The following is a 72,089-nucleotide window of genomic DNA, read 5'->3' on the forward strand; positions in this document are numbered from 1 at the left end:
ATTCTTGATGTCTATAGAAGTCTAGTGGCTGGTTTTTTGTGTTCTCCTAGGCTCTTTGAAGTGGGCACCTGCACAGCTGCCTGGGGTCTGCCCCCACTCTTCCTGAGTCTTGGCGCTTCAAGCATCTGAGAATCTACACTCACCACTTCCCCCATCTTATCTCTATGCTCTTCTCTGTTCATGATCCTGAAACCTGCAGCTCACAATCCATCCCCCAAATTTAAAAATTAAAAAGAAACTCTAGCCTCAAAAGAAAGGAAAGGAAAAAACCCTTCTCTGCAACTTTCCCTGATTTTGCCATCTGTTTCTCTCCCTTTTTTTTTTTTTAATCTTTTCATAGAAACCAAAGGAAAATAAATGTGTAAAGTGGGGGCAGTGGGGGGGTAGGGGTGCTTCTCATCTCATGAAGTGACCAACAAAATTACTGCATTAGGCCCTTCTGTCCCAAAGTTTAGCCAACACTAGATCAAAATGTAGCAGAAATAGGAAAGGCAAATATAGAACCATGGCTTCCCCACTTATGAGCTGAGTGGACTTGTTAAAGTTATACCGTCTCTCAGAGCTTTCCTTTCTTGCTCTATAAAATAGTGTAATAGCTATTTCACAGGATTATTGCGAGTACTCAAGATAGTATATGTAAGCACCTGGCGTATACCAGGAATTCGATTAATAGTAACTTATTAATACACATGCCTTATTTACTGAGTTCCAATCACTGAGTTATAGAAGTGGCGTGACTGTGTCAAGCAAGAAAGCACATTTCCCTGACCCAGGAGAGCATACTGAGAGCACGTCAAAGGAAACATTTATTGACCCAGGGCCATTACCAGAACTAACAAACATTCACTGGAAATTCCCTTGGTGTCCATAAGCCATCACCAATCTACGACACTTCAGTTTGTCTAAGCAAATGTTGAATCAGTTTATATTTTCAGCTCATAAAACCTCCTGGGGTAACAAGTTCCACCTGTTAGTCATAGTACACAAATCACATCTTCACTAAAGCAATAGCCTTCAGTGGAGGCAATGGGACCCAGGGGAAGGAGCTCAGTCTTTGCTTTCCCACCTGGGTTGAGTCAGCCTTGTTCTAACTGTGAGATTTTGTTTAAGTGGTTTACTTCTATGGTCCTCAGTCCTCTCACTCTGAAATGGGGATAATAGTATCTAAGCCAAACATGCTTCAACCTCAGAGATAAGACTATGACCCCCTGTTTCTTCTGTCTAGGATACTTTTCACATACATAGCCACATGGTTCGCTCACTCATTTCATTCAAGTCATCATTTAAAACCAACCTGTGAGGAATAGCCCACTTTGTGCCATAAACACCTAAAAAAACTGGACATAATTTAAGAATTTTTTTTTTCAGACATTGAACAGTAAGCAGACAAGGACTGTGACTCCCCTGCAAGGATGGAAAAAACTAAGATGATTTTTACGAATGCACTGGTTTTCTGTCTGGAGTTGATTTCTGGAACTCAGCACAGAAAAACGCAACAAAAACAGACTGGCTTAAAGCAATGTGATTCATCATATTAACAGACAAAAAATGAAATATATGTATATAATTAACTCATAGAACACTAAAATATATTTGAGAGAATTAAACATCCGTTTACAATAAAAAAAAAAAAAAACTATGAACACTAGGAATAAAAAGGAACTTCTTCAACCTGATAAGGGAAGTCTACAAAACCCACAGTTAATATCATACTTAATGATAAAAGACTGAATTCTTTCCCTTTAGAAAGGAATTGGCCAATGCTATTATTCACTGTCATAACTCCTACTAAACATCTTATTAGAGATCTTGGCCAATGCAATAAGATAATAAAAGAAATACAGATTGGAAAGAAGGAAGTAAAACTACTTTTATTCTTAGATGATATTATCATGTACATAGAAAATTATAAGAAATCTATAAAAAAAATTACTAGAACTAATTAACAAATTTAGCAAAATCATAGTAGACAGGGTAATATACAAAAATCAATTGTAATTCTATTTACTAGCAATGGAGAGTTTGGAAATAAAATTTTAAAATGCCATTTTTAATAGCATCAACAAACACAAAATACTTAGGGATAAATTTAATAAAATATATGTAAGACCTGGACACAGAAAACTACAAAATATTACTGACAGAAATTAAAGAAGATCTAAATCAGTAGAGGGATATTCCATGTTCATAGACTGGAAGGTTCAATATTTTTTAAGATATCAATTATTCTCAAGCTCATCTAGAATTCCGATTTTTGACAAGAGTATTAAATTCATTCGATGGACAAACTAGAGCCTTTTCAATAAATGATGTTGGGAAAACTTAATTGCCACATGCAGAAAAATGAAACAGGATCCATGCCTGACACCATACCCAAAAACAAATCAAAATGAATTAAGAACCTAAATGTGCAATCTAAAGCCGTTAAATTCTTAGAAGAAAATGCAAGGGCAAAGCTGTCAGGCCTAGCTTTCAACAATGGGTTGTCTAATATAACAAAGACACAAACAGCAAAAGACAGAATAAATAAACAGGACCTCATGAAAATGAAAAATTTTTGTTCATCAAAAGACGTTACTAAAAAAATGAAAAGACAAGCTACCCACTGGAAGAATATCTTTAGAAACAAGATATCCAATAAGAACCTAATAACCAAAATATGTATAAAACTTCAACAACTTAACAACAAAAAGATAAAAAACCCAATCATAAAATGGGCAAAGGACTTGAATAGACATTTCACCAAAGAGGACATTCAAATGACCACCAAACACATGAAAACACAAAGAGATACAAATCAAAACCATGATGAGATAACATTTCACTCCCACCAGGATAGCTAAAATAAATTAAAAAAGCAGAAAATAACAAGTGTTGGTGAGGACATGAGGAAATTGGAACCCTTATCCGCTGCTGGTGGAATTACAAAATGGTACAGCCGTTGTGAAAAACCAGTGTGACGGCTGCTCAAAAAACAATTCCACTTCTAGGTATATACACACAGAACTTGAAAGCAGAAATTCAAACAGACTTGTACACCAGTGCTCATTGCATTACTATTCACAATAACCAAATGGTGGAAACAACCTAAATGCCCATTAACAAACGAATAGGTAAATAAAATGTGGTACACACATACAGTGGAATACTATTCAGCCAGTAGGAGACATGAAGTCTTGATACATGCTACAATATGGATGAAGACTGAAGACATTGTACTCAATGAAATAAGTCAGCTACAAAACCATAAATATTGTATGACCTCCCTCACATAAAAAGACAAGAAAAGGGAAATGTAGAGACCATAGTTTATTAGTGGTTACCAGGGGCAGAAGGGAGGGGGAAAAGGGGTTAATGGTGTTAGAAAAATCACACGGATTACAGGTAGGATTGTACAACCAATTGTTATAATTGCTGTCAATAAGTTGTATAACTGTTAAAAGCTGAATTAGCAAAAGTTGTGTGATAGATATATTTGCAGCCATGACGAAAAAGAGGCTGCTGAGGCTGCTTATGTACAAAATCCTCAAGAAATTTGGTTTCTTGGTTCGGAGGTTTAGGGTTATGGTTTCATGCAACATCCCAATTAATTGGCCTAATAACCTGTTTAGTGCTTCTGCTCTAACTCCTTGTTCATTGTGTAGTGCCTAGGGTCTTAAAAGCTTGCAAGTGGCCATCCAAGGCACAATAGTTGGTCTCTATGCCCCCGAAATAACAGTGGAAGGAGAGTCAGGAATAGGAGGATATGAAATGTGTGGCTAATTGCCCCCATGAACAACTCCTTCCTTTCCCATGAGACCAGAAGAACTGGATGGTGCCCAGCTACCATTACTGAACATTTTGATCAAAGATCCTATAAAAGAATACTGGTCAAAAGGGAGAAAATGTAGAACAGAATTTCAAATTCTCATGGACTTCAGGCTTTCTAGAGTCATGGAGCTTGGACGAATCCCTGAAACTATTGCCCCGAGATAACCTTTAAACCTTAAACCAAAAATATCCCCTGAAATCTTAAAACCAAAGGTTAGCTTAACTGGTAAACAATGCCTACCTTGAGCATTAAGCTCTTACAAGAACTATCTATATGGGATCAAAGTGACAACAGCAAATCAAAAGATTAGATAGGAACCTTAGGGGGCAATGAATTTATATTAACGGGGAAAGAACAGCTCAGAAATGGAGGGTGAGAATGGTTGCACAACCCAAAGAATGTAATCAATGTCATTGAATTGTATGTGTAGAAATGATAGAATTGGTATACCTTTTGCTGTATATATTCTCAACAACAACCGAATGAATTTAAAAAAAAAAACAAAAAACTATGGAGCATTGTTCTACTCTGACACACATGGGGTTGCCATGAGTTGGAGTCAACTTCATGGCAACTGGTGGTGGTGGTAGCCTCTCACTCTACCTATCACCACCTAACAGGTTGTATATTTTTATGTATTTATTTGCTGTCGTTCTCCCCTGCCCACTCTCACTTGATGCTTTATGGTATCAATACTTAGTGGCTATGGTGAAGCAACAATTTAAAAAATGGCCTTCTGGACGGTGAGGTACATCTAACAATGACCCAGAAATGTTCCATTGTATCCTTCCTTGGCGTTTGTACCTCCACTGTCATGGACAATAAAAAGTAATTTTATGTCATTATAGGAGCAATAGTGCCACAGGAGGTAAAACTTGTGTCAGCTTCATGATTAAATAATAAAGATGAAGTAACCTAGCTCAAGGGGAATAAGAAGGGATTACTATACATCTACTCCTCCCTTAGCAACTGTCTCGCTCTCTGACATTTCACATTTACGATAATAGTAAAAAATCTACTATTTTGTGCATTAACAATGTATATCTCGCAGTAACGGACACCAAGATGCAACAGTAGAGTAACACTGGCTGTAATTGTTAAGGTTCTGTGTCAACTTGACTGGGCCATGATTCTCAGTAGTTTGGCAGTTATGTAATGATGTAATTTGGGAGTTATGTAATGATGTAGTCATCTACCATTTTGTAATCTGATGAGTCATTCTCCATTTTTGCATAATGTCCGTGATCGTTAAGGTTGTGTGTCAACTTGGCTGGGCCATGTTTCTCAGTGGTTTGGCAGTTACGATGTAATTTGGCAGTCATATGATGATGTGATCACTTCTATGATGAGATTTGATATAATGTGGTCACTTCCATGATGAGATCTGCTGTGAGTAACCAATCAATTGAGAGGGAGTTTTCTTGGGAGTGTGGCCTGCATTGAATATAAGTGGACTCTCTGGCAGGGCTTGTGGGCTTTGCTCACTCTGGATACTGCTACTGACTCCTGTTCATCTGACCTCCAGTTCTTAAGACTTGAGCTAGCAGCTTACCTGCAGTCTTGCCTGCGAATCTTGGGTTCACCAACCCCTGTGGCTATGTGTGTCAGGAGAAGCCTCTACCCTGACCCATAGACTTGGGACTTTCCAGCCTCTACAACTTCGTGAGCCATTTCCTTGATATAAATCTCTTTATATAGATATTTATACATTTTACTGGTTTTGCTTCTCTAGAGAATTCAGCCTTAGGCAACCCCAATTTTCACCTAACGACCTGGTGTTTGGAACCTAACCATGCCGATAAGTAAGCAGTGGGTGTATGCTGTTTAGAAGATTGAACTGTAGACAGTTAATAAAGTTAAATTCCTGAATCGAAAATGATTAATTATAGCTCCTACTGAGTATTTGTAAAACCATGAAATGAAAACTCCTAGTTCTCTAAATTATGTCTCTAGCAGGAGCTGCTTTCAAAATGGCACCCACCTATATCCTTGTCAGCATTGTGTAGGCAACAGAGTACTCTCTCCCTCTAGTTGGACAGCTCCATGATGTTTCTGGCCAATGACATAAATTAGCTTCCTGGGCACGTCAAATCTCAGTTCTCTTTAAGTACCAAAACACTTTCTCAATTCATTAATTTTAACATCTAACTCCATGTCATAATGTTGTAATTAAAAACAAACAAACAAATTCCTTGAGAAGGGGAATTTTTCACCTCTGCTGCATAGGAATATCCTTGCTTAGGAGACAATAAACTTCTGTTAAGGGCAATGGAAAAATTTGGATATAAATAATGGTGATGACTGAACAGCATGATAAATATAACTAATTTCACTGAATTGTACAAGTGAAAAATGTTGAACTACAACTGTTTTGCTGTATATATATATCTAAAAAAATTTTAAAAACCTGTTGCTGTCAAGTCAATTCCAACTCATAGTGACCCTATAGAATAGAATAGAACTGCCCCCATAGGGTTTCCAAGGCTATAATCTTTACAGGAGCAGAATGCCACAAATTCTTGAAGAGCAGCTGGTGGGTTCTGATCACTGGCCTTCTGGTTAGCCATGAGTGCTTAACCACTGAACCACAAGGGCTCCTGGAAGATGATTAAACCTTGTTACTTATCTAATGGCCTTTCTTTGGACTCTTCAGAGACCATATTTCCTCTCTGCTCCCTCCCCCTCCCCATTTCTGACCCACATCCGGTCCACAGTCTGACCCAGTAAACTCTGGGAAGGTCATTTCTTTCCAACCCTAAGCTACTAAAGTCTGCTGTCATTCTTTAGATTTTTCCAGGCAGAAATACATATACCCAAAATATTCTTTAATCTCTAACTTCTTTATATACTCTTGATATGGGCATAGGATTTAGAAGTCATCTAATCTACCTTGAAATTTCTGCATGGGGTGTCGATCGAGAATATAACACCTATTGTCTTTATGCCCCAAGTGAAACTGAGTGTAAAAATAGCATGGGGGCAACATGAGAACTTCTTTTACTTCACACCAAACCAAACCCACTGCCGTCGAGTCGATTCCAACTCATAGCGACCCTATAGGACAGAGTAGAACTGCCGCATAGAGTTTCCAAGGAGCACCTGGCGGATTCGAACTGCTGACTTTTTGGTTAGCAGCCATAGCACTTAACCACTACGCCACCAGGGTTTCCTTAACTTCACAAGGGGGGAGGAAAATCAAGATCAATAGCCCAAGGCTGGTTCCTATAAAGAGGAGGTCAAACATACCTTCACCCTCCAACCTTTTTACCAATTCTGACACCAGCCTTCCCTCCCATGACACTGTCCACTTTTCTGCTAGGTTTGATAATTTGTTTCAACTGCCATACAGAACTCAAGGCAATACTCACACTTATGGGGTTTATTAGGGAAGTGACAGGTAACAATTCAGGATCAGAAATGACTCAGGATATAGTTCCTTGGTCAGGACAGCTTCTTCTCAGCTGTGCCCACAGACATGCCTCTCTCTGGCCCTCTGCCTGTCAGCCCTGTGGCCCCTCGGCCTCTGTTCTGCTTGGGCAAGTGTTACAAAGCTCTTTAGCTCCACCAATCAGCGCCTGGAGGCACCCCACTCTGCCAGCAAGCCTCTTCCCAAATGTGCTCAGCTCTTTCACTCCATGAGCCAAGGAGCCCACTGTACTGTCTCCTGCAGGTCTCCTGGTTCTGCTGCCTCTGCTGCTGCCATTTCTCTGCTACTTTTTCTCACCATCCCTTACTGTCTCTGGCGTTACAGCTCTCTCTCTAGGTCTAGAAAGTTCTCAGTTCAGGAATCCCAGGTCCAAAGGACACACTGCACTCCTGGCTCTTTTTCTTGGTGGTCATAAGGTTCTTTTTTTTTCCACCTTTAGGATGGCTCGTTTTAAGATTACTAGGTTGGCAAAACTGACTAATCCCCTCATTAGGGTTTCATACACCTTATTTGTGTAGTCCTACACCCACAAAGGTGCCATGCACTTTATTTACATTGTTAGCAAACTATCTAATCCCTTTGGTGGGCCACAAGCACATCATTTGCATAGCCCCACTCGGTCATTTGGTAGCAGTTGCAAAGACTATGGCTAAAAGGGTAGTATTAAGTAAATAACTGCACCACACTGAGATAAGAAGGATCCTGTTTTAATACCTTAATATATATCCATAGAAAAATTAGAAGAAAATAAAACTGAATATTTATTCAATCATCTGGGTGGTGAAAAGATGAAGGTGTACACATTATAAGCATAGAAGATTTTATTTTTTTAAAGTATAATGTGGACAAATTTGAAAAAAGAAATGTTTCCAAAATTCCTTTTATCAAAAATAAGCTTAACCAAAACTAAAACTTACAAATCAGATGGGTAAAAGGCAATCTCAGCACATTTAACATGCAAAAAAAAAAAAAAAAACCCTCAAACCCATTGCCATTGAGTTAATTCCCACTCATGGTGACCCTACTGTTACAGAGTAGGATTGCTCCATAGGGTTTTCTTGGCTGTAATCTTTATGGAAGCAGATCACCAGGCTTTTATTCTGTGGGGCCACTGAGTTCAGACCACCAACCTTCAGATTAGTAGCCACCTGCAAACCACTTGTTACCTAGGGACTTATTTAACACACAAAGGTTTAATATATTTCATATAACACTTTAATTTTCTCTTTATAAAATTAATGTTTACTCATTGTACAAAATGTATAAAAACACAGAAACCTATAGTACAGGCACAATTTCCCCACAAAGAGAAACATGTATCACATTTATTAAATTTTATAAATCATATTAAATCTTATTCTAAATTCTCACTGGCCGAGAATAGTATGAAATCCAAAATAAGTCATATTGGGAATTCCTTCCCTCCATTTATTTGTACAACCATCTTAGGAATTATAGTCTCAAGAAAATAATGGCAGAACTTTGCTCTTAATCCGTGGTGGCTACTTTTGTTTCTTTTGCTTTTTCAGCTATGAAGATGCATCTGTAGAAGACTAACCTTCCACCATCTGTCAGGTACTGCTAAAAAACAAACAAACAGCAACAACAAAACTCATTTCTGTTGAATCAATTCTAACTCAGTGACTCCATATGTTATAGAGTAGAACTGCTCCATAGGACTTTCTTGGCTTTAATATTTATGGAAACAGAACTCGAGGTCTTTCTTCTGCAGTGCCACTAGATAGATTCACTCTGGGTGAATTATTAAGATATCCTCTCACAGCTATCCTCTTCAAAGGCCACAGTTCAACCAATGGAGACTTTCACTGAGATAGCCAATGTAAAGACACTTGTCTCAACTACCTGTTCAGCCACTGCCCTTTAAGGTCTTATTGCTACTTTGAATACTTCTAAAGAAGTTCTAATCTCTACCATGAAGAAAAATGTGCCACCCCTTCTCATTATTGAAGATGCTCGTTTTCAAAATTGGACCACTCTCTATTTCCACCCTCTAAATTACACAGCCTCAACCCCATTTTCTTGGGCAATGTAGTCTAATACCTTCCATAGGCCAATACATCATGAACAAAGACCTGTTAACACTCTCCAGGAGGAAAAAAGAAGTCCAGACCTCAAGGAAACAAGTCCTGCTGAGAAGTAAAATGAAAAATCTTTTTTCCTCTTCCATGATGAGACTATATCACAGAAAATAAGACCTAGTTAATTTTTTAGTATGTTAGCCTGCTTCATTAATTTTTCAAAAAATTCTCATTACCAAAATAAATAGGAATTTAAAAAATAACCCGTGATCCCATCCCCTGGAGATAATGAATTAATATATTTATTATGTACGGAGCTAAAAGTATTTGGTGAAACAGAATAAAACACACACACATAAAGTGCCTTTACATAAATGGGTAGAAAAATGACAGTGAATCACAAACAAAAAGTAAAATTGGTAAACAGTTTTTCTCTCAAAGTAAAAAATGATAAGTAAAACAGTAGTGTGGTTCTAATTTTCACTTATTAAGTTAGTGACAAACAAAAATTACTGGAGAGGAATTCCACTTTTGGGAAGATGGATTAGACATTCTTTTCCCTATTCCTTCCACTAAGTACAATTAAAAACCCTGGATGGTATATATAGCATGAACATAAAAAGACCCTGAAAGGTGGAGGGAAGCAGGCAGATGAAATAAGAACCTTAAGACACAAGGAAAGACACAGCAGTTAAATCACTGGGTTTTCTTTTTGTATCATGTATCCCAGAGAGAATACCGGAAAAACTGGCCACCTGGAAATACCAATGAGCACAGACCAAAAAGAAAAGAAAAGCCTGCTCTCTGTATCCAAAGAACAAGAAAAGTAATAGCCTAGCAAGACATAAAAGTTTTAGACAATAACCTCACTGCTCGACAAATACCACAGAAAACATACCCCAGCCTACTCCCACTCCACCCACAAAGGCCAAATACAGAGCCTAGACTTCCACCCTTACCAGGATAAAATGAGGCACCCCAACCTCCCCCATGGTGTCAGTAGAGACTACATCCACCTAGTCGTAATGAGATGATCCTTCATCTCTCTGCTGAGATGGTGTCAAAGGAGGCCTAATGATGAGACGAACTTTCACCACTGCTCAGTGGTAAAAAGAAAAAAAACCACTGGACCCCGTGGTGTCAGTGGAGTCCACATGGGGAACGGAAACAAGTTGCCCCTCTCCTTCCCAGCCAGGGTGGTATCGCTGAAGGCCCAGTGGGGTGCCTAAAATCCCACCTATACTCAGCACTAACAAGTAGCTTCTCTCTCTAACCTGGTGTAAATGGAGGCCAAGTAGAGAACCTGAACCACCATCGCATCACTTGTCAGTAATGCGATGGTGGTTCCCTTCACCTGCTGGAGCAGTGTCAAAAAAGATCTGATAAAACATAATATTTAAATAAAATCAAGAGTCTTATAATACCAAAAATGTCCAAGATTCAAATCACTCGTAATACTAAACTAGAAAAACCTCAAACTGAATGAGAAAAGGCAACCAACACATGCTAATACCAACATGATAGATATATTAGAATTATCTGAAAAGGATTTTAAGGCAGGCCATCATAGAAAATACTTCAACAAGCAATTACAGAGATGCTTGAAACAAACGGGAAAAAAAAAAAGCTGAGTAAAGAAATGAAAAGTATCAGCAAAGAGATACCGAAAAATCAAACCAAACCCAGCGTCATCAAGCTGATTCCAACTCATAGCAACCCTAGAAGATATAAAAAACAAATTGAAATTTTACAACTAAAACAATACAATAAACAAAATAAAAGTCTCAATGTATACGCTCAACAGCAGAATGGAGAGGACAGAAAAAAGAATCAGTGAATTTGAAGATAGAACAATAGAAAGTAACAATCTGAATAAAAAACAGAAAATAAACTGAAAAATGATGGGCAAAGCCTCAGGAAATACGGGACTAACAACAACAACAAAAAATCCAACATTTATATCATCAGAGTCCCAGGGGAGGAGAAATAGGGTGAGGTTTAAAAAGTATTTGATGAAATAACGACTAAAAAATGTCCCAGTCTGGCAAAAAATCACAAAACTACAGATTTAAGATGCTGTTCAAACCTCAAACTGGATAAACTCAAAGAAATCTATGGCAATACACGTCACAGTCAAACTTTTAAAAACTAAAGACAAGGAAATTCTTCAGAGCAGCCAGGGAGAAATGATTATCCATAAGGGAAAAACAATTTGAATGACAATGGAATTTTCCTTAGGAACCAAGGAAGCCAGAAGGAACTGGCACGATATTTTTCATATGTTAAAAGAAAACAGCTGTCAATCCAGAACTCTATATTAAGTGAAAATATCTTTCAGGAATGGAGGTGAATCAAGACATTCTCAGATTTTTTTTTTTTTTGGAAGTGAAATTCAATTTTATTTTCCGGGCAATAGGGTACTTATTACTAGCATGGTCACCTCTAATCTTAAAACCCGTTGCTTTTGAGTCATTTTGACTCATAGCAACCCCATAGGACAGAGTGGAACTACCCGATAGGGTCTCCAAGGAGTGACTACTAGATTCGAACTGCCGAACTTTTGGTTAGCAGCCAAGCCCTTAAGCACTGTGTTACCAGGGCTCCACTTTTACTCTCAGTTACAGTCAATGTTTTCTTTTTTTTTTTTAATTGTGCTTTAAGTGAAAGTTTGCAGTTCAAGTTAGTTTCTCATACAAAAATTTATACACACATTACTATGTGACCCTAGTTGCTTTCCCTATAATGTGACAGCACTCTCCTCCTTTCCACCTCAGATTTCCTGTGTCCATTCAACCAGCTCCTATCCCTTTCTGCCTTCTCATCTTGCCTCCGGACAGCAGCTGCCCATTTAGCCTCATGTATCCACGAGCTAAGTAGCACTCTCTTCACAAGTATCATTTTATGTCTTATAGTCCAGTCTCATCTTTGTGTGAAGAGTTGGCTTTGGAAATGGTTTCAATTCTGGGCTAACAGAGGGTCTGGGGGGCATGTCTTCTGGGGTCCCTCCAGTCTTAGTCAGACCATTAAGTCTGTTTTTTTCACTAGAATTTGAGTTCTGCAGCTCACTTTTCTCTGGCTCTGTCAGGGACTCTCTGTCGTGTTCCCTGTCAGGCTGTCATTGGTAGTGGCTAGGCACAATTTAGTTCTTTTGGTCTCAGGCTGATAGAGTCTCTGGATCATGTGACCCTTTCTGCTTAGGCTAATATTTTCCTTGACTCTTTGGTGTTCTTCATACTCCTTTGCTCCGAGTAGATTGGGACCAATTGATGTATCTTAGACAGCCACTCACTAGCTTTTAAGACCCCAGAAGCCACTCACCAAAGTAGGATGCAGTACATTTTCTTAATGAACTTTGTTATGCCAATTGACCTAGATGTCCCCTGAAAACATGGTCCCCAGACCCCTGCCTCTGCAATCACTGAGGTCCCTCAAAGTGTTTGCTGACTTCCCCTGTATTGTGTGTTGTCCTTCCCTTCACCGAAGGTAATTCTTACCTACCATCTATTTGGAAACTCTGGTGCCATAATGGTTAAGTGCTATGGCTGCTAACCAAAAGGTCGGCAGTTCAAATCTACCAGGCGCTCCCTAGAAACTCTATGGGGCAGTTCTACTCTGTCCTATAGGGTCACTATGAGTCTACAGCAATGCATTTTGGTGTAGTTAGTGAATACCCCTCTCCTTCCCTCTCTACCCTCGTAAGCATCAAAGAATCTTTTCTTCTGTCTTTAAACCATTTCTAGAGTTCTTATACTGGTGGTCTCACACAATATTTGTCCTTTTGTGACTGACTAATTTCATTCAGCATACTGCCTTCCAGATTCATCCATGTTATGAGATGTTTGGCAGATTTGTTATTCTTTATCGTTGCATAGTATTCCATCGTGTGGTTATACCATGATTTGTTTATCCATTTGTCCATTGAAGGGCACCTAGGTTGTTCCCATCTTTTTGCAATTGTCAACAGTGCTGCAGTGAACATGAGTGTGCATATACCTACTCATATGAGGGCTCTTATTTCTCTAGGATATATTGCAAGGAGTGGGATTGCTGGATCATGTAGTACTTCTATTCCTAGCTTTTTAAGGAAGCATCAAATCAATTTCCAAAGTGGTTGTAACATTTGATATTCCCAACAGCAGTGTAGAAGTATTCCAGTCTCTCCGCAACCTCTCCAACATTTATTATTTTGTGTTTTTTGGATTAGTGCTAGCCTTGTTGGGGTGAGATGGTATCTCATTGTAGCTTTGATTTGCATTTCTTTAATGGCTAATGGTCATGAGCATTTCCTCATGTGTTTGTAAGCCGCCTGAATGTTGCCTTTGCTGAAGGGCTTGTTCATATCCTTTGCTCATTTTTTGAGTTATTTGTCTTTTTGTTGTAGAGGTTTTGCCATATCTTATAGATTTTAGAGATTAGACACTGATTGGATTCATCACAGCCACATTTTTTTTCCCAGTATGTAGGGGTTTTTTTTACTCTTTTGATGAGCTAAGTGTTTGATTTTTAGGAGCTCCCAGTTGTCTAGTTTCTTTTCTGGTGTTTGTGCATTGTTAATAAAGTTTTGAATTCTGTTTATGCCACATATTAGCATTGTCTCTATTTTTCCTCCATGAGCTTTATAGTTTTAGATTTTATATTTAGGTTTCTGATTCATTTTGAGTTAGTTTTTGTGCATGGTGTGATGTATGGGTCTTATTTCATTTTTTTGCAGATGGATATTCAGTTATGCCAGCAGCATTTGTTTAAAAGACTGTCTTTTCCCCATTTAACAGACTTTGGACCTTTGTCAAATATCAGCTGCTCATAGGTGGATGAATTTATGTCTGGATTCTCAATTCTGCTCCATTTGTCTATGTATCTGTTCTTGTACCAGTACCAGGCTGTTTTGACTACCATGTCAGTATATAGGTTCTAAAATTAGGTAGTGTGAGGCCGCCCACTTTGTTTTTCATTTTTCAGTAATGCTTTACTCATCCAGGGCCTCTTCCCTTTCCATATTAAGTTGGTGATTTCTTTCTCCATCTGATTAAAACATGCCATTGGAATTTGGATCTAGATTGCATTGTATCTGTAGATCGTTTTGGGTAGAATTGATATTTTCACAATGTTGAGCCCTCTTATCCATGAGAAAAGTATGTTTTTCCACTTACATATGTCTCTTTTGGTATCTTGCAGTAGTATCGTCTAGTTTTCTTTCTTTTACATCTCTGGTTAGGTTTATTCCTAAGTATTTTATCTTCTTGGGAGCTGTTGTAAATGGTATTGATTTGGTGATTTCCTCTTTGAAGTTCTCTTTGTTGGTGTAGAGGAATCCAACTGATTTTTGTGTGTTTATCTTGTACCCTGATACTTTCCTGAACTCTGCTGTTAGTTCCAGTAGTTTTCTTGTGCATTCTTTGGGGTTTTTTGTGTTAAGATCACATCATCTGCAAATAGGGATACTTTTACTTCTTCCTTACCAATTTGGATGCCCTTTATTTCTTTTTCTTCCTTCTTGCTCTGGCTAGGACCTTCAGCACAATATTAAATAAGAGTGGTGATAAAGGACACACAATCTGCTTCCCTTTCTCAAGAGGAATGCTTTCAGACTCTCTCCATTTAGGACAATGTTGGCCATTGGCTTTGTATAAACGCCCTTTAGTATGATGAGGAATTTCCCTTCTATTCCTATTTTGCTGAGAGTTTTTAACATTAATGCATGCTGGACTTTGGCAAATGCCTTTTCTGCATCAATTAATAAGATCATGTGGTTCTCGTCTTTTGTTTTATTTATGTGATGGATTACATTGATTGTTTTTCCAGCATTGAGCCATCCCCGCATACCTAGTATGAATCCTACTTGGTCATGGTGAATTTTTTTTTTCTTTTTTCTTTTTTTTGATTTGTTGTTGAATTCTATTGACTAGAATTTCTTTGAGAATTTTTGTGTCTATGTTCATGAGGGATACTGGTCTGTAATTTTATTTTTTCATGGTGTCTTTACCTGGTTTTAGTATCAGTGTTATGCTGGCTTCATAAAATGAGTTTGAGAGTATTCTATCCTTTTCTATGCTCTGGAATACCTGTGGTAGTAGTGGTGTTAAGTCTTCTCTGAAAGTTGAGTAGAATTCTCCAGTGAAACTGTCAGGGCCCAGGGTTTTTTTTATTGTTGGGAGTTTTTTAATTTCCTTTTTCCATCTCTTCTTTTGTTATAGACTCATTTAGTTGCTCTACCTCTGTGTTAGTTTAGATAGGTAGTGTGTTTCTAGAAATTTGTCCATTTCCTCTAGTTTTTTCAAATTTGTTAGAGTACAATTTTTCATAGTGTTTGTTGTGATTCTTCTAATTTCAGTTGGGTCTGTTGTGATATTGCCCATCTCACTTATTCAGGTTATTTGCATCCATTCCTGTTTTTCTTTTGTCAGTTTGGCCAGTGGTTTATCGGTTTTGTTGATTTTTTTCAAAGAGCCAGTTTTTGGTCTTGTTAACTCTTTCAAATTTTATTTTTTTTTTCTATTTCATTTGATTCTGCTCTAATTTTTATTATTTGCTTTCTTCTGGTGCCTGAGGGCTTCTTTTGCTCCTCTCTTTCTATTTGTCCAAGTTGTAGAGCTAATGTTTTGATTTTGGCCCTTTGTTCTTTTTGAATGTGTGCATTTATTGCTATAAATTGACCACTGAACACTGCTTTTGCTGTGTTCCAAAGGTTCTTGTAGGATGTGTTTTCATTCTCATTTGATTTTGTGAATTTCTTTATTCCATCCTGATTGGAGTAGGCACCGGTATCTGGCTGCAGTAGGGGGTCATGCACTGAACAAGGCAGCAGGCTGATGGCTGCCCATGAGTGTCTGGGAGGAAAGCATGTCCCTGTTCCCTAGAGTATGTAGGTGGGAGGGTTTTGCAGCTGGACTACAGGCACCTAATGCCATTGGCTGTTAAAGACTGGGGGGCACCACTTATTATTGGACCCCTGTTGCAGGTGGCTAGGTGGTGTGGGTAGAGCCACCAGTCATCAGGCCCCTGATGTGGGTAGGTGAGGACCCTGCTAATGGGCAGAGAGCAGTATCAAATGTCACAAACTTGCCACTCCACCATATAGCCAATACAGCGAAGTTAGCCTTCAAGTATATACCCTCTTGTACTGTACTGTACTAATGAAGGCCTACCCTGTTGAAATGGGCCTTCACAGGTCTATGCAGGGGTGAAAGGCATTCAAAGTCTGTGGACCCCTTATGCCTGTGCCTAGATAAAGGAACTGTACCTGCCCTGAGTTCCCAGCTTAAGGAAGCTGGCAAATTACTTTTTCCTGTTTGTTAATTTGTTCCCTCTCCCAGGCCATGAGAATGGCTCAGGGCACGTGGTGGACCCTGTTTCTGGCCCAGGGGAAGTGGCAATCAGCAATCACTGAAGTCTGCACGGGACTCAGTGCAGAGCAGGGAGGGAGCGGGAAGAGAGATTCTTCCCAAATGGGGTGTTTTTGATCCCTGTGGTAGGTTAGATGCATGTACTTATCTTTTGCCAAATGAGTGCCACTTCTTGCTGGTTCTGGAGGGTTTAGCTGACTCTCCGCTGCTCAGTCTCTCCCATTGTAGAAAATGTGTCCTGAATGCCACTACTTGTCTCACCATGCTCATCAGCCAACCTAGCCTACAGGGTGCTGGTTCCCTCCAGGTCAGGTCTGGCGACTCCTCACTGCTTCTGAGTTGTCTCTCCATCCCCCTGCCATTCAGTCTGATTCCTTAACTTTGCCTTTGATGTTCAGGGCTCCTAGATTGTCATATATAATCGAGCCACTTGTTTTTTTGAGTCTTTGATGTGAGAGGGACCACCAAAAGCATCTGACTAGTCTGCCATCTTGGCCCTGCCTCTGACATTCTCAGATTTTAAAAAAGAAAAATTGAGAATTTATTATTATAGACCTACTCTAAAAGAATGGCTAAAGAAAACTCCCCAGAAAGAAAGGAAATTACAAAAGAAGGAATCTTGGAATACAAAAATATAAGGAAGAACAGAAAAAGAAAAAATACGGGCAAATACTATAGACTTTCCTCCTCCTCTTGAATTTTCTAGATTAAGTTTCACAGTTGAAGCAAAAATCCTGACTCTGTCTAATATGGTTCGACATAAAGAAATATATATATATATATATATATTAAACTGCATTATGTATGGATGTCATGGACTGAATTTTGCCCTCCCCCCCCCAAAATACGTGTTAACTTGGCTAGGCCACGATTCCCAGTATTGTGTGGTTGTCCACCATTTTGTGATCTGATGTGATTATCCTGTGTGTTGTAAATCCTAACCTCTACTATTAAAGTCATAGAGGTTAGTATTTGCAACACACAGGATAATCACAAATGGAGCCCTGGTGGCTCAGTGGTTGAGAGTTATGGCAGCTAACCAAAGGCCACCAGTTTGAATCCACAAGCTGATCCTTGAAAACCCTATGAGGCAGTTCTACTCTGTCCTATAGGATCGCTCTGAGTTGGAATCGACTCAACGGCAACAAGTTTTGTTTTCTTTTGTTTTATGATATTAATGAGGTAGGATTAAAAGAGGCAGTTACATAAATGATGCAGGCTAAATCTACAGGATTAGGTTGTATCTTGAGTCAACCTTTTTTGAGATATAAAAGAGAGAATCAAGTAGCGATACAAGATAAAAATACAAAAATCAAATGTATTTTTATGTAGCAATGAATATGTGGACAGCAAATTTTTTAAAAATACAATACCATTTATAATCACTCAAAAAACAAAATACTTAGGGGTAAATCTTCCAAGACGTGTATAGGGCTTGTAAGCTGAAAACTACAGAACACAAATGAAAAAAATCAAAGAAGGTCCAAACAAATGCATATGCATGACTCGTTCATACATTGGAAAACTGAACATAGTAAAGATATCAATTCTTTCCAAATTGATACAGAGGTTTAATGCCATTCCTGTCCTTTTGTAGGTATAGACAAGATTGTTCTAAAATCTATATGGAAATGCAAAGGAACTAGAAGAGCTAAAACAATTCTGGAAAACACTGTGGTAAGAGAAATCATTCTACCTGATTTTAAGACTTATAGCTACAACAATCAAGCCTGTGTGGTGTTGGTGAAAGGATAAACAGGACAGAATAGAGAGACCAGAACCAGCCTCACACAAGAACAACCAACTGATTTTGACAAAGGTGCAAAAGCAATTCATTAAAGGAAGAATAGTATCTTTTGTAAATCGTGCTATAATAATTGGATATCAATAGACAAATGGATGGATGGATAGATAGCTGATAGATAGATAGACAGATAGATGAACCAACCAACTTCAATCTAAGTCTCACATCTCATACAAACACTAATTTAAAATGGATCACAGATTTAAATGTAAAGCATAAAACTGTGATATTTTTAGAAAAAAATTAAAACAGGAGAAAACTTTTGAGACAGGGGGCTTGGTGAACAGTTGTCAGATATGATACCAAAAACATGACCCAAAAGAGGAAAAAAAATCGATAAATTGGACTTTATCAAAATTAAAAGCTTTTGCTTTGTGAAAGACTCTGCTAAACAGGTGAAGAAACAAGTTACACACTTGCAGAAATCAACTTAACTGACAAAGACTGCATATCTAGAACATATATAGAACTCCCAAGACTCGACATTAAAAAAAGTTTTTTTTTCAATTTAAAAACGGGCAAAAAAAAAACATTGAGACATTTCAAGGAAGGGACTATACAGACGGCAAGTAAACATATGAAAAGATGTTCTGTATCAATAGTCATTCCAAAACCAAACCTCGCTGCTGTCAAGTCGATTCTGATTCATAGCAACCCTAGAGGACAGAGTAAAACTGCCCCATAGGGCTGCCAAGGAGCAGGTCAATTCAAACTGCTGATGTTTTGGTTAGCAGCCAAACACCTAACCACTGTGCCACCAGGGAAATGGAATTTAAGATCACAATGAGATATCACTATATACCTATTAGCCGAAATAAAAAATATTGACAATAACAACTCTTGGTGAGAATGTGGAGAAATTAGTGGGAATGTAAAATGATATAACCACTGTGGAAAATAGTTTGAGAGTTTCTTAAAAATCTAACCACATACTTACCTTGTTGTTGTTGTTGTCAGGTGCCCTGCCGACTCATAGAGACCTTATGTACAACACAATTAAACACTGTCTAGCCCTGCTCCATCCTCACAATCGTCGTTATGCTTGAGCCCATTGTTGCAGCCACTGTGTCAATTCATCCTGGAGGGTCTTCCTCTTCTTCACTGATACTCTAATTTACTGAGCATGATGTCCTTCTTCAGGGACAGATCCCTTCTGATAACATGTCCAAAGTACTTGAGATGAAGTCTCATCATCCTCGCTTCTAAGGAGCATTCAGGCTGTACTTCTTTCAAAACAGATTTGTTCATTCTTTTGGCAGTCTATGGTATATTCCATATTCTTCGCCAACACCGTAACTCAAAGGCATCAATTCTTCTTCAGTATTCCTTGTTCATTGTCCAGCTTTTGCATGTATATGAGTGGGTTGAAAACACCATGGCTTGGGTAAGGCACACCTTAGTCCTTAAAGTGACATCTTTGCTTTTTAACACTTCATAGAGGTTTTTTGTAGCAGATTTGCCCAATGCAATGCATCTTTTGATTTTTTGACTGCTGCTTCATGGGGGAAACCCTGGTGGGTTAGTGGTTAAGTGCAAGGGCTGCTAACCAAAAAGTCAGCAGTTCAAATCCACCAGGCACTCCCTGAAAACCTTACAGGGGAGTTCTACTCTGTCCTATAGGGTTGGGGCAATTCTACTCTGTCCTATAGGGTCGCTATGAGTCGGAATCGACTCGATGGCAAGAGGTGGGGGAGGGCTTACATGTGTATTGATTGTGGATCCAAGTAAAATGAAATCCTTGACAACTTCAGTCTTTTCCCCATTTATCATGATGTTCCTTACTGGTCCAGTTGTGAGGATTTTTGTTTTCTTTCTATTGAGATGTGATCCATTTTGAAGGCTGTAGTCTTTGATCTTCAGCAGTAAGTACTTGAAGTCCTCTTCACGTTCAGGAAGCAAGTTTGTGTCATTTGCATACACAGGTTGTTAATGAGTCTTCCTCCAATCCTGATGCCTCATTCCTCTTCATACAGTCCAGTTTCTCGGATTATTTGCTCAGCATACAGATCGAATAAGTATGGTGAAAGGATAGAACCCTGACGCACAACTTTCTGGACTTTAAACCAGGCAGGGTTCGCTTGTTCACTTCAAACAACTGCATCTTAATCTAAGTACAGGTTCCTGATGAGCAAAACGAACTGTTCTGGAATTCCAATTCTTCACAATGTTACTCATAATTTGTTGTGATCTACACAGTCAAATGCCTTTGCATGGTCAATGCAACACAGGTAAACATATTTCTGGTATTGTCTGTTTTTAGCCAGGAATCATTTGACATCAGCAATGATATCCCTTGTCCCACGTCCTCTTCTGAATGTAGCTTGAATTTCTGGCAGTTCTCGGTTGATGTATTCCTGCAACCACTTGTGAATGATCTTCAGCAAAATTTTATTTGGGTGTTATATTAACGATATTGTTCGATAATTTCCACATTCTGTTGGATCACCTTTCTTGGGAATAGACACAAATATGGATCTCTTTCTGTTGGTTGTCCAGGTAGTTGTCTTCCAAACTTCTTGGCATAGAAAAGTGAGCACTTCCAGTGCTGCATCCCTTTGTTGAAACATCTTATTTGGTATTCCGTCAATTCCTGGGACTTTGTTTTTCGCCAATGCCTTCAGTGCAGTTTAGACTTCTTCCTTCAGTGCCATCAGTTCATAAATATATGTTATCTCCTGAAATGATTGAACATTGACCAATTCTTTTTGGTACAGTGACTCTGTGTATTCCTTCTATCGTCTTTTGATGCTTCCTGCGTTGTTCAGTATTTTGCCTATAGAATCCGTCAATATTGCAACTGGAGGATTGAATTTTTTCTTCAGTTATTTCATCTTGAGAAATGCTGAGTATGCTCTTCCCTTTTGTTTTTTTAACTCCAGGTTTTTGCACATGTCATTATAATACTTTATTTTGTCTTCTTGAGCCATCCTTTGAAATCTGTTCAGGTCTTTTACTTCATCATTTCTTCCCTTCACTTTAGCGACTTGACTTTCAGGAGTAAGTTTGAATCTCTTCAGACATCAATTTTGGCTTTTTCTTTCTTTCCTGTTTTTTTAATGACCTTTTACTTTCTTCATGTATGCTGTCCTAGATGTCATCCCACAACTCATCTGGTCTTCAGTCATTAGTATTGAAATGCATCCAATTTAATCTTGAGATGGACTCTAAATTCAGGTAGGATGTACTCTAGGTCATATTTTGGCTTTTGTGGACTTGTTCTGATTTTCTTCAGCTTTGACTTGAACTTGCATATGAGCAATTGATGGTCTGTTCCACTGTCGGCCCCTGATCTTGTTCTGACTGATGGTAGTGAGCTTTTGCATCATCTCTTTCCACAGACGTAGTGAATTTGATTCCTGTGTATTGCCTCAGGCAAGGTCTACATGTATAGTTGCCCTTTACATTGTTGAAAAAAGGTATTTGCAATGAAGAAGTCATTGGTCTTGCAAAATTCTATCATGGGATCTCTGGCATAGTCTTTATCACCAAGGCCATATTTTCTAACTACTGATCCTTCTTCTTTGTTTCCAAATTTTTCTTTCCAATCACCAGCAATTATTGATGCGTCCTGATTGCATGTTCAATCAATTTCAGGCTACACGAGTTTCTTCATCTTTGGCCCTAGTGGCTGGTGCGTGAATTTGAATAATAGTCGTATTAACTGGTTTTTCTCAAAGGCATATGGATATTATCCTATCACTGACAGCATTGTACTTCAGGATAGATCTTGAAATTTTCTTTTTGACAATGAATGCGACACCATTCCTCTTTATTTTGCCATTCCCAACATAGTAGACCATATGATTGTCCAATTCAAAATGGCCAATACCAGTCCATTCCAGCTCACTAATGCCTAAGAAATCAATGTTTATCTGTTCCATTCAATTTTTGATGAGTTCCAATTTTCCTAGATTCATACTTCATACAGTCCATGTTCCAATTATTAATGGATGTTTGCAGCTGTTTCTTTTAACTTACTTTATGACCCATAAATTGCACTTTTGGGGGTTTAGCCCAGAGACATAAAGGTTTATGTCCACACAAAAACCTGTACGTGATTGTTCATAGCAAATTTATTTGTAATCATCAAAAAATACAAACAAGAAAAATGCCCTTCAATAGGTAAATGGTTAAACAAACTATGGCAAATTCATAACATGGACTATTAGTACCAGTTGCTGTCAAGTCAATTCTGACTCATAGAAACCCCATGTGTGTCATAGTAGAACTGTGCTCCACAGGGTTTTCAATGGCTGATTTTCCAATAGTAGATCACCAGGCCTTTTTTCCACAGGGAATATTACTCAGCAATAAAAAGGAACAAACTATTAATACTTGTAACAACTTAGATGGATCTCAAGGGCATTATGATTAGTGAAAAAACCCAAAAGATCATACGCTGCATGATTCCATTTAAATAGTATTCTCAAAATGACCAAATTATAGAGATAAAGAGTGGATTAGTTGTTGCTGGGGATTAGGATAGTGGAGGGGAGGGATGTGTATGTAGGGAACTATATTGAATTGTGATGAAACAGTGCTGATTGCAGTGGTGTTTACACAAATCTGCCCCTGTGACAAGATGACATAGCTCTAAACACATAAAAAAAAAAACTGTACCAATGTCAAATTAATGGTTTTGATATTATATAAAACCATTAATATACAAAATGTGGAGAGGGTTCTTTTAAAATGACTCAGTAGAATTTCTCTTGAAGAACTCCACTTAGCCAATTTTCCGTTCCCTCCATGGAACGTGTGCAGACAAATGCCTACTGTGTTATTATCACTCCCCACTGTGGGCTACTCTCCAGTACACTGTGTTCTAAAGCTCCCACCAGTTGAATTGTCTGTTTACCAAGAGTTAGCTGTATTTGTTCCCCAAGACTATTAAGACCACTTCAACTGTTTTTCTAATTACTTAATTAAAATAAACATTATAAAAACCAATTAAATATGAGTGGGATAAGAGAGTCACTGTTTCAATGAAAACTAAATTGAAGGCTTTGGAAAGGCTCAAAAGAAGCAAGTCACACACATACACAATTATGAATGCAGAATTAGGTGTGGGCGAGCTGACAGTAAAAGATTTGGAGTGTTGCAGGAATCTTAAAAATCCAGAAGGATGCTCCATTCAAGATTGTTTTATATGGATTCGTAAGTTTTTGCTCCCTCTTAAAGAATCCTATACTGGAAATTTTAGACAATGCATTGTGATTGATTATGCAGGAAAGAAAACACAAAACTCCAAACTGAAGACCCATACACAAAGAAAGGCTTTGACCCTAGAACAAAAGATTATCAATTGAATAGATTTAGATGAATAAATTTAAATGAATGAATAAAATAGATTTGTATTGAAAAGCTTAAGCTGTATTTATATAATCCTTGATTCCTTCCCTCCTCCCATTTTAACTGACCATCTACTACTCCCAGTTACTTCTAAGGTTCTTCCTGTATGCCTATAAGTGGTATGAAACCCTCACGGAGAACAATTTGGCAATGTACATCAAGAACTGCCCAGGAGATCTATCTTTTTACCCCACCATCCTACTTTGGAGAATTTCACGTAAGAAAATGATCCAAAATTCTAAAAAAGAAAGCTATACATGCAAAGATTATGTGTATATGTAATGGAAACATGGTATACTGACCACCTAGGACCAGTACTGGAAACCCTGGTGGTGTAGTGGTTAAGACCTACGGCAGCTGTTCCAGCCAACACGACACCATAGACAGAAGCGCCACACCCTCCCTCCACAACAAAGACCCAAAAAACTAAGTAAAACAGAGATAAATATCATTCCTTGAACCTGATGTGTCAAATGAAGAGATAAAGAACTCAGCCAAACACCAAATGGAATAAGAAACTGACAGAGGACAGAGAGCCAGGACAGATACATGCTGAAGGCTCCATCAGCTAACGCAGCAGCGATCCGCCATCTTGGACTCCTGTGGGGGATCGGCAGACAGGGAGCGTGGGGAAAGCAGCTTTGCTGAAATCCCAGCAGGAGACAGAGCACCCAGTAACTGGGATACACGCTTTCCCACTCGTTCTCTCCCTACTGCTCTACCTCCAAGGTTCCTGGCTGGCTGTGGTGGCTCCCCCAGAGGGAAGTGCAGCATCTCTGCTGTTTGCATTCACCTCCCGCAGGTCAGCAATCAGTGGACAGGGAGTACAGGAAAGCAGTTTCACGAAGATCCCAGCAGGAGACACAGCACCCGATAACGAGCAATGTATGCTTTCCTAACACCTCCCTCACCCCTCCTCCTCTGCTTCCCACCAGCTGCAGTCTCTTGGCTAGGAGGCAACAGCTTTGGCCTCAGGCTCTTGGATTCACCCTTCCTATACTGGCTGGGCCCCTGAGCTGATGTTAGCTCTTTCCAACTTTTTTGGTTTCTTCTGTGCCTCCTACCACCTCCCCCGCCCTTCTCTGGAACACCTGGCTCCATGTGCCATTTTTTTCTTTAAAGCCTGTGAAGCCACGCTCAATTGGGGAACCACTACCCCGGCCCGTGACATCACGCTGGTGGGATCCCTGGGGCTTTTTTCCCCCTTGTTTTGTTTTGTTTTGTTTTGTTTTGCTCTGCTTTGCTTTGTTTGTTTTCTTTTTCTTTTCTCAGCTTGGAAGCCCCTTCTAGCCAGGCTGCACTACAGGGCTTAGGAGCTATCCCTCAATCTGCACAGCTGTGTAGGAGGGATCGCTGGTGTCATCTTTTTTTCCCCCTCTTTCTTTTTTTTCTTTTCTCCCTTTGTACTCTTTCTGTCTTTCTCCATTTCTCAGTTCTTGTCTCTTTACACTTATCTTCTTTTCCTGTCTCTTGAATACCTGGTGCTATGTGACATCTATACCCCCTCTAGCCAGGCTATACTGCACAGCCTGGGAGCCTTTTCCCCAGTCTTAGCAGCACCTCTGGTGGGACTCTGGGACTTCTGGGGGCTTTTGTTTTCTTTTCCAAATTTTTATCTAGTTATTTTTTCTCTCTTTTTCCCTTTTTCTTTCTTTTCTCCCCCCCCCCACCTTTTGCTTTTCTCCATTTCACACTTTCTCATTTATCCAGTCGAGTGTAAGCTCCGTTAACACTCTTTTTTTTTTCTTTATTTCTTTGCTTGTCTGTTTTTGGCCCCCTCTTCTCTTTCACATACCCTTATTAGCATCACGCATCACAACCTCCCCCTTCTTTCCTACCTACCTGCACCATGCACTGAGCATCAGATCTCCAAGCAGCACAGGCACAGCCTACTGGAACCTGCCCAGCACTGATTCCTGGTCCGCCCTATTGGCCCTAGTACATGCCACAAGCAACTCACTCCAGCCCCTCCCCTTAAGCTGGATCTGCCCTCCTGCACCATAGCTGAATGACTGGCCCTGCCCATTGGACAAGAAGGTGAAAAGTACCATGACTACAGATGAGCAAACAACAAAGAGCGCACAGCCTGTCTGCTCAGATATAACCAAATAAAACAAAAAAAGCAGGATGAAACGAACAAATCTACCATCAAGAAATGAAGAAAATAACTACCGAAAGTCCCGAAGACAACATACAATATCAAAACATTTAAAAAAAGGACAGGATGGTCCCATTAGGCATTCAAAATAAAACATCAGATGACTTTCCAGTAGAAGAAAAGGCACTAGAACTACCTAATAGGGAATTCAAATCTCTGATGTTCAGAGCAATCCATGAGTTGAAGCAAAAAGCAGACAAAAATGAGGGAAAAAATAGACAAATTTATGGAAAATGCAGACAAATTCATGGAAAATACAGACAAAAAACTGGAACAATTCAGGAAAATAATACAGGAATGAAACACCAAAATAAATTCACAACCAGAAATCATTCAAAAACAACAATTAGAAATCAAAAAGATAAACAACAAGAAGGGCTGAGGAGCAGGTCTGAAATGACGGAAGACAGAATCAGTGAAATTGAAGACAAACACTTGGATACGACTCTGTTTGTGGAAAAATCAGGAAAAAGAACAAAGAAAAATGAACAAACTCTGAGAATTATGTGGGATACAAACGAAAGTGAAAATTTGCAATTGATCAGAGTTCCAGAACAGTGAGAAAAAACGGAAAACACAGAGAGGATCTTTGAAGAATTGCTGACAGAAAACGTCCCTAATATGAATGTTGAAAAGTTGACCATCCAAGAAGCTCAACGAACTTCATATAGGAGAGGTCCCAAAAGAAAAACACCAAGGTATACCATAATCACACATGCTAAAACCAAAGACAAAGAAAAAATCCTGAAAGCACCTTGAGAAAAACAAAAAGTCACATACAGAGGAGAAACCATGCAGGCAAGAAGGCAATGGGATGACATATAAAACCTTGAAAAAAATTGCCAACTAGGAATAATATATCCTGCAAAACTTTCATTCAAATATGATGGTGAAATTAGGACATTTCCAGATAAAGAGAAATTAAGGGAATAAGTAAAAACTGAACCAAACTTACAAGAATTATTAAAGGGAATCCTTTGGTCCAGCCTGAATCTAGGATGCAAGATTGTACCAGCCAGATACCAACCTAGGAAATTAACTCTCAAAAAGGCTATCTAAAACCAAAACAATTGCAACAGGGAACCAGAGAGGTTAATTGGTAAATGACAACAACGTCAAACAATAAAAGAAGGAGTAAATTGTGTAGGTATAGAACTTTCTAGTGCAGAGAGGAAGGCAAGGCGATACCAAGTAATAATAGGCTGGTTCAAACCAAGGAAGATAAGGGTAAATTTCAAGATAACCAAAAAGAAAGTTAACAAACCTACTCTTCAAAATAAAGAAGAGAAACATAGTCTCAATAAAAACAAAATCTACAAAAACAAAAGAAATGAAAAAGAAATCCACAAACAAAAGGAACTCAGCACAGGAGAGTAAGAGGAACAAAGAAAATATTAGCACCACAAATAAAAGCACTACAAAATGACAGCAATAAACTCACACCTACCAATAATTACACTGAATGTAAATGGCCTAAGTGCACCCATAGAGAGATACAGAGTAACAGGATGGATTAAAAAAAATAGGATCCATCAATAAGCTATCTACAAGAGACACACCTTAGAAACAAAAATGCAAATTTATTAAAAATCAAAGGATGGAAAAAATATATATCAAGCAAATAACTACCAAAACAGAGCAAGAGTGGCAATACTAATCTCAGGTAAGATAGACTTTAAAACAAAATCCACCATAAAAGACAAAGAAGGGCACAATTCATCATGAAAACTTAACCATAATAAACATCTATGCACCCAATGACAGGGCTCCAAAATACATAAGGCAAACTCTAACAGCACAGAAAACAGAAATTGACAATTCTGCAATAACACCAGGAGACTTCAACACACCACTCTCAGTAAAGTACAAAACATCTAGAAAGAAACCCAGCAAAGATATAGAAGAACTAAAGAACATAATCAGCCAACTTGATCTCATAGACATATATAGAACACTCCACCTAAGAGCTGCAAAGTACACATTCTGTTCCAAAGCCCATGGAACATTCTCCAAAATAGACCACATCTTAGGCCACAGAGCAACCCTCAACAAAATCCAACCCATTCAGATAAAACAAAGTAACTTCTCTGACCATAACGCCATCAAAGCAGAAATTAACAACAGGAAGAGTCAGGAAAAAGAATCAATTACATGGAAACTGAATAACACCCTGCTTAAAAACAACTGGGTGATAGAAGAAATCAAAGATGAAATCAAAAAGTTCCTAAAATCAAATGAGAATGAAAACACATCATACCAATACCTTTGGGACACAGCAAAGGCAGTCCTCAGAGGCCAATTTATACCACTAGATGCACACATCAAAAAGGAAGGAAGGGGGGAGGCTGGGCCAAGATGGCAGAGTAATCAGACACTTCCAGTGATCTCTCTTTCAACAAAGACCCTAAAAAGCAAGTGAAACAATTACATTTATGACAAGCTAGAACCCTTGAACATCAAAGGCAAAGTCAGAAAACAGACTGAGTGGCAGGGGGAGGGAGAGACAGTTCAGAAGCAGAGAGGACTTGCCAGACCTAAATCCCTGGGATCCCCTAGATACCATTCCCAGAAGAGGCTGTGGCAGGCTGGTATTAGCGTTCAGCCACAGTTTCCTCAGGGAGAAACAGCCAGCCACGCAGCCTACTCACACCTCCAGAACCAGAGAAGAATGGCACTCTAGGCAAAAGCTAAGTACTTCTTTATTTTACCATGCCCCCTGCTCCCAAACCGGCTTCAGTGGCTGTTGATTTCCCTGGGCCTGAGATAAGTTCTGCTGAGTGTCCCGAGCCATTCTCCTGGTCTTGGAGAAAGAATAAATTCACAATTGGGGGAAAAGATAATTTGCCAGGTCCACTAACCTGGGGAGCTCAGGACAGAAGTGGCTCCTGTCCAGGCATAAATGATCCGTGGAATTTGAATAACTTTCCCTGCTGCATGGACCTGTGTGAGTCTATTTCAAGACAATAGGCCCTTGTTGGCAGACCGCAACTGTTTCAGCTGTGCAGTGGAGAGGTGAGTGTTTGATGTTTCGCACTGCATGGCCTATTGAAAAGGGTCCTTACCTACCCACATCAGGGGCCTAAGGACTGGTGGCTTCACTCAGGTCACTCAGCCACCAGCAAAAGGGGTCTAAGGATAACTGATACCTCCCAGTTCTTACAATCAAAAGCATTGGGTGCCCATGGTCCATCTGCAGAACCCACCCACCTATGCACTCTAGGGAACAGGGACATGCTTTCCTCACAGACACTTGGGGGGCAGCTGTCAGCCCCCTACCTTGTTTGGAGAGTGACCTCTGGCTGCACTAGATATGGGTACCTAACCAAATTCCCCTGCCCTTCTAAGACTGAAGGACAGAGCCTGTACCACACACTTGATGACCAGCTACCTGGAAAACTGAGCCAAATCCATATAAGAAAATTGAATGGACTGCCAGGCTGATATACCTGATAACAGCTCTAGCTATCTTGTGATGGGACATCAGAGACTCAACAGCAAGAAAAATCAAGCTAGCTCACTCAAGGAACCTATTTGGGCATATCAAAACAAAACAAAGCAAGAAGCCAGGACACAGTAAGCAAACATAAAATAAACTAATACAATAACTTGTAGATGTCTCAGAGACAACAGTCAATATCAAATCACATAAAGAAGCCAACCATGATTGCTTCAAAAAGCTCTCATAACAAAGAATCAGGGGATCTTCTGGATGAAGGTGCCTTACTGGAATTGCCAAATGTGGAATACAAAAGATTAATGTACAGAACTCTTCAAGACATCAGGAACAAGGTTAGGAAGTAAATCAGGCAATATGCAGAACAAGCCAAGGAACACACAGATAAAGCAGATGAAGAAATTAAAAAGGTTATTCAAGAACATAATGAAAAATTTAATAAGCTGCAAGAATTCATAGAGAGACAGAAATCAGGAATTCAAAAGTTTAGCAATATAATTACAGAGCTAGACAACTCAATAGAAAGAGGAGCAGAATGAGGAAGAGAAGGGCAGAATTGGTGAGATGGAAGATAAAACACTTGGCACCAATATATTTGAAGAAAAATCAGACAAGAATTTTTTAAAAAAATGAAGAAACCCCAGGAATCATTTGAGACTCTATCAAGAGAAATAACCTACAAGTGATTGGAGTACCAGAACAGGGAGGGATAACAGAAAATACAGAGAGAGTTGTTGAAGATTTGTTGGCAGATAACTTCCCTGATATCATAAAAGATGAGAGGCTATCTATCCAAGATGCTCATCAAACTCCACATAAGGTAGATCTTAAAAGAAAATCACCAAGACATATTATAATCAAACTTGCCGATACCAAAGATAAGAAGATAATTTTAAGAGCAGCAAGGGATAAAAGAAAAGTCACCTACAAAGGAGAGTCAATAAGAATAAGCTTGGACTAGTTGACAGAAACCATGCAGGCAAGAAGGCAATGTGGTGACTTACATAAAGCACTGGTGGAAAAAAATTGACAGCCAAGAGTCATCTATCCAGCAAAACTGTCTCTCAAACATGAAGGTGAAATTAGGACATTTCCAGATACACAGAAGTTTAGGGAATTCATAAAAACCAAACCAAAACTACAAGAAATACTAAAGGGAGTTCTTTGGTTAGAAAATCAATAATATCAGATATCAACTTAAGACTAGAACACTGGACAGAGCAATCAGATGTCAACCCAGGCAGGGAAATCAAAAAAATAAATCAAGATAAAAAATGTTCAAAACAGGGAAACAGCAGTGTTATTATGTAAAAGAAGACAACATTAAAACAATAAAGAGGGGCTAAGAAATGTAGTCATACATCTTTCATAAGGAGAGGAAGATAAGGTGACACAAAGACATAAAAGTTAGGTTTAAACTTAGAAAAATGGAGATAAATGCTAAGGTAACCACAAAGGAGACTCACACACCTACTCATCGAAATAAAATACAAGAAAAAAGTACAGACCAGCAGAAACAAAATCAACAACAACAAATAAGAAGAAAAGACAATACATAAAGATAAACTACTCAATACAAAAAATTAAGTGGGAAAAAAACACTGTCAACAATACACAAAAAAAGACCTCAAAATGACAACACTAAACTCATACCTATCCATAATTACGCTGAATGTAAATGGGCTAAATGCACCAATAAAGAGACAGAGACTGACAGAACAGTTAAAAAAAAACATGTTCTGTCTATATGCTGCCTACAAGAGACAAACCTTAGACTTAAAGAAACAAAAAAACTAAAACTCAAAGGATGGAAAAATATATACATCGAGCAAAAAACAATCAAAAAAGAGCAAGAGTGGCAATATTAATTTCTTACAAAATAGACTTTAAAGTTAAATCTACCACAAAGCATAAGGAAGGACACTATATAATTATTAAAGGGACAATATACCAGGAGGGTATAATCATATCAAATATTTATGTGCCCAATGACAGGGCTGCAAGATACATAAAACAAACCCTAACGGCACTGAAAAGTGAGGTAGAGAGTAGAAGACTTCAACGCACCACTTTCTGTGAGAACAGAACATCCAGAAAGAAGCTCAATAAAGACATGGGACATCTAAGTGCTACAATCAACCAACTTGACCTTATAGACATATACAGAACCCTCCACCCAACACCAGCCAAGTATACTTTCTTTTCTACTGCGCATGGAACATTCTCCGGAATGGACCACATATCAGGCCATAAAGTAAGTCTCAGCAGAATCCAAAACATCAAAATATCGCAAGGCATCTTCTCTAACCATAAGGCCATAAAAGTAGAAATCAATAACAGAAAAAGCAGGGAAAAGAAATCAAACACTTGGAAACTTAACAATGTCCTGCTCAAAAACGCCTGGGTTAAGAAAATCATGAAGGATGAAATAAAGAAATTCATAGAATCCAATGAAAATGAAAACACTTCCTATCAGAACCTTTGGGACACACCAAGGGCAGTGCTCAGACATCAATTTATTCCAATAAATGTACACATAAAAAAAGAAGAAAGGGCCAAAATCAAAGAATTATCGCTACAACTTAAACAAATGGAAAGAGAGCAACAAAAGAAATCCTCAGACACCAGAAGAAAGCAAATAATAAAAATTAGAGCAGAATTAAACGAAATAGAAAACAGAAAAACAATTGAAAGAGTTAACAAGACCAAAAGCTGGTTCTTTGAAAAAATTAACAAAATTGATAAACCATTGGCCAAACTGACCAAAGAAAAACAGGAGAGGAAGCAAATAGCCTGGAAAAGAAGTGAGATGGGTGATATTACAACAGACTCAACTGAAATTAAAAGAATCATATCAGATTACTATGAAAAACTGTATTCTAACAAATTTGAACACCTAGAAGAAATGTATGAATTCCTAGAAACACACTACCTACCTAAACTAACACAAACAGAGGTAGAACAACTAAATAGACCCATAACAAAAGAAGATTGAAAAAGTAATCAAAAAACTCCCAACAAAAAAAAGCCCTGGCCCAGACAGCTTCACTGCAGAGTTCGACCAAGCTTTCAGAGAAGAGTTAACACCACTACTACTAAAGGTATTTCAGAGCATAGAAAAGGATAGAATACTCCCAATATCATTCTATGAAGCCACCATATCCCTGATACCAAAATGAGGTAAAAATACCACAAAAAAAAGAAAATTACAGACCTGCATACCTCATGACCTTAGATGCAAAAATCCTCAACAAAATTCAAGCCAATAGAATTCAACAACATATCAAAAAAATAATTCACCGTGGCCAACTGGAATTCATACCAGGCATGCAGGGATGGTTCAACATTAGAAAAACAATTAATGTAATCCATCATCCAGATAAAACAAAAGACAAGAACCACATGATCTTATCAATTGATGCAGAAAAGGCATTTGACAAAGTTCTACAACCATTCATGATAAAAAAAACTCCCAACAAAATAGGAATACAATGAAAATTCCTCAACACAATAAAGGGCATCTGCACAAAGCCAACAGCCAACATCATCCTAAATGGAGAGAGTCTGAAAGCATTCCCCTTGAGATCAGGAACCAGACATGGATGCCCTTTATCACCACTATTATTCAGCATTCTGCTGGAGATCCTAGCCATAGCAATTAGGCTAGGTAAAGAAATAAAGGACATCTAGATCAGTAAGGAAGAGGTAAAAGTATCTCTATTTGCAAATGACATGATCTTATACACCGAGAACCGTAAAGAATCCTCAAGAAAACTACTTAAACCAATAGAAGACTTCAGCAGAGTATCAGGATACAGGATAAACATACAAAAATCAGTTGGATTCCTCTACACCAACAAAAAGAACATTGAAGAGGAAATCACCAAATCAATACCATTTACAGTAGCCTCCAAGAAGATAAAATACTTATGAATAAATCTTACCAGAGATGTAAAAGACCTATACAAAGAAAACTAAAAGGCACTACTGCAAGAAACCAAAAGAGACCTACTTAAGTAGAAAAACATACCTTGCTCATGGACAGGAAGACTTAACATTGTAAAAATATCTATTCCACCAAAAGCCATTTACAGATACAATGCAATTCTGATCCAAATTCCAATGACATTTTTTAATGAGAGGAGAAATAAATCACCAACTTCATATGGAAGGGAAAGAGGCCCCAGATAAGTAAAGCATTACTGAAAAAGAAGAACAAAGTGGAAGGCCTCACTCTATTTAATTTTAGAACCTATTATCCCACCACAGTAGTCAAAACAGCCTGTTACTGGTACAACAACAGATACATAGACCAATGGAACAGAATTGAGAATCCAGACATAAATCCATCCACATATGAGCAGTTGCTATTTGACAAAGACCCAAAGTCAGTCAAATGGGGAAAAGATAGTCTCTTTAACAAATGGTACTGGCATAACTGGATAACCATCAGCAAAAAAGTGAAACAAGACCCATACCTCACACCATGCACAAAAACTAAGTCAAAATGGATTAAAGACCTAAACATGAAATCTAAAATGACAAAAATCATGAAAGAAAAAATAGGGACAATGCTAGGAGCCCTAATACATGGCATAAACGGTATACAAACCATTATAAACAAAGCAGAAGAGAAACTAGATAACTGAGAGCTCCTAAAAATCAAACACCAATGCTCATCCAAAGACTTCACCAAAAGAGTAAAAAGATTACCTACAGACTGGGAAAAAGGTTTTAGCTATGACTTTTCCAATCAGTGTCTGATCTCTACAATCTCCATGATACTGAAAAAACTCAACTACAGATAGACAAATAACCCAATTAAAAAATGGACAAAGGATATGAATAGACACTTCACTAAAGAAGACATTCAGGTAGCTAACAGATACATGAGGAAATGCTCACGATCATTAGCCATTAGGGAAATGCAAATCAAAACTACAATGAGATTCCATCTCACTCCAACAAGGCTGGCATTAATCCAAAAAACACAAAGTAATAAATGTTGGAGAGGTTGTGGAGGGGCTGCAACACTTGTACACTGCTGGTGGGAATGTCAAATGGTACAACCACTTTGGAAATCGATTTGGTGCTTCCTTAAAAAGCTAGAAATAGAAGTACCATACAATCCAGCAATCCCATTCCTTGGAATATATCCTAGAGAAATAACAGCATTTACATGAACAGATATATGCACACCCGTGTTCATTGCAGCCCTGTTTACAATAGCAAAAAGATGGAAGCAACCAAGGTGCCCATCAATGAATGAATGCATAAATAAATTATGGTATATTCATACAATCGAATACTACAGATCAATAAAGAACAATGATGAACCCATGAAACATTTCATAACATGGAGGAATCTGGAAGACATTATGCTGAGTGAAATTAGTCAGTTGTGAAAGGACAAATATTGTATGAGACCACTATGATAAGAACACGAAAAACAGTTTAAACAGAGAAGAAAATATTCTTTGATGGTTATGAGAGTGAGGAAGGAGGGAGGGAGAGGGGTTTTCACTAATTAGATAGTAGATAAGAACTATTTCAGGGAAAGGGAAAAACAATACACAATACAGGAGAGGTCAGAACAACTGGACCTAACCAAAAACAAAGAAGTTTCCTGAAAAAACTGAACTTTTCTAAGGCCAGAGTAGCAGGTGCAGGGGTTTGGAGACCATGGTTTCAGGAGACATCTAAGTCAATTAGCATTAGCAATAAAATCTATTAAGAAGACATTCTGCATCCCACTTTGGAGAGTGGCATCTGGGGTCTTAAATGCTAGCAAGCAGCCATCTAAGATGCATCAGTTGGTCTCAACCCACCTGGAGCAAAGGAGAATGAGGAACACCAAGGACACAAGGCGATTACGAGCCCAAGAGACAGAAAGGGCCACATAAATGAAAGACTACATTAGCCTGAGACCAGAAGAACTAGATGGTGCCTGGCTAGAACAGATGACTGCCATGACAGGGAACACAACAGAGAACCCTGAAGGAGCAGGAGAGCAATGGGATGCAGACCCCAAATTCTTGTAAAAAGACCATACTTAATGGTCTGACTGAGACTAGAAGGACCCTGGAGGTCATGGTCCTCAGACCTTCTGTTGGCCCAAGACAGGAAACATTGCCAAAGCCAACTTTTCAGACACTGATTGGACTGGAGTATGGGATAGAAAATGACACTGGTGAAGAATGAGCTTCTTGGATCAAGTAGACACGTGAGACTATGTGGGCAGCTCCTGTCTGGAGGGGAGATGAGAGGGCAGAGGGAGTCAGAAGCTGGCCGAATGGACAAAAAAAGAAAGAGTGGAGGGAAGGAGAGTGCTTCCTTTTTAGGGGGAGAGCAACTAGGAGTATATAGCAAGGTGTATATAAATTTCTGTATAAGAGACTGAATTGATTTGTAAACTTTCACTTAAAGCACATTAAAAATTTAAAAAAAAAAAAGAAGGAAGAACAAAATCAAAACATTTGTTGCACAACTTGAACAAATAGAAAGAGAACAGCAAAACAAGCCCTCAGTCACCAGAAAAAAGGAAATAATAAAGATTAGAGTAGAAATAAATGAAATAGGGAATAGAAAAACAGTAGAAAGAATGAACAAAATCAAAAGGATCAAGAAAATCAACAAACCACTGGCCAAGCGGACAAAAGAAGAACAGGAGAGAAAGCAAATAACCCAAAAAAGGAATGAAATAGGGGACGTTACAACAGACCCAGCTGAAATAAAAAGAGCCATAACAGGGTATTATGAAAAACTAAACTCCAACAGATTTGAAAACCTAGAGGAAATGGACAAATTTCTAGAAACACACAACTTACCCAAACTAACACAAAATGATGTTGAAAATCTGAACAGACTCATAACAAGAGAAGAGATCGAAAAGGTAATTTAAAAAAAACTCCCAACCAAAAAAAGCCATGGCCCAGATGGCTTTACTGGCAAATTCGACCAAACATTCAGAGAAGAGCTTACACCAGTACTACTCAAACTATTTCAGAACATAGAAAAGGAAGCGATACTCCCATATTCATTCTATGAAGCCAGCCTAACCCTCGTACTAAAACCAGGAAAAGACACCACAAAAAAGAAATTACAGACCAATGTCTCTTATAAATATAGATACAAAAAATTCTCAGCAAAATTCTAGCCAATAGAATTCATCATCATATCAAAAAAATAATACACCACCACCAAGTAAGATTCATACCAGGTATGCAAGGATAGTTTGACATTAGAGAATCAATCAACATAATAAACCACATAAATAAAAGGAAAGAAAAGAATCACTTTATCATCTCAATCAATGCAGAAAAGGCATTCGACAAAGTCCAACACTCATTCCTGATAAAAACTCTCAGTAAACTAGGTATAGCAGAGAAATTTCTCAACATAGTAAAGGGCATCTATGCAAAACCAATGGCCAACATGGTTCTGAATGGAGAGAGACTGAAAACATTCCCCTTGAGAGTAAGAACAAGAAAAGGAATACCTTTATCACCACTCCTGTTTAATATTGTGTTGGAAGTCTTAAGAGCAATAAAGCAAGAAACAGATATAAAGAGCATTCGAATTGGTAATGAAGAAGTTAAACTCTCCCTATTTGCTGATGATATGACACTAAGAAAATCCAAAAGACTTTATGAGAAAACTACTGGAACTAATAGAAAGATTCAGCAGAGTTGCAGGATGTAAGATAAACACAAAAATCAGTTGGATTCCTATACACCAATACAGAGCATGATGAAAAGGAAATCAGGAAAACAGTACCATTTATAATCTCCCCTAAAAAAAATAAAATAGTTGGGAAAAAAATCTAACCAGGGATGTAAAAGACCTATACAAAGAAAACTACAAAACACTACTGCAGGAAACCAAAAGAGATCTACATAAATGGAAAAACATACCATGCTTATGGATAGGTAGACTCAACATTGTGAAAATGACAATTCTACCCAAAGCAGTTTACAAATACTTGCAATACCGATCCAAATACCAACAACATTCTTTTAAGAGGTGGAAAATCTTATCTTTAACTTTATATGGGAAGGGAAGAACCCCCGGATAAGTAATGCACTACTGAAGAAGCATAAAGTAGGAGGACTCACACTACCTGACCTTAAAACCTACTATACAGCTATGCTAGTCCAAACAGCCTGACTGGTACAAAAACAGACACATTGACCAATGGATCAGAATTGAGAACCCAGATGTAAATCCATCGGCCTATGGTCACGTGATCTTCAACAAGGGCCTAAATCCATCAAATGGGGAAAAGACAGTCTTTTCAACAAAAGGTGCTGGCAAAACTGGATATCCATGTGCAAAAAAAGAAACAGGACCCACACCTCACACCGTATACAAAAACTAACTCAAAATGGATCAAATAACCTAAATATAAAGCCAAAAACCATGAAGTTCATAGAAGAAAAAATAGGATCAACACTACAGGCCCTAATACATGGCATTAACAGGGTATAAATCACAACCAACAACACACAAGCTCCAGAGGATAAGCTAGATAACTGGGATCTTCTAAAAATTAAACACTTAATGCTCATCAAAAGACTTCACCAAAAGAGTAAAAAGAGAACCTACAGACTGGGAAAAAAGAATTTTGGCTATTACAAATCAGACAAAGGTATAATCTCTAAGGTCTACAAGAAAATCCAACACCTTCACCACAAAAAGACAAATAATCCAATTAAAAAATGGGCAAAGGAAATGAACAGACACTTCACCAAAGGAGACATTCAAGTGGCCAACAGACACATGAGGAAATGCTCACCATCTCTAGCCATCAGAGAGTGCAAATCAAAACCACAATGAGATACCATCTAACCCCAGCATGACTGGCATATATCAATAAAACAGAAAATAACAAAAGTTGGAGAGAATGCAGGGCGATAGGAACTCTTACGCACTGCTGTTGGGAATGCAAAATGATACAACCTTTGGAAAATGATATGGCACTTCCTTAGAAAGCTAGAAATAGAAATACCATTTGATCCAGCAATCCCACTCCTAGGAATATATCTTAGAGAAATAAGGGTTATCACAAGAATAGATGTATGTACACCCATGTTCACTGCAGCATTGTTCACAACAGCAAAAAGATGGAAACAGCCTAGATGCCCATCAACAGACGAATGGATAAACAAACTATGGTACATAGACACAACGCTAAAGAACAACCATGAATCTGTGAAGCATCTCATAACATGAATGCATCTGGAGGACATTATGCTGAGTAAAATAAGTCACTCAGAAAAGGACAACTATTGTTTGAGGCCACTACTGTAAAAACTCATGAAAATATTTACATACAAAAAGAAACAATGTTTGCTGACTACAAGGGAGGTGAGGGGTGGGGATGAAAAAACACTTAATAGATAAGTGGTAACTTTGGTGAAGCGTGAGACAGTACACAATACTGGGGAAGCCATGGTAGCTCCATAGACACATCGAAACTTCCTGAGGGATGAATTTCTGGGCTGAGGGCTGTGGGGACCATGGTCTCAGGGAACATCTAGCTCAGTTGGCATAACAGTTTATAAATAAAATATTCTATATTCTGCTTTGAGGAGTAGCATCTGGAGTCTTCAAAGCCTGTGGGTGGCTGTCTAGGATATTCCACTGGTCTCACCCCTTCAGGAGCAAGGAACAATGAAGAAAACTAAAGACACAAGGGAAAGATTAGTCCAAGGTCTAATGGACCACATCTACCAAGGCCTCCACCAGACTGAGTCCAGTACAACTAGACGGTGGCCGGCTACCACCACTGACTGCTCTGACAGGGATCATGATAAAGGGTCCCAGAAAGAGCTCAAGAAAAATGTAGAAAAAAGTTCTAACTCACAAAAAGAAGACCAGAGTTACTGGCCTGAGAGAAACTGGGGAAACCCTGACAGTATGGTCCGCGGACACTCTTTTAGCTCAGAAATGAAGTCACTCCTGAGGGTCACTCTTCAGCCAACAATTAGGACCATAAAACAAAACGAGACTAACAGGGCACAGCAGCCCTGAGGCAAGGACTAGAAGGCAGAAGGGGATAGGAAAGCTGGTAATAGGGAACCCAAGTTTGAGAAGGGAGAGTGTTGACATGTCATCGGGTTGTTAACCAGTGTCATAAAACAATATGTGTACTAACTGTTTAGTAAGAAGCTAGTTTGCTCTGTAAACCTTCAGCTAAAGTACAAAAAAAAAAAATTGTGGAGATGTTAAAAAAAGAAAATTGAGTTTTAACAGTGCCCCTAGTACAATGCCTGGCACATAATAAGAATTAAGAGGATGCTTCTTCAGCCATCATACTACCCGAAGAAATGGTAAACAAATGAGGAAGATCATAATATTTTTGTCTGATGCTTCCATTAGCTTATTTGCATGATGTGAGAAATTGGAGGATAATCTGCTTCCTTTCCTTACAGGTTTTGACAATGATCCCTATAAACATCCAAAACTAGCATTGACTGAGGTAGTTAGGGGTCAATGTATTTTTTGCAAATAGCATTTTGTTGTTGTTGAAAATAATTTAAGGTGAGTTCCATAATGTCAAATATTTTGTAATATTTTCTCTGATATTTTTAGGGGAGAAAGATTTACCTTATACAGTATATAAGAATATATGATATTATGGGGGAAATACGCCTTTCCCCAGCACTGCTGGACTAGGGGAAGTTGAAAAGTTTTCTCAAAAGTATTTTCCCACAAGTTGGAGACTTTTTTTTATTGTTCAGGTCTTTTATCAAGCAGAGCCTGAGGCAAAGATTTAGATACTAACAAATCATATGAGAGTAAAAATCCAGAGCTCTGATGATGTAGGAAGGGAAAATAGGATGCCTTGTGTTGTAGTATATTCCCCTGTTGGTTCCAGCTGCACAATGAGCCAAGAGTCTCAGCATACTGCTGAGAAGGAAGGCTTGCTCGCCCAACACGCAGATTTCTCTGGAGGGCTTGAGAAAATACTGTACATCAGCATAATTCACTGGAAAGAAGAGGAGAGATGTATCTGTACGGCTCAACTCCTTCTTCAGTTTACAGTTGGTCAAAGTTTACACAATGAGGAGATAACTTCCCCACACTTCAGCTTGTGTCATTTGGCCCCTTGGTGGCTGCTCTGGAAGCAGGTCTCACACCACATCCAAATCGGTAAGTGAAGAGGCAACTTGACACGATGAGGTGTTAACCAAGAGAGAAAGAAGGAGGGTGAGAAAACTAAAGGTTTCTATCCCAATACACACATCAACTTTGTTGTTGTTGTTGGCTGCTGTTGAGTTGTGCCCAACTCATAGCAACTCCGTGCACAATGGAGCGAAATGCTGCTCAGTCCTGATCAGGAGTAGAACAGACCGTTGTGATCCAGAAGGTTTTCACTGGCTGATGTTTTGGAAGTAGATCATCAGGCATTTCTTCCTAGTCTCCTTAGTCTGGAAGCTCTGCTGAAACCTGTTCAGCAACACATCAGCCTCTACTGACAGATGGGGTTGGCTGTGCATGAGGCGCATAGGTCGGGAATTGAATCTGAGTCTCCTGCATCAGAGGCAAAAATTTTACCACTGAACCACCAGTGCCTCACATCAACTTTAGGGAACAAATAAAAACAGAAGAAACAGGCAATGAAAGTGATCAGAACAGAACGCCGCTCCTATTTTTAAGTGCCCGTTTGGAGAATTTTTGGTGAAATTTTAATTCCCGAAGGGCAGCAAAAACAGCTCTGGAGTCAGATGAGTCAGAGTTTAAACACATGCCCTGCCACTTATAAGCTATGTCACTGAGCCTCCATCTCTTTTTCTATAAATCCAGGAGAAGACTCCCTGCCTCCAGGGCTGTATAAAAAATGAAGAAAATAATGTCCATAGTTTGGTACACTACAGTGCTTAATATGTATGAGATTTCTTCCTTTTCCTTCTTCTTTTATCCAACATTCCTGATCTACTATAAAGGTAAGATATTAAAGGGAAGAGTTTAAGACCTGAAAAACTATACATGATCCTTTTAAAATCTCATGGATGTGTAAAATTTGGGTAAAAAAAGAAATGCGGTATGACTGTAAAGGAGTAATTAGCGACTAGATATCAATTTTAAATGAAGTTTAATTTTAGAACACGTTCTGAACATTTTCTTAGCTTTCATCACTCAACAAATGTTTATGGAGCCTCTCTGTGTCAGACATAGATTCCTAGGCTGTGCTTTCGGTGAATTTACACCATTGGTGGTGGACATTTTCAAAATTAGATGTTTCAAGCAGAGCATCGTTTTGATACTAATAAAATGTTAAAGCATATCCATTGGTCTCTTTGCAGCTCAGGAAATGGACCTGGGGATATCTTTTTTAGAGGGGCTTCATGGTAACTGCTAGAACCGAGGGCATGGCACCTGCTGCTGGATGTTCTTGTTTTAGTCACCCCAAGCCATGCTGCACTCTCTTCCCTCCTACAGGATTCCCCTTCCTCTCTTGTTGCTGCTGCTGTTGTTGTTAACTACCATCAAGTCAGCCCCGACTCAGGATGACCCCAGGCACAATGGAATGAAACACTGCCTGGTCCTGTGTCATCCTCACGATCAGTTGCAGATCAGATCCGTGTGATCTATAGAGTTTTCACTGGCTGGTTTTTGGAAGTAGTCTTCCTTAGTCTGGAAGCTCTGCTGAAACCTGTTCAGCATCACAGCAACACACAAGCCTCCACTGACAGGCAAGTGATAGCTGCACATGGGGCGCATTGGCTGGAAATCAAACTCAGGTCTCCTGCATTGAAGGCGAGAATTCTACCACCAAACCACAAATGCCCCACTTCCTTCTTAAAAAATTCCTTGCCATCGAATCAATTCTGACTCATAGAGACCCTATGAATCCACTCCTCCAAACAACTGTCTGGGACCTTTCTCCACCACACCCCCCCCCCCCAGTCTAGTGCAGACACCCTCCATCACAACACCCATCACACTGCATTGTAATTGCTGGTTTTCTGGTCTGTCTTCCCCCTTTGGATGACGGGCTGCTTGTGGACAGGACCATGCTTACTGATCTGGCTAATTCCAGGGACTAACATAGTGCCTGGGACATAGTGGATGCTCAGTGGGAAAAAAGGAAGGAGTAAAAGAAACAAAATGAGGGAGGAAAAGGGTTCCCAGGGAATGGCTGGTTGATTTAAACTGCAGACCTATTGGTTAGCAGCTGAGTTCTTAACCACAGTGCCATCAGGGCTCTGCAACATTAATATAGAAATACGTAATTCATATATATAAACATACGACTATGTTAATGCATAAATACATATGTAACTGGGTTAATACATAAAAGAGTAGGTGAGTGCATTTAATGAGTGTATTTAACATAAATTTAGATAATTTTGCTAAATTCTCTTGGTTTGAACCTTACTGTCTCAGAACTTCAAATAGTTGGCCAAAGAATTATAACTTTTTCCAGAAAAATATAACCATATTAAATATTTATGCACCCAATGACAGGGCTGCAAGATACATAAAACAAATTTTAACAGAACTGAAAAGTGAGATAGACACCTCCACAATTATAGTAGGAGACTTCAACACACCACTTTCGGAGGACAGGACATCCAGTAAGAAGCTCAATAGAGACACAGAAGACCTAATTACTACAATCAACCAACTTGACCTCATTGACTTACACAGAACACTCCACCCAACTGCTACAAAGTATACTTTTTTTTCTAGTGCACAAGGAACATTCTCTAGAATAGACCACATATTAGGTCATAAAACAAACCTTTGCAGAATCCAAAACATCAAAATATTACAAAGCATCTTCTCAGACCACAAGGCCATAAAAGTGGAAATCAATAACAGAAAAATTAGGGAAAAGAAATCAAATACTTGGAAACTGAACAACACTCTGCTGAAAAAAGACTGGGTTATACAAGACATTAAGGAGGGAATAAAAAAATTCATAGAATGCAACGAGAATGAAAATACTTCCTATCAAAACCTCTGGGACACAGCAAAAGCAGTGCTCAGAGGCCAATTTATATTGATAAATGCACACATACAAAAAGAAGAAAAAGCCAAAATCAGAGAACTGTCCCTACAACTTGAACAAATAGAAAGTGAGCAACAAAAGAATCCATCAGACACCAGAACAAAACAAATAATAAAAATTAGAGCTGAACTAAATGAATTAGATAACAAAAACAATTGAAAGAATTAACAAAGCCAAAGCTGCTTCTTTGGAAAAATTAACAAAATTGATAAACCATTGGCCAGACTGACTAAAGAAATACAGGAAAGGAAACAAATAACCCGAATAAGAAACGAGATGGGCCATATCACAACAGACCCAACTGAAACTAAAAGAATCATATCAGATTATTATGAAAAATTGTACTCTAACAAATTTGCAAACCTAGAAGAAATGGATGAATTCCTAGAAAAACACTATGTACCTAAACTAACACGATCAGAAGTAGAACAACTAAATAGACCCATAACAAAAAAAGAGATTGAAACGGTAATCAAAAAACTCCCAACAAAAAAAAAAAGCCCTGGCCCTGATGGCTTTACTGCAGAGTTCTACCAAACCTTCAGAGAAGAGTTAACACCACTACTACTAAAGGTATTTCAAAGCATAGAAAATGATGGAATACTGCCTAACTCATTCTATGAAGCCACCATATCCCTGATACCAAAACCAGGTAAAGACATCACAAAAAAAGAAAATTACAGACCTATATCCCTCATGAACATAGATGCAAAAATCCTCAACAAAATTCTAGCCAATAGAATTCCACAACATATCAAAAAAATAATCCACCATGACCAAGTGGGATTTATACCAGGTATGCAAGGCTGGTTTAATATTAGAAAAACCATTAATGTAATCAAAAGACAAAAACCACATGATTTTATCAATTGATGCAGAAAAGGCATTTGACAAAGTCCAACACCCATTTATGATAAAAACTCTCACCAAAATAGGAATTGAAGGAAAATTCCTCAACATAATAAAGGGCATCTATACAAAGCCAACAGCCAACATCACTCTAAATGGAGAGAGCCTGAAAGCAGTTGCCTTGAGAACGGGAACCAGACGAGGATGCCCTTTACCACTGCTCTTATTCAACATTGTGCTAGAGGTCCTAGCCAGAGCAATTAGGCTAGACAAAGAAACAAAGGGCATCCGGATTGGCAGGGAGGAAGTAAAATTACCTCTATTTGCAGATGACATGGTCTTATACACAGAAAACCCTAAGGAATCCTCCAGAAAACTATTGAAACTAATAGGAGAGTTTGGCAGAGTCTCAGCTTATAAGATAAACATACAAAAGTCACTTGGATTCCTCTACATCAACAAAAAGAACATCAAAGAGGAAATCACCAAATCAATACCATTCATAGTAGCCCCCAAGAAGATAAAATACTTAGGAATAAATCTTACCGAAGATGTAAAAGACCTATATCAAGAAAACAACAAAGTACTACTACAAGAAACTAAAAAGGACCTACTTAAGTGGAAAAACATACCTTGTTCATGGATAGGAAGACTTAACATAGTAAAAATGTCTATTCTACCAAAAGCCATCTATACATACAATGCACTTCCGATCCAAATTCCAACGACATTTTTTAATGTGATGGAGAAACAAATCATCAACTTCATATGGAAGGGAAAGAAGCCTTGGGTAAGTAAAGTATTACTGAAAAAGCACTCTACCTGATTTTAGAACCTATTATACAGCCACAGTAGTCAAAACAGCCTGGTACTGGTACAACAACAGACACATAGACCAATGGAACAGAATTGAGAACCCAGATATAAATCCATCCATATATGAGCAGCTGATATTTGACAAAGGCCCAGTGTCAGTTAATTGGGGAAAAGATAGTCTTTTTAACAAATGGTGCTGGCACAACTGGATATCCATTTGCAAAAAAATGAAACAGGACCCATACCTCATGCACAAAAACTAACTCCAAGTGGATCAAAGACCTAAACATAAAGACTAAAATGATAAAGATCATGGAAGAAAAAATAGGGACAACATTAGGAGCCCTAATACAAGGCATAAACAGAATACACAACATTACCAAAAATGACGAAGAGAAACCAGATAACTGGGAGCTCCTAAAAATCAAACACCTATGCTCATCTAAAGACTTCACCAAAAGAGTAAAAAGACCACCTACAGACTGGGAAAGAATTTTCAGCTATGACATCTCCGACCAGCATCTGATCTCTAAAATCTATATGATTCTGTTAAAACTCAACCACAAAAAGACAAACAACCCAATCAAGAAGTGGGCAAAGGATATGAACACGCACTTCACTAAAGAAGATATTCAGGCAGCTAACAGATACATGAGAAAATGCTCTTGATCATTAGCCATTAGAGAAATGCAAATTAAAACTACAATGAGATTCCATCTCACTCCAACAAGGCTGGCATTAATCCAAAAAACACAAAATAATAAATGTTGGAGAGGCTGCGGAGAGATTGGAACTCTTACACACTGCTGGTGGGAATGTAAAATGGTACAACCACTTTGGAAATCTATCTGGTGTTTTCTTAAAAAGTTAGAAATAGAACTACCATACAACCCAGAAATCCCACTCCTCGGACTATACCCTAGAGAAATAAGAGCCTTCACATGAACAGATATATGCACACCCATGTTTATTGCAGCTCTGTTTACAATAGCAAAAAGCTGGAAGCAACCAAGGTGTCCATCAACGGATGAATGGTTAAATAAATTGTGGTATATTCACACAATGGAATACTACGCATCGATAAAGAACAGCGACGAATCTGTGAAACATTTCATAACATGGAGGAAACTGGAAGGCATTATGCTGAGTGAAATTAGTCAGAGGCAAAAGGACAAATATTGTATAAAACCACTATTATAAGATCTTGAGAAATAGTGTAAACTGAGAAGAACACATACTTTTGTGGTTACGGGGGGGAGGGAGGGAAGATGGGAGAGGGTTATTTACTGATTTGTTAGTAGATAAGAACTACTTTAGGTGAAGGGAAGGACAATACTCAATACATGGAAGGTCAGCTCAATTGGACTGGACCAAAAGCAAAGAAGTTTCCGGGATAAACTGAATGCTTCAAAGGTCAGCGAGCAAGGGTGGGGGTTTGGGAACTATGGCTTAAGGGGACTTCTAAGTCAATTGGCAAAATAATTCTATTATGAAAACATTCTGCATCCCACTTTGAAATGTGGCATCTGGGGTCTTAAATGCTAACAAGCAGCCATCTAAGATGTATCTATTGGTCTCAACCCACCTGGATCAAAGGAGAATGAAGAACACCAAGGTCACACGATAACTATGAGCCCAAGAGACAGAAAGGGCTCCATGAACCAGAGACTTACATCATCCTGAGACCAGAAGAACTAGATGGTGCTCGGCCACAACCGATGACTGCCCTGACAGGGAGCACAACAGAGAACCCCTGAGGGAGCAGGAGATCTGTGGGATGCAGAACCCAAATTCTCATAAAAGACCAGACTTAATGGTCTGACTGAGACTAGAGGAATCCTGGCGGTCATGGTCCCCAAACCTTCTGTTGGCCCAGGACAGGAACCATTCCTGAAGACAACTCATCAGACATGGAAGGGACTGGACAATGGGTTGGAGAGAGATGCTGACGAAGAGTGAGCTACTTGTATCAGGTGGACACTTGAGACTGTGTTGGCATCTCCTGTCTGGAGGGGAGATGGGAGGGTAGAGAGGGTTAGAAACTGGCAAAATTGTCACGAAAGGAGAGACTGGAAGGGTTGACTCATTGGGGAGGGGAGGAAGTGGGAGTATGGAGTAAGGTGTATATAAGCTTATATGTGACAGACTGACTTGATTTGTAAACGTTCACTTAAAGCTCAATAAAAATTATTAGAAAAAAAAGAATTATAACTTTTTATTCTTGTTGAAGAGACAAAAACCAAGAGAGAAAACTTTATTTTACTCTATTTTCTTATTAGTTGCAGTTAATAAATAGAAACCCAACTCAAGCCAACTTAAGGGAATTTATTGGCTCTGATGTTTGAGAGTCCTGGGTATACAAGAGCTTCAGGAATAGCTGGATCTGGGGGTTATGAAATGGTGAGAGTAACAGTAGCGTTGTTATCTGTCTAACTTCATGATGGGGAATGATGAGAAATACCATTAGAACAAAGCTGATCCCTATGAGGCAGAGGTCAGACATACCTCCATTCTCCAAAATTTTTGCCAGTTCTGACACCAGCTGTCCTTCTCCACATCTCTGCTGGGTTCGATAATCCGTTGTAATGACCACACAGGATGCACAGACCATACTTACAGTGAAGTGCTTTATTAAGGAAGCAACAGGCTCTACTCAGGATCAGGAAGCATGCAGGCAAAATCTGGAAGCTTCTCCAAAGTGAGAGCACATCCCTCCCTCCTTCAGTGTAGGACAGCTCTCTCAGCTCCTCTTGGCTGAAGCTTTACAAGAAAAATACTTCAAGGAACCAAGGCAAAAGGCCACATAAACGAACTCATTTCACCACAGGGGCTTTCACCACTTCTCATTTCTACTTTCCTCTGAGTTGGCTTCATTTTCAAGTGTTTTTGGCATATTTAGATTTACCTCATTCATACTTTTAGATGCTCCAATGAAGAAAAGAAAGCTTCTCTTTCCCAACAGTTCCAACAAGAGTCCCATTGGTCTGTCATAGGCCATGTGCCTATCTATGAACCAATCACTATAGACAGGGAGAGGATCAGACAAGTCGGGCCATGGCCCATGCCCAAAGCTTGAAGTAGAAGCAGAGCTACCTGAACAAAACAGGTTAAGAATGGGAGAGGTGTGGCTCTCCAACAGTCATTGTTATGGATTGAAAGGTGCCCCCCAAAAAGATACGTCCAAGTCCTAACCCCTGGTATTTGTGAATGTGACCTTGTTTGGAAATAAGGTCTTTGAAGATGTAATCAGTTAGCATGCAGTCATTCTGGAGTAGGATGGATCCTAATCCAGTCTGAATATTGTCCTTATGAAACAGGAGAACAAACATAGACGCACAGAAGGAAGACAACCATGTGAAGATGCATCTACAAGCTAAGCAATGCGAAGGAATGCCTGGGGCTACCAGAAGCTAGGAGAGACAAAGAAGGATCTTCCACAGAACAGACAAAGAAAGCATGGTCCTGACAACACCCTGAATTCAGACTCTTGCCCTTCACAACTGTGAGACAATAAATTTCCGTTCTTATAAGCCACTAGTTTGTGGTAATTTGTTACAGCACCACTAGAAAAATGAGATAGATTGAGTGGTTAATCCACCAATAAAACATAAAACTCCTAAACAAGTATGCATCAAACAACAGAACTAAAAAACATGTGAAGTTAATACAGTCATGAAGGTGCTATCACCACAGGAGGGAACTGTTGCAGGATGGCAGAACAGCTTGTGTCCAAGCAATAGAACCAAGATCAGGATTGATAGCTTTCTGCGAGACAGGACTTTAAAAGTACTAGAGCTGGTAGGGGTAGAGACACTGGAGTTAGGAGCCTGGGAAAGACAAGCTAAAGTCCTGATGTCAGACAAGAAGGAAGGCAAGCAAGCTGGCCAAGTAGCATCTGAATACGACAGGTGGCCTGCGACTGGTCTTTGAGAGCATATCTCACACATGGGGCACCCCCTAAAGCCAAACCACTTCCATTTAACTTCGTTCAAATCTGGAATCTCATTTCCAAATTTAAGGAACTCTCTTTATTCTCTTTGTTCACTCTAGAAGAGTTTGGTCTTTGGAATCTGGCTTTCTAACAAGTAAACTTTATTATCATTATTTTTAGTATTATTGGTAATATTATTTTGGTTGAGTAGAAAGAACATGGGATTTTCAGGGCAAAAGGCCTTGTCAGATCCCTGCTCTGCCACTTGCCGGCTGTATGAACTTGAGCAAGTCACTTCCTTCTCTGAGCCTCAGTGTCCTCAGCTATAAATTGGGCCTTAATCAGAACTATCTCACAGGATGATTGGAATACACGTCAGTCGCTAGCAAAGTGCCTGGAACACAGCATGTACTCAGTTCCTGTTAACTACTATTACTGTCATTCATGTTGTCATAAAGTTTTGTAAGTTTTTGTTTGTTTTTAAAGAAACCCAGAAATGAGGGCTTCATAGCACGATCATAACTAAATCCAGCTGGACAGGCCCCAGATGTGTCTGCAGCATGTGAAAGTTTTCATATCCATCAAACACTTCGCCTTTCTGAGAATCAACATCAAACCAGTGATTTACTTTTTTTATTGTTTTCGCTCACCGCCATTAGTTTCTGCTGAGGAGTCCCAGAGGGGAGCAGTACTTAGAGAATTCATTTTTAATCATCTGAGCCACACAAAAAAAAGGTTCTGTCTTATCAAAATATGACATAGTAGAAATGATGGCAAAGCCAGGGTTGAAGGGGAGACTTGCTGGATTTGAACTTGAGCAGGGACTAGCTTTCCCACTGTGTGGGCCTAACCTCTACCAAGTTGAGTAGCATTGCATTCATTTGTTTCTCTGTTCAGTTACTCAGCTCCCAGCATGTGTTGACTACTCTCCAACAGCTCTGGGCTGGGCACTAGGGATATAGAATTAAGGGCCACAAGACTATCCCTAGCCCTAAGGAGGTCATAATCTACAGCAGGGGTCCACCAGTTGTTTCAACACAGGGCCAGATAGTAAGTCTTTTATGATTTGCTGGCCATATGGCTTCTGTTGCAACTACTCACCCCTGCCATTGCAGCATAAACGTCTACAGCCAGAGACCATGCTTCCATAAAACTTTACAAGCAAGCTGTGATCAGCTGAGCCCTGATCTAGAAGCAGAAGCAGAGGAGGCCATTTGATTGTTTCAAGTACAGAGATTGCTGCAAGACTGGGAGCGAGAAAGAAGCTGCTGCAGTCACCCAGGCAACAGCAGATGGAGTTTGGGCAGTGAAACTGTGAGAGGTGATTAAATTTGGGATGTGTTTTGAAGCCTTGGAAACTTATTAGAAGAAAAGGCATCTAGAAATGATGCCCAGATTTCTAGCCTGAGCAACTGAGTGGTGCCATTTACTGAGGCTTTCCCAAGAACCAATCATTGCTGTTAAGTTGATTCCAACTCATGGCGACCACACGTATATACAGTAGAACTGTGCTCCAAATGGTTTTCAGTGGCTGATTTTTCAGAAGTAGATGCCTCTGGGTGAACAGGAACCTCCAACTTTCCAGTTAGCAACTGAGTGTGTTAACCCTTTGCACCATCCAGGGATGACAGTGCCTCAAGAGAGAGGGCTAAATCAATGTTCCTCATCATATATATATAGAAACCAAACCAAACCTGTTGTCACCAAGTGGATCCGGACTCATAGTGACCCTATAGGACAGAGCAGAACTGCCCCCTAGGGCTTCCAAGGAACACCCGGTGGATTCCAAGCGCAAACCTTTTGGTTAGCAGCCATAGCTCTTAAGTTTTGGTTAGCAGCCCAGTGCTTTAACCAATGCACCACCAGGGCTCTCTCTCTCTCTCTCTCTCTATGTATGTATATACATATGTGTGTGTGTATCACCTTCTAGTCCCCTAGTCTTCTTAGATATTATCTTCTTAATACTTCTGTAAAATTTTATACCACAGATGTACTGTATATCTAATTATGCACTGTATGTATGTCTGTGCTTTATACATAAAAACGGTGAGGTTTTTTCTCCCCTGTCTCCCACCAGAATCACCTTTTGCTCCCATGGGAGCAACATCAGCTACCTTGAGAATGCATGGTCTAGATCTACAAGAGGTAAGAGTCTACCTACCTTCTGTTTATTTAAGGCCCACATTGGAGCTCTGGCCTCCTGTCTGAGCACCACCTCTTCCCTAATAAAGAGATTTGGAATCTTCAGCCTGTTGGGGGCCTGGCTGGAACCTCTAAGCATACAGAGGAAGACCATGTCAGCAGGCAATGCCAATCTCTTTCGTGTTTCAGGATGTTTACACCTTCTGAGCCTTCTAGGAATGCCCTGCCCCAGATTTTTACAAAGCTTGTGACCGAGAGTCACAAGGTGAAAAAAAAAAGAATTTTTACAGTTGTCACCAGAACTCCTCTTAGGAAGGGAATCATAACTGTGTTGGGAAAATACCTTAAGAAGCGCTTTGGGTAGGCTGTTGGTGTAGGTGTTATTGGAGAGGGCTTTGTAGAAAGTTTTTCTAGTTCTGGGCAAGAAGATGGTTGTTGTTAGTTGCCTTCAAGTTGGTGCCTATTCATGGAGACCCCATGAACGACAGAATGAAACATTGTCCAGTTCTGCACCATCTTCAAAATTGTATGTTTAATTCCATTGTGCAGCCATCATGCCAGTTCATCTGATTGAGGGTCTCCCTCATCTTCACTTGTTTCCACTTTACCAAACACGATGTCTTTCTCCAGCAATTGGTCCATCCTGATGACACACCCAAAATAAGCTAGTAACCAAAAAAGAAATCAAGAAAACAATACCATTTACAGTAACCCCCAAAACAATAAAATACCTAGGAATTAACCTAAGCAGAGACATAAAAGACTTACACAATAAAAATCATAAAACACTACTACAAGAGGCTAAAAGAGACCTACAAAAATGGAAAGACATCCCATGTTCATGGATTGCAAGAATTAATATAGTGATAATGTCCATTTTACCTAAAGTGATCTACAGATACAATGGAATTCTGATACAGATCCCAATAACATTCTTTACTGAAATGGAAGTACTAATAACCAACTCCATATGGAAAGGAAAGAAACCCCCGAAGAGCCAAAGCAATATCAAAGAAAAAGAACAAAGCTGGAGGCCTCACATTCTCCGATATCAAAACATACTATACAGTCACTGTAACCAGAACAGCCTGGTATTGGTTTAACAATAGACCAGTGGATATAATTGAGAACCCACCCATCTACAGACAACTGATTTTTGACAGGGGGTCAAAGTCCATTCGATGTGGCAAAAACAGTCTCTTTAATAAATGGTGCTGGCAAAACTGGATATTCACTTGCAGAAAAATGAAACAGGGCCCATACCTTACACCATACACAAAAACTAACTCAAAATGGATCAAAGACCCAAATGTTAAACCTAAAGTTATGAAATTCCTGGGAGAAAACTGTGGTACCTAATCTCTTGTAAAAAAAAGAAAAAGATAATAAACATAACAAGAAACGCACAAAGAAGACAAACTAGATAAATGGGACCTCATTAAAATTAAAAACTTACATTCACCAAAACACATTATTAAAAGAGTAAAAATAGAACCTATAGAATGGGGAAAAAAAATCTTCGGAAATGACATATCTGTAAGGATCTAATCTCTAGTTTACAGAAAATTTCAACAACTCACCAACAAAAAGACAAACAAACCAATTATAAAATGGCAAAAGACAGGAACAAAACCTTCACCAAAGAAGACATCCAACTAGCCTGCAAACACATGAAAACATGTTCACAATCATTAGCCATTAAAACCAAAAATCCATCACCATCAAGTCGATTCCAACTCAGAGAGACCCTATAGGACAGAGTAGGACTGCCCCATAGGGTATCCAAGTTTCTAAATCCTTATGGAAGCTGACTGCTACATCTTTCTCCCATGGAGCAACTGGTGGGTTCAAACTGTGGACCTTTTGATTAGCAGCCCAGCACTTAACTGTTGTGCCACCAGGGCTCCTTCATTAGCGATTAAAACCAAAAACAAAAAAAGGGTGAGGGGACCTTATACCACCAAGAAATCAGTGCTGGGAGCAGAGCACTTCCTTTGGACCCAGTGTTCCTGCTCAGAGAAGCTCCTAGTCCAGAGGAAGATTGATGAGAAGGACCTTCTTCCAGAGCCAACAGAGAGAGAAACTTCCCCCGGAGCTGACATACTGAGTTTGGACTTCTAGATATCCACTTGCAGTACTTCTGCTACAGCAGCACTAGATGACTAAGACAGAATTTGGTACTGAGAGAGTGGGGTGCTGCTCTAACAGATACCAAAAATGTGGAAGTGATTTTGAAACTGAATGGGTAGAAGACTTAGAAAGAAGTGCAGACAACTGTTAACACTGGAGAAGGTGCAGATGGTGAGAAACAGCAGCAGAGGGCCAGAAGCGGCAGTGAGCCTGCAGCAGCAGAACCAGGAGACCAATGCCGGACAGCACTGGAGCTGACCCACAGAGCAACTGAGCTGACTGCCTGTGCACAGGAGGCTTCCTGGCAGAGTAGGGTGCCTCCAGGCACTTATTGGTGGAGCTACTGAGCTTTGGAACACTTGCCCCAGCAGGGCAGATGTGGTCATGAGCCCCAAGGTCCGAGAGGCCAAGGAACGCAGGAAATCGAGGTGTCTCATTCTCAAAAGGTATGGCCACAACCTTCGGGGTTTCAAAGGGTGGAGCCATGGCCTCTGGTGTTTCTAAGGATTGAGTTGCCACTCAGATGGACTAGGAGAATGGTGCACTTAAAGCTGATGCATCAGAGTTGCCGAATCAGTGGGCCTGGAAGGTGGAGCTGAAGCCCAGAGCTAAGGGGCCTCCACTCAGAATCCAGAGACTGTGTCCAATACCTAGAGTCTGGAGGGCAGGGCCATTGTGTAAATTGTCTCAAAGAACAGAGAATTATTTTCAAAGCCTTGAGGGCTAATGTAATGTGTTCTGCTAACTTGCGTGATGCCTGTTATGCTATCTTTCCCTCCAACTTCTCCCATTTGTAATGGAAACATCTACCTTGTGCCTGTTCTGTCATTGTACTTTGGGAGCAGATAACTTGTATTCCAGATTTCACAAATGAAGAGACATTTTTGGACTTTGGGACTTGAAGTTGACTTAATACTTTTGCTCTGATATGATAAGGGTGAATGTGCCTTACGTGTAGCAAGGACACAAATTTTTAGAGGTCAAAGAGTGGAATTGAATCATGTCCCCCCAAAACATGTGTCAACTTGGTTAGGCCATGATTCCCGGTACTGTGTGGTTGTCCTCCATTTTGTGATTTCCCTATGTGTTATAAATCATAATCTCTGCCTGTGGTTAAAGAGGATTAGGGTGGGACATAACACTCTTGCTCAGATCACATCCCTGATCCAATGTAAAGGGAGTTTTCCTGGGGTGTGTCCTGCGCCACCTTTTATGTTACAAGAGATAAAAGGGGAAGCAAGCAGACAGTGGTGGACCTCGCACCACCAAGAAAGCAGTGCTGTGAGCACAGCACATTCTTTGGAAGCACGTTCCTGCACAGGGAAGCTCCTGGTTCAGGGGAAGATTGACGAGAAGGACCTTCCTCCAGAGTCAACAGAGAGAAAGATTTCCCCTGGAGCTGATGCCCTGAATTTGGGCTTCTAGCCTGCTAGACTGTAAGAAAATTAATTTTTCTTTGTTAAAGCCAAAAAAAAAAAAAAATCCATTGCTGTCAACATGATTCCGACTCATAGTGACCCTATAGGACAGAGTAGAGCTGCCTCGTAGGGTTTCCAAGGAACCTACCTTTTTGGTTAGCAGCCAAGCTCTTAGCCCCTTCTCCACTAGGGCTCCTCATTAGCCATTGTTGTTGTTAGGTGCCATCAAGTCAGTTCTGACTCATGATGACCCTGTGTTCAACAGAACAAAATACTGTCGAGTCCTATGCCATCATCACAATCGTTGTTATGCTTGAGCCCATTGTTGCAACCACTGTGTCAATCCATCTCATTGAGGGCCTTCTTCTTTTTTGCTGACCCTCTACTTTATCAAGCATGATGTCCTTCTCCAGGGACTGATCCCCCCTGATAACATGTCCAAAGTATGTGAGATGTAATCTCACCATCCTTACTTCTAAGGAGCATTCTTGTTGTACTTCTTCCAAGACAGATTTGTCCATTCTTTTGGCAATCCACAGTATGTTCAATATTCTTTGCCAACGCCACAATTCAAAAGTGTAAATTCTTCGGTCTTTCTTATTCATTGTCCAGCTTTCATATGCGTATGAGGCGATTGAAAACACCATGGCTTGGGCCAGGTACACCTTAGTCTTCAAGGTGACATCTTTGCTTTAACACCTTAAAGGGGTCTTTTGCAGCAGATTTGCCCAACGCAAAATGTCATTTTATTTCTTGACTGCTGCTTCCGTGGGTGTTGATTGTGGATCCAAGTAAAACGAAACCCTTGACAATTTCAATCTTTTCTCCATTTATCATGATGTTGCTTATTGGTCCAGTTGTGAGAATTTTTGTTTTCTTTATCTTGCGGTGGAATTCATACTGAAAGCTACGGTCTTTGATCTTCTTCAGTAAGTGCTTCAAGTCCACTTTCAGCAAGCAAGGTTGTGTCATCTGCATAACGCAGGTTGTTAATGAGTCTTCCTCCAGTCCTGATGCTCTGTTCTTCTTCATATAATACAGATTCTCAGATTATTTGCTCAGCATACAGATTGAATCATTATGGTGAAAGGATACAACTCTCATGCACTCCTTTCCTGACTTTAAATCACAGAGTATCCCCTTGTTTTATTTGAACAACTGCCTATTGATTCATGCACAGGTTGCTTATGAGCATAATTAAGTGCTTTGGAATTCCCATTCTTCGCAATGTTATCCATAATTTGTTATGATCCACACAGTTGAATGCCTTTGCATAGTTAGTAAAAACACAGGTAAACATCTTTCTGATATTCTCTGCTTTCAGCCAAGATCCACCTGACATCTGCAAAGATATCCCTGGTTCCACTTCCTCTGGCTTGAAATCTGGCAGTTCCCTGTCAATATACTGCTACAGCTGCTTTTGAATGATCTTCAGCAAAATTTTACTTGCGTGTGATATTAATGATATTGTTCAATAATTTCCACATTCTGTGGGATCACTTTTCTTGGGAATAGGTATAAATAAGAATCTCTTCCAGTTGGATGGCCAGTCAGCTGTCTTTCAAATTTCTGGGCATAGGTGAGTGAGCACTTCCAATGCTATATCTGTTTGTTGAAACATCTCAATAGATATTCCATCAATTCAGGAAGCCTTGTTTTTCACCAATACCTTCAGTGAAGCTTGGACTTCTTCCTTCAGTACCACCAGTTCCTTATCATATGCTAGTTCTTGAAATGGCTGAATGTAGACCAATTCTTTTTGGTATAGTGACTCTGTGTATTCCATCTATTTTCTTTTGATGCTTCCTGCATCATTTAATATTTTCCCTGTAGAATCCTTCAATATTGCAACTTGAGGCTTGAATTTTTTCTTCAGTTCTTTCAGCTTGAGAAATGCCGAGCGTGTTCTTCCCTTTAGCCACTAAAAATAGAAAGACGCAAACCAAAACTATAAAGAGATACCATCTCACCCCTGCTAAATGGCACTGAAGAAAAACAAAAAACAGATAACAACAAATATTGGGGAGGATGTGGGGAGATTGGAATTCTTATCCATTGCTGGTGGAACTGTAAAATGGTATAACCACTATGGAAAATGATATGGCCCTCCCTCAAAAAACTAGAAATAGAACTACCCTATGATCCAGCAGTCTCGCTCCTAGCAATATACCCTAGAGACCTAAAAGTAGTGACACAAGCAGATATATGCACTCCTATGTTCATTGCAGCTTTATTCACAATAGCAAAAAAAAAAGGAAACAACTGAAGTGGATGAATGGATAAGCAAAATGTGGTACATACAGACAACTGAATACTACGCAATCATAAAGAATAATGACAAGTCTCTGAAACATATAACATGGATGAACCTGGAAGGCTAATGCTAAGTGAAATAAGTCAAGCATATAAGGACAAATATTGTATGATCCCTCATAAGAAGACAAGAATAGACATATACGGAGACCATGCTCATTGATGGCTACCAGGGGAAGGGGGTCTGGGGGGAAGCATGCTCTAGAAGGTAGATATTTGTTATTGTTGGTGTTTGGAAAAGTGGCACTGAATATGGTTGTAGTAAACACAGCATGAACAAAGTAAATGATACTGCTGAGGAGTGCTCATGACAAAAGGATGGCTGTACCAAAGATTTTGACATGTATAAGAAGGCAATAACTCCAACAAAGAACAAAAAACAAGTCTAAGGTCACACGTGGATGAGTGCAGGCATATACGTATATGGGTAGGTACAAATGTATTTACATGTGGGAACAGCAGTATCTATGTATACATGTAAATACAGATATATGTGGACAGGCACATATATTCATTGAAGACACAATTACAGATACTCCTCAGACATATCAAACACCTTTCAAGATCAGTTTTCTAGGTTTGAAAGCTTAGGACTGTAGTCACATGGGACAACTCAGTCAATTGACATAGCTCACACGTGTTCTGCATCCCAGTTAAGTGAGTAGTGTCTGGAATCTTAAAAGCTTGTGAGCAGCCATCTAAGATACAACTATTGGTCTCTACTCTTCAGGAGCAAAAGAATAAGAAGGTAACCAAAAACACACAGAAGAAACAAGTCTACAAGGCTGACTGGCTACACAAGCCACGATCTCAACTACCTGGAGACAAGAAGAACTAGATGGTGCCCAGCTACCACCAATGACCTATCTGACCAGCGGTAAAATGTATAATCCCAGTTAAAATGGGAAAAAACTGCAGAACAAAACTCTAGTTCTTTAAAAATAAAAAGACCAGACTAACTGGGCCACCCCTGACCAGAGGACTCCCTGAGACTATCACCCTGAGATGCTCTTTAAACCTTGAACCAAAACTATCTGCTGAGATCACATTAGCAAAAAAGCAGAGTGACACACAAAATAAAAGATATTGTCTATTAGATCACTGCTCTACTTAAGAAAACTGTCTGTAGGAGTCCAAAAAGTCAACGCTTAACCCAAAGCAAAGGTGAGAAGATAAGGGGGCAGGGAATGTAGAGTACTGGAAATGGAACAACCAGAACACAAAGAGAATTGACACAATGTGGAAAATGTAACTAATGACATTGATCATCTTGTATGGAAATTGGGTCAAAAAGGAACCTAACTTGCTATGTAAACTTTCACCAAAACACAATAAAATAATTTTTTTTATAATTTTTATTGTGCTTTATTTTTTAAGTGAAAGTTTACAAATCAAGTCAGTCTCTCACACAAAAACCTATATACATCTTGCTACACACTCCCAATTACTCTCCCCCTAATGAGACAGCCTGCTCTCTCCCTGCACTCTCTCTTTTCATGTCCATTTTGCCAGCTTTTAACCCCTCCATTTTTTTTTTTTTTAATGAGACAGCCTGCTCTCTCCCTGCACTCTCTCTTTTCATGTCCATTTTGCCAGCTTTTAACCCCCTCCACTCTCTCATCTCCCCTCCAGGCAGGAGATGCCAACCTGGTCTCAAGTGTCCACCTGATCCAAGAAGCTCACTCCTCACCAGCATCCCTCTCCAACCCATTGTCCAGTCCAATCCATGTCTGAAGAGTTGGCTTCGGGAATGGTTCCTGTCCTGGGCCAACAGAAGGTCTGGGGGCCGTGACCACCGGGGTCCTTCCAGTCTCAGTCAGACCATTAAGCCTGGTCTTATGAGAATTTGGGGTCTGCATCCCACTGCTCTCCTGCTATTTTTTTTTTTTTAAAGTAAGCAAGTCAAAGTCTCAGACAATATTCTGTGGCCCATAGGGTTTTCAATGGCTGATTTTTAGAAATAGATCAACAGGATTTTCTTCCTAGTCTTTCAGAGTTTGAAAGCTCTGCTGAAACCTGTCCACATGGGTGACTTTGCTGCTGTTTGGAATACTGGTGGCATAGCTTCCAGCATCATAACATGCTACCCACCACAGTAGGACAAACCAATAAACGGATGGTGGGGAGAAAGAGTAGGGGCATGGAAAAGAGAGGGTAAGGTGGAGCCAGCAAGATAAGAGGTCATGTGGGTCTCATTATGAGCCCCCCACCACTCCACCCTACAAATCTTCAAGGAATTCAATACACCGAAAATGCTCTGCATGGATATATTTTTTGTGGGAAGAAAGGGGCTGAGATTTGCATTGGAGAGCAGGGCAAAGAAATAACGGGAGTACAGAAAGGAGCAGCAGGCAGACCCCAAGCAGGTGAGCCATAGGGAACTGTTAGGAAAATGTAATTAAACACAAACCTTCCCCAACCTGAAAACCAATCCACAAAAGTAGAAGAGACATGCAACAGTTTTATTACTGAATAAGCATTAAACCAGAATGTGATGCACATCACAGGCAACCTGGTAGAGAATGCAAACCCAGAGAAATCTCATCCTTTTGTATAGCCAAGCCGATGCAACCCACTTCATACATGTTCTTACAATAAATGACTAGTCCTCAGGTAAGAGGACTTGACAGCACTATTTGTCACACATTGTTTATCCTCAATTTACCTGGTAATTGGGGTGACCATCTGTGTTAGCTAATTGGCTTTATCCAAAGGAAAAAATAAATTTCTCATATCTTTATCATATGAAATAGGTTTGCAGTGGCATCCCTGGGTGGTACAAATGGTTAACACACTCAGCTGCTAACCAAAATGTCGGAAGTATGAGTCTACACAGAGGCACCTTGTAAGAAAGGTGACAATCTACTTTAAAAAATCAGCCATTGAAAACCCTACGGAGCACAGTTCTACTCCGACACACCTGGGGTCACCAACATTTGAAGTTCACTTAGTGGCAATTGGTTTAGGTTTGCAACTTGTGGCCAGGTGCTCCCCAACCTCTCTGAAGTTAGGCTCTTATCCTCCCAGGAAACTGTGAAGTAGGACTCTATCTTCCTTGATGATCACAGTTCAAAGAGATAATGCCCAGGTCTTTGAGGAAACATTCTAGTTTGTAAATCTGGCAAGAGGCATTTTTAGCTATTTAAAAAGATTTATGTACCTTTCAAAGGAGACAAAAAGAATTTACAATGGCAAGCTTTCTAAAGTAAATGCTCTAGGAAAAGGGAGGAGGGCCTCTTTCCCATTTTGCCCTAGGGAAAATTATTATTATTTTCTTTTTCAATTGCTATTTACCCTAAAAGAACACAGAAACTCACTCAGGTGTCACATTTCCCAGTCCATGTACCTGGGAGAGTGAGGTGATTCTCCAATGTCTCAGGTCCAAGGGGACACAGGCAGACCTCTGGGATTTACCTCAGTGGCTGGAGATTGATTTCTGTATCAGCTCCTGTGAGCTCATAAACAACCAAGACCCAGTGTGAAAGGGGGCAGTCTGAGTGAAGCCTGATGCCCTTCCCTGTGACCCATGAATAAGCCTTGGGCTTAGTACCAGATGTGTCAGCCTGGCCTCTTGGATGGTATGTGAGTGTGAGCTGACTCCTTTTGCTGGTGACCTATCAGCACATCCCTCCTCTCTTGCCCTGAGAACATGTCAATATTCCCAGGACCTGCTTAACTAGACTGGTGTGTTACATTGCATCTGACCAACCCCACTGCTGTATCTGTTCCCAGCAGGGAGGGAAGCACAAGAGGATGCATGCAGACCAGCTCCCTACATCAGCTATGGAGTGAGACCTGCTGACCATAGAGGACCAACACCCACTGTTAAAGCTGACCTTGCTCTGTCTCTTCTCCTTGTGAGTAAAGTGTCGTTCTATCCAATGCCTGTGTGTGAGTTGTGTCTTTCTTGGCGATCCTGACACCTGCAGCTATAGAGTGAGTTACTATCTTCCATGTGATGGGACTCAAGTAACAAGTGTCACTTACTTGACACCCAGAAAAAGTAAGTTAGATGATCAAGGGGTTATTATCTCAGGAACAAGAAGTTCAGAGGTAGGATATCTCAGAGTTGCCTCATTCAGCAACTTAACATCATCATTTTCCAAGAACTGAGGTGCTTTCCATTTTGCCGTCAGCCATCCACAATATGCAGGCCATGTCTCCCCTCTAAGGTCTTCAGTGGCCACCACAGTTACAATTATGGTTGCACTTACCTATGGCTCAGCTGCTTGGGGGGCTTTCTTATACACCCACATCCAGAAGCCAAAAAGTAGTGAGTCACCAAAATCAAAAACCAAACCCATTGCCATCGAACCAATTCCGACTCATAGAGACTCAATAGGACAGAGTAGAACTGCCCCATATGGTTTCCACGGAATTCCTGGTAAATTCAAACTGCTGACCTTTTAGTTAGCAGCCGTAGCTCTCAACCACTATGCCACCAGGGTTTCCAGTGAGTCACTGTGGTATACAATTTTTAAGAGTGAAGAAAACTTTCCCAGATTCACACATATGCCCAGCCTCCTACATGCTTCTCAGCAGTAAGAGGTTGTATCACAAGTCCTTGTCAAAAGCAATACTGATTGGCACAACTAATCCAATGCCGTTGAGTCAACTCCAAGTTATCGTGGCCCCACGTGTGTCAGAGTAGAACTGTGCTCCACAGAGTTTTCAGTGGCCGATTTTTTGAATGTAGATTGCCAGACCTTTCTTCTGAAGTACCTCTGGGTAGACTCAAACTGCCAATCTTTCAGTTGGCAGCCAAGGTCATTAACCATTTGCACCACCTGGGGACTCCTAGTGGTTTGCAAAGTGTTGTTCCTGGATCAGCAGCATTGACATGACCCGGGAATTATTAGAAATTCAAATTATTCAGCCCCACTCCTGACCTGCTAATTCAGAAACTCTTGGAGTGGGGTCCAGCAATCTGTGTTTTAAGGAGTCTTCCAGGTGATTCTGATGCACCCTGAAGTTTGAGAACCACTGGCTTAGACAAATAAATAAGCATCCCTGGGCTGGGAAGATGGTAGCATAAAAAGGGCCCACTGACTTACCTGTCTTGTACATGCCTACCTCAACAGGAAAGAGAAGAACTGGAGAGAGTTCACTGGTTAGAAAGGGGCCAGTGTGAGGGGTCTACACTGACACTGTTTGGTAGGACAAACATGAGGTTGTTACTTATGGCCAAGTTGTCCCATGAAAGCAACTGTACTTAAGCCATCTTGCTGAGGCTAGACAACACAAAACTCCAGAAGGGGACCCATACTCAAAGGAATAACCTTGGCCCTACATGGAAAAATTAGCAACTGAATGTATATTGATATACTATAACTTAAAATGTTTACAATACATTTATATAACTTTGATTTCTTATTTTAAGTGACCAATACCACTCCCTATTATTTACCACCACCCATCTGTCAGTTTGTCGTGCTGCGGTGGCTTGCAAGTTGCCATGATGCCGGAGGCTATGCCACCAGTATTTCTAATACCAGTAGAGTTATCCATGGTGGACAGTTTTCAATGGCGATTACAGTCTAAGATGAACTAGGAAGAAAGGCCTGTCAGTCTACTTCCAAAAATTTGTGAACGAAAGCCCTATAGAATACTGTCAGAGACTTCTAATTTCTTTACTCTAGAAATTTCAATGTGTATTTTCTCACTTACTTTGGATGCATCATTAGGAGCGACCTATCTCTGGAAGAGAACATCACGTCTGGTAAGTAGCACGAAAATGAGGGAAGCCCTCAATGAGATGGATTGGCACAATGGCTGCAACAATGGACTCAAATAAACCAAGGATCATGAAGATGGCACAGGGCCAGGCGACATTTCATTCAGTTATACATGGAGTCGCCATGAGTCGAAGCCCCCTCTATAGCACTAACAGCAATGACAACATTACTTTGAACGAGAAAGTAAGCTTTAAGACTTCTCTTTCTCAGTAACGGATAGAACAAGCAACACACATGAAAGGGTATAAACTGTCTAAACAACTTGATTAACAAATTTGACCCAATTGACATATATAGAACTCTGAACCCCATAGTGGGAAAATACATTCTTTTTAAGTGCACATGGATCATTTACCAAAATTGCCATATGCTAGGCCATAAGGCAAAACTCCCCAAATTTCCAGTGACTGAAATTATACCAAGCATGTTCTCTAACCACAGTGGAGTCGAGCTAACAAGAACAAAAAGTATTTTTAACCATAAAACATTGGGAAATTCAGCAACATGCTTCTAAATAACTCTGTGATCAACGAAGAAATCAAAAAGGGAAATGAGAAATTATCTTGAGCTGATAATGGTTAATGATAGTGAAAATATGACATAGCTGTGAGTCACAGCTAAAACTGGGCTCAGAAGGAAATGTATAAACATGTAACTTTAAATGTATATATTTAAACAGAATGAAGGTTGAAAATTAATCATCTAAGAATATATCGCAAGAAATTAGAAAAATAAAAACAAATTAAACTCAAGTAAGTGAGGTAGAAGAAAGGAAACAATAAAAGTGCTATAGATAAAATGGAAGCTTAAATAAAGTCACATAGAGAAACCACCTGGCGTGCACCAAACCTTCAATGGGTGAAAACCTTTCCCTTCATTTTTTTTGGAATGTTGCTAATGTTTCTCCATTCAGCATAATGCTGATTTCAGGGCTGAGATTAATATATTTTATCACATTAAGGAAGAATCAACTGACTCTTCTTTGATTAATAAGTATAAATTCTGTCAAATGCTTTTTCAGCATCGACTTAATAGTATAATTTTTTTAATGATTAATGTAATGCTTTATAAAGCATTAATCAATTTCCTAATATTAAATCATCCTTGATTTCTTGCAATAAACCCCACTTTGGGAGCCCTGGTGGTGCAGGGGTTAAGAGCACAGGTTGCTAAACAAAAGGTTGGCAGTTCGAATCCACCAGCCACTCCTTGGAAACCTTATAAGGCAGTTCTACTCTGTCCTATAAGACCTATAGAATCACTGTGAGTCAGAATCAACTCGACAGCAACAGGTTTGGTTTTGTTTTGTTGGTTTTTGTCCCATCGTATCATTTGTGTTATGTTTTCTTTCATTATTTTTGCATTATACTTTAGATGAAGGTTTACAGAACTAGTTTCTCATTAAATAGTTAGTACACATATTGTTTTATGACATTGGGTAACAACCCAATAACATGTGAACTCCCTCCCTTCTCAACCTTGGGTTCCCTATTACCAGCTTTCCTGTCCCCTCCTACCTTCTAGTCTTTGCCCCAGGGCTGGTGTGCACCTTTAGTCTTGTTTTGTTTCATGGGCCTGTCCAATCTTTGGCTGAAGGGCGTGACTTCATTACTGAGCTGAAGGGGTGTCTGGGGGACATACTCTCAGGGTTTCTCCAGTCTCTGTCAGGTCAGCAAGTCTGATCTTTCTTTTTGAGTTAGAATTTTGTTCTACATTTTTCTCCAGCTCTGTCTGGGACCCTCTATTGTGGTCCCCATCAGAGGAGTCAGTGGTGATAGCTGGGTACCGTCTAGTTGTACTGGACTCAGTCTGGTGGAGGCCATGGTAGATGTGGTCCATTAGTCCTTTGGACTAATCTTTCCCTTGTATGTTTAGTTTTCTTCCTTCGTCCTTGCTTCTGAAGGGAAAAGACTAGTGGAGTATCCTAGATGGCTGCTCGGAGGCTTTCAAGAACCCAGACGATACTCACCAAGGTAGAATATAGAACATTTTCTTTATAAATTAGGTTATGCCCATTTAGCCAGATGTTTCCAGAGACCATGGTCCCCACAGCCCTCAGCCCAGCAACTAAGTCCCTCAGGAAGCTTGGATGTGTCTATGTTGCTTCCATGACCTTGCCTTATACAAGTTCTGCTGGCTTTCCCAGTATTGCGTACTGACTTACCCTTCACCAAAGTTACCATTTATCTATTGTCTATTTAGTGTTTTTGTTTTCTTAGGTTTTTTTTAAGTCTTTCACTTTCATGTGATGTTAAACTCTGGTTTCTAATATTTACTATTTTGTATTGATATTCATAAGTACCATTGATCTGTAATTTTCTTTTTATCTAAATCTTTGTCAGGATTTTTCATTGTTATTCTCAACCCTGTAAAAAAATTTTTTTGGAAAATACGCTTCTTTTCTTTTGCTCCGAATTAGCTTAGAAAATTGGAATTATCAGGGTTTTTTTTTTTAACATTACGAACTAATTACAGACTTACAGAAAAGGTGCAAAAAAATAGTACAAAAACTACCATATGAAATTCCATAAGTAAAGATATAGATATATACATACGGATATAAACTTCTTCTGAACTATTTGGGAATGAATTCTAGATATAATATTCATTTGCCCTAGAGGCTTCAGTGTATATCTTCCAAACACAAGGACATACTCTTATACAATCACAGTACAATTATCAAAATCAAGAAATTAACACGCACACAGTTGATCATGTAATCCACAAACCTAATTCAAATTTTATCAACTTCCACAGTAATATCTTTCATAGAAAAGCAATATTTTCCGGTTCTGGATGCAATCCAGCATCACATTTGCATTGAGTTGTCATGTCTTTTCAGTCTCTTTTAATTTGGAGCAATTCCTCAGACTTTGTCTTTCATAACCTTGACATTTTTGAAGAGAGTATGCTATTTATTTTATATGATGTCCCTCAGATAGAGTTTGATGTTTTCTCGTTTCCAGATTCAGGTTATGCATTTTTTTGGTCAGAAATACTACAGAAGTGATGTTCTGTCCTTCTTAGGGCATTGTGTCAGAAGGCATATGATATGTTGGTCTTGTTACTAGTGACAGTAGCTTTGATCACTTGATTGAGGTAGTGTCTTCCAGGTTCTCCACTGTATGAAATAACTCTTCTTTAATAGTTTGTTAAAATATCCCTATTGAACCTTATAGCACTTTTTTTTTTCTTTTAGGAAGGGGATGGTAAGTCTTTCAAAGTTTTCTTTATAACTGGCTTACGTAAACATTGATTTCTTTTAATATCAGATTTGGTAAATTACATTTTCCTAGAAAATTACTTATTTCATCTAGGCTTTCAATTTAATTTGCATGGGGTCGTAGGAAGTAATCTTATTCTATTTAATTTCTGTTTTGGTAGATTGCCTCGTGTCATTTCTTATTTTACAAGTTTGTTGTTTCTTTCATTTTTCTTGGTTAGTTGGCTGGTGGGTTTTTTTGTTTGTTTTGTTTTATTAGCTTGTTACTTCTATAGTTTTGTTGCTTAATTTAATCTCTACTTTCATTTTTTATTTTTAAATTGACTTCTTGTTGTACAGATCTATACCAAAAACCCAAAGCCAGTGCCATGGAGTCGATTCCGACTCATAGAGACCCTATAGGACAGAGTAGAACTGCCCCATAGAGCTTCCAAGGAGCGCCTGGAGGATTTGAACTGCCGACCCTTTGGTTAGCAGCTGTAGCACTTAACCACTATGCCACCAGGGTTTCCTACAGGTCTATAGATTTTTTTATTGTGTAAAATATAGATAACACCACATTTGCCAATTCAACATTTTTCACTCAATTAGTTTTACGAATTTTAACACCCTGGTGGCACAACAGTTAAGTGCTCAACTGCTAACCAAAAGGTTGGTGGTTCGAACCCACCCAGCAGCTCCACGGGAGAAAGACCTGGCAATCTGCCCCTGTAAAGATTACAGCCTAGAAAACCCTATGGGGGCAGTTCTCCTCCAACACATGGGATCACTATGAGCTGAAATCGACTTGACTGCACCTAACAACAACATAGATTCATGTAACCACCACTAATATGAGAAAATGGAGCAGGTCCTTTACCACCAAAATATCTTCATGCTGGCTCTTCGTAGTCATTCCATTTCCTAGCCCCTACCCCGGGTAACCACTCAACCTCTGATTTAGTCTGCTTTTTTTTTTAATTTAATACTCTAGTCAGTATATAGGGGTATCTTATCGTAGTTTTAATTTGCATTTTGTTAATGGTTAATGATACTGAGCATCTTTTCACGTACTTATTGCCTTGTGTATATACTCACTAAAGGAGCCCTGGTGGCACAGTTGTAACACTCTTTTTGGAGAATGTCTGTTCAAGTATTTTGTCCACGTTTATATTGGGTTGTCTTCTGTTGAGTTTTTAGAGTTCTTTATCCTGGACAAATCCTTTGTCAACTCGGTGACTTACAAATATTTTCTCCCAATCTAGGTTTTTTGTTTTCATCCTTATAAGTGTCTTTCACTGAGCAGAAGGTTTTAATTTTAACGAAGTCCGATTTAGTACTTTTTCTTTTATATGTTATGTTTTTAATGTCATATCTAAGAATTCTTTGCTTAACCTAAAGTCATAAGAATTCAACTAAAAAAATCATGTGGTTTGTCCTATTTACCCTGTTAATTTGGTGGATTACATTGATTGATTTTTGACTATTGAACAAAGCTTTCATTCTTGCAATAAATCACACTTAGTCATGGTTTATTATTCATTTTATATATTAATGAGTTTAGTACACTAATATTTTCTTGAGAAATTTTACTTCTCTGTTCATGAGGGATATTGGTCTGTAGTTTTCTTTTTCTGTATCGTCTTTGGTTTTGGAATCAAGGTAATGATGGCCTCAAAAAATGAGTTGGGAAGTGTTCTCACCTATCTTCTGAAGATATTGTGTAGAACTGGTGTTAATTCCTCTTTTAAGGATGTGTAGGACTCAGCAGGGAGATCTTCTGGGCCTGGAGTTTCCTTTCTTAGAAGCTTTTTAACTACAAATTCAAATTTTTTAATAGATACAGGAAAATTCAGGTTATCTCTTTATTTCTTAGGTGACTTTTGATATTTCACGACTTTCAAAGAATTGGCTTCTTTCATCCAAATTGCCAAATTTATGTGCATCGTATTGTTCATAATATTCCTTTGTTATCTTTTTAATGTCTGTGGAGTCTGTAGTAATATTGTCTCTTTTCTGCTTTATGTTTGCTGCTTTTGTTTTCCTTTGGGTCTTTGTTATTCCTTTTATAACTTCTTAAGGTTGTTGCTTAATTTATTTTCGCCTCTTCTTATTTATTAACATTAGCCTTTTAAGCTATGGATTTTCCTTTGAGAACTATATGTAGGTTCTAATATGTGGAGTTCTCTTTATCTAGTTTTGTTAAATTTTTTCTCTGCAGTTTGAGGTGACTTTGATATGTGGGGGGGGGGTGGGTTGTGGTTTGTTTTTGTTTTTTTAATTTCTAAGATATATAATCTTCAAAACATACAAGTTTTTTGTCTTCTGATTTTATTTTTAATTCTAATTTTACTGCATTTTAAATCAGGGAGTATTACCTGTATTATTTCTACTTTTAGAAATCTATTGGGATTTTCTTTGTTGCCTATTATGTGCCCAGATTTTGCAACTCTTCCACAGGCACATGTAAAGGAACTCTAATCACTATTTTCCAGGTACAGAGTTTCCTATATGTTGATTGTTGTTGTTAGTTTCCATTGATTTGGCTCTAATTCATGACGAGTCTGTACAACAGATCAAAACATTGCCTAATCCTGCATCATTTTCATGATTGTTGGTATGCCTGAGATCATCGCGTGGCTATTGTGTCAGTCCGTCTCATTGAGAGTTTCCCTAGTTTTGGCTGACCCTCTATCAAACATTTACCTTATTGTTAATACTACTTAGGTTCAAGGAGCCCTGGGTGCCCAATTGTTAGTACCTCAGCAGCTAACTGAATGTTTGGCAGTTCAAACCCACCAGAGACTCCATGGGAAAAAAGATAGATGATCTACTCCCTTAAGAATTACAGCCTATGTGGGGACCATGGTCTCGGGAACATCTAGCTACACTGGCATAACATAATCTATAAAGAAAATGTTCTATATTCTACTTTGGTGAGTAGTGTCTGGGGTCTCAAAAGCCTGTGAGCAGCCATCTAGGATACTCCACTGGTCTCACCCCTTCAGGAGCAAGGAAGAATGAAGAAAACTAAACATACAAGGGAAAGATTAGTCCAAAGGACTAATGGACCACATCTACCATGGCCTCCACCAGACTGAGTCCAGTACAACTAGATGGTGCCTGGCTACCACCACTGACTCCTCTGACAGGGACTACAATAGAGGGTCTTGGACAGAGCTGGAGAAAAATATAGAACAAAATTCTAACTCAAAAAGAAAGATCAGATTTGCTGGCCTGGCAGAGACTTGAGAAACCCTGACACCATTTTATCTCAGTAATGAAGTCACTCCTGAGGTTCACTCTTCAGCCAAATATTGAACACACCCATAAAACAAAACAAGACTAAAGGTGCACACCAGCCCAGGGGCAAGGACTAGAAGGAGGGAGGGGACAGGAAATCTGGTAATAAGGAACCCAAGTTTGAGAAGAGAGTGTTCACATGTCATTGGGTTATTAACCAATGTCATAAAACAATATGTGTACTAACTGTTTATTGAGAAACTAGTTTGTTCTATAAACCCTCAGTAAAGTACAGTAAAAAAAGAATTACAGCCTTGGAAACCCTATGGGGCAGTTCTACTCTGTCCTATAAGGTCACTATGAGTCGGAATCGACTGGAAGACATACAACAACATTTAGGTCTATTTGATTTGTCATCAACTAAGAGTTGAATTAAAGTCCCTAATATTATTGTTTCTGTTGTGTCTGTTTTTACCTCCTTGTAATTCTTGTAATTTTTCACCTTAATCAGTGCTGATGAGGCTATTTAGTGCATCATTGGAAATTTCACTCTGCTCATCTTTTGCTTCTCGGCTTATTGAATCCCTCAGTCATAGATTTGTGTCTTGTAAACATCATATATTGGTTTCCATGTGTGACCCAACCTGAACGTATTTTGCTTTGAATAGGTGAGTGTATTAGTCCCCGATTGTCACTATTGCAAACTAACACAAACTTAGTGGTATAAAACAGCACACATTTATTATTTTACTGTTCTGGAGGTCAGAAGACTAAAATGGGTTTCACTGGGTTAAATTCAAGGTGTCAGCATCTTCTAGAGACTGCCTGCATTCCTTGGTTCATGGCCATCTCCATCCAGCTTCAAAGCCAGCAATGGTGGTTTGAATCTTCCTTTTCTGTAGTCAAATCACTCTCTGCCTCTTTAAAGAACCCTTGTGATTACACTGGACTCTTCCGGATAATCCAAGATAATATCCTATTTTAAGGTCAGCTGATGAGCCACCTTTATTCCATCTGCAAACTTAATTCCCCGTTGCCATACAACATAACATATTCATAGGTTTCAGGGATTAGGACATGAATATCTTTTGAGGGGACTTTGTTCTGCCTACCACAGTAGGTTTAATCCTTTTACACTTGATAGTATGATCAATATGATGGTCTGAGTTCTGATGTATTATTATATTTACTAAGTGATCAATTTGTTTTGTTTCCTATGGGTAGTTTGTTTGATATTTAGAAAGGTTGGTATTTTGTTCTAGTGATTGGATTTAATTATAATTTAAAAATTAAATTTGTAATTTAAACTTTATAATTTAATAGGATACTCTTAGTCTTCTATTTTTTTCCTGATATATTAGTTCCCTATCATGAAATTTTAGTTAGTATTGTCTTTTTTAGTATTTATATTTGTGCTCTTAAGTGTGTGATGATATATTGATTCATTGTCTCATGTTCCTCAAATCAGGGCAATACATTATCCCCACTTCACTGATGGTGGGGTTGGCCATGTGAGTTGCTTTGGCAATGGAATGTTTGCAGATAAGAAGATGCCTGAAATGTGGTTTTTGGGTTGACTTAGCCTCTTATGCTCTTGTGATGGGCTGTGAGAAGATCTCCCTCAGGGTAACTGCTGCCTCCTCAGTCTGGGTCCAGAAGTAACACATTTGGATATCTGACACCAACGCACAGCTTGAAGCCAAATCCAGATGATCCACAGCCTGAGCAGGGCAACCCAGCAAGCCCACCTTGGATCAGTAAACCTCAGTCAATCTGAGAACAGGCAAGCATGAGAATAAATGTTTCTCTGTTCTTATTGTCATTGTTGTTCTTATAAACCACTGAGTTTTTGAGGTTGTTACATAGTAAAAGCTGGCTATTACACATGTTTTCATTTCTACTTCGTATTTTTCAACTTTAAATATCCTTTTACTACCAGCCACTATGTGAAACGATCAACTTGCTTTGTCTTCCTTCCACTTCTTTTCCTTTTCCTCTCCCAGTTTTTCTAAGTTTTATGATTTTTGTTGTGTTTTACAATATACAACATTTACATTCTTGTCTGCCACTTTAATACCCATGTTAATATTAGTCTTAGTTCTACTGTCGAATACATACAATGCTCACTGCTAGTGCTTGGATAGGCTTTCTCAAAAAATCTCTTGGCTAGTGGAAGTTTATCTTTTCTAGTTTCCTCAGGTAGGGCTCATATGAACATATTCCCTGAGATCTTGTGTTTTTAAAATTGTATTTTTGTAGCTTTTAAACTTAAAGAACTTTTTGGCTGGGCATAAGATCATTGATTTATGCTCTCTCCTTAAATATTGTGTGTTTCTCTGTTATGTTCTAAAATTGAATATTGCTCAGGAGAACTCTGAAGCCAGTCAACAGAGTAGAGAAAGTCTCACATGAGGAGGAAAAAAAAAAACAGGAATTTTTTATATTTAAAGTCCACTAACTTTAGAAGCCCTTGTGGTGCAGTGGTTAAGAGTTCAGGCTGCTAACCAAAAGTTCAAATTCACCAGCCGTTCCTTGGAAACTCTATGGAGCAGTTCTACTCTGTCCTATACAGTTGCTAAGAGACAGACTCAACAATTCAGGCTCAACGGCAGTGTTTTATTTTGTTTAACTTTAGGAGGATATGCCTCAGTGTTGACTGTTTGGGATCAAATTTCCCAGACATACAACATATAGATTCAAGTGTTATTTTATTTTAGGAAATTTCTCTTGAGTTTTGTTTGGTTTTCTGTTTTGAGAACTCCAATTGTGTATATATTTGATCTCCTTTACCCATCTTCTACATCTATCACCATCTTTCTACTTCTCCTTAACTTTCTTTAGTCCCATCTCATTTTGTTTCACTTTTCTTGTTTCTATTTTCTATGTCCTTTGTTGTGTTTTC

The sequence above is a fragment of the Elephas maximus genome, chromosome 2, assembly GCF_024166365.1.
Source record: "Elephas maximus indicus isolate mEleMax1 chromosome 2, mEleMax1 primary haplotype, whole genome shotgun sequence".
Lineage (NCBI taxonomy): Eukaryota > Metazoa > Chordata > Mammalia > Proboscidea > Elephantidae > Elephas > Elephas maximus.